This window comes from Hemiscyllium ocellatum, chromosome 37 (assembly GCF_020745735.1).
Source record: "Hemiscyllium ocellatum isolate sHemOce1 chromosome 37, sHemOce1.pat.X.cur, whole genome shotgun sequence".
In the NCBI taxonomy this organism is placed as follows: Eukaryota; Metazoa; Chordata; class Chondrichthyes; order Orectolobiformes; family Hemiscylliidae; genus Hemiscyllium; species Hemiscyllium ocellatum.
In genome coordinates this window covers 20118515-20188823 of record NC_083437.1, presented here as the reverse complement: position 1 = coordinate 20188823, position 70309 = coordinate 20118515, and the positions used below count along the sequence as shown (strand labels likewise).

General features: G+C 44.7%; 2 protein-coding genes across 9 annotated transcripts in view; both read right to left on the bottom strand.

The window, feature by feature from the left end:
• Positions 1-9646: 9646 nt before the first annotated feature.
• tmem51a (transmembrane protein 51a) lies at positions 9647-54953 on the bottom strand. The gene is made up of 3 exons (XM_060851989.1): positions 54857-54953; positions 21631-22080; positions 9647-12962 (listed from the first exon to the last, which is right to left on the bottom strand). Exons 2-3 carry the CDS (start codon positions 21948-21950, stop codon positions 12554-12556), a joined length of 729 nt encoding a protein of 242 aa, XP_060707972.1. The 5' UTR covers positions 21951-22080; positions 54857-54953; the 3' UTR covers positions 9647-12553.
• Positions 54954-61534: 6581 nt separating this feature from the next.
• LOC132833830 (kazrin-like) overlaps positions 61535-70309 on the bottom strand; it is a 704169-nt gene continuing 695394 nt past the window's right edge. For 6 of the 8 annotated variants that reach the window (XM_060852461.1, XM_060852462.1, XM_060852464.1 and 3 more), the window contains 2 exons: positions 68243-68384; positions 61535-64709 (listed from right to left, as the gene is read on the bottom strand). In XM_060852461.1, coding sequence (XP_060708444.1) covers positions 64554-64709; positions 68243-68384 — 298 coding nt within the window. In that variant the 3' untranslated portion in view covers positions 61535-64553. The remainder of the gene's footprint in view (positions 64710-68242; positions 68385-70309) is intronic. The other 2 variants (XM_060852468.1, XM_060852465.1) reach the window with 2 other exon arrangements.

Below are 70309 nucleotides of genomic sequence, written 5' to 3'. Positions count from 1 at the left end.
GGAGAGAGGGGAAGAGAGAGGAAGGAAGAGAGAAGGAGGGAGGAAGGAAGGAAGGGGAGAGCAAGGGCGGGGAAGAGGGAGGGTGAGGGAGGAAGGGGAAGAGAGAGGAAGGGAGAGAGGAAGGAAGGGGAGAGAGAGAGAGGGGAGGGAGAGAGAGGGAGGGAGAAAGGGGGAGGGAGTGAGAGAGAGGAAGGAGGGTAGAGAGGGAGGGAAGAGATAGGGAGAGGGAGGGAGAGAGGAAGGGGAACGGGGAGAGGGGGAGGGCGAAAGAGGAAGGGGTGAGGGAGAGAGGAAGGAGGAGAGGGAGGGAGGGAAAGAGAGAGTGAGGGAGGGAGGGGAAGAGAGAGGAGGGAGGGAGAGAGAGAGTGAGGGAAAAAGGGAGGGGGGAAAGAGTGGGAGGGATAGAGAGGAGGTAAGTGGGAGAGGGATGTTTGCAGGGAATAGAGGGGGAAGCAGGAAGTGGTGAGGGAGAGCTTCCAGAGAGAGTGTGAAAGGAGGGAACCAGCAGTAGAAGCTGGTGCAGTGAAGCATGGAGGGGTGGGGTGGGGTGGGGGGGAAGATGAGGGGAATTGACTAATGTGGATCTAGGTGCAAGTACTAATTTTTTGAAGCTTGTGTCATGAATAGACAGGGTGGTTAAAAAGGCGTTTGGCACGGTTCCTATAAGTGGGCGACCAGAACTGGACACAGTATTCCAGAAGGCCTCACCAATGTCCTGTACAACCTCAACATGACGCCCAACTCCTGTACTCAAAGGTCAGAGCACAGTTCTGGTCGCCCACTTATAGGAAGGATATTTTCACATTGGAAGTTGGAGAGGGTTCAGAAGAGATTTACCAGGATGTTACCGGGGACAGGAGGTTTGAGTCATAAAGGAAGGCTGGGACTTTTTCACCAGGGTGGAGGAGGTGAGAGGTGACCTTATAGAAATTTATAAAACAATGAGAGGTGTAAATAGGGTTAGTGGTAATTGTCTTTTCCCTAGGATGGAGGATTTCAAGATTAGGGTGCAAATTTTTATGGTGAGAGGAAAGAGATTTAAAAAAGATATGTGAGGCAAATGTTTTACACAGAGGATGGTTTTCCTGAGGAAGCAGTGGATGCAGGGACATGTATGTTTGAAAGACATTTGAATCGATACATGAACCAAACAGGTTCGGAGGGATATGGGTCAGGAGCAGGCAAGTGGGGCTAGTTTAGTTTGGGATTGTGGTCAGCATGGACTGGTTGGGCCGAAGAGTCCGTTTCTGTGCTGCATAAGACAGGAGAAGGAAAGGGAAAAAGGAAGACAGATGGAGCGTGAACTAAACAGAGAGGAGAAAAAAATGGAGTGGTGGAGGAACAGGGAACTAGCTGAATTCTGTAGAGGCTATGTATCATCATAACTTCCTGTCTAGAATAAACTCCACTGATAGAGCTGGTATAAAATATTCCAGTGTAAATATGTTCCTAGATTCAGGCATAGGCAGAGGCAGGAAACAATCGCTGTGGGACCCAAGATCAAGGGTCCAGAAAACATCTTGACACACCTGCCAACGCAGTGTCTGCCCTGGGTGGGCTTTAATGGTCCCACAGCAGGGAGGTGATGTCCTGGTGGTAATAGCACTGCACTGTTACTCTAAGGAGCTGGGTTCCAATCTCACCACTTTTTAAAAACTCTGATAAAGACGACCATGAAGCAATTGTCGGAAAATCCCATCTGGTTCACTAATGCCCTTTCGAGTAAGGAAACTGCCGTCCTTACCTGGTCTGGTCTATATGTGACTCCAGACCCACAGCAATGTGGTTGACTTTCAACTGTTTTCTGGGCAATGAATGCTGGACTAGCCAGTGTTCGCCTCATCCCATGAATGAATCCAAAAACAGTGGGAGTAATATTGCTTTCCCCAAACATTTCCCATATCTCATACACACAATTGTTTTTGTTTTAGAATTTTATAAATTACTTTTTTTTCCATTGTAATACTATCCTCAGCTGGAATTCATGAATGTTTTCAAATCAAAGATGTTCTTGCACACTTTTGGAGGGGAAGCAGGTAAGATTTGAACTCAGGTTTCCTGGCTCAGAGATAGGGACACTACCACTATGCCACAAGTACTGCTCTTCAGCTGGGACTTGTGTAAGATACAATTCAGTTCATCTGGGTTTGGGAATAGAGAATTCACTCTATGTAACAGCAGACTGATTGTTGCTATATTGACTGGTGGAACATGAAATACAAAGAAGTACAAAGAAAATTTACAGCCCTCCAAGCCTGAGCCGATCCAAATCTACTGTCTAAACCTGTCGCCCAATTCCTAAGCATCTGTATCCCTCTGCTCCCCACCTACTCATGCATCTGTCCAGACACATCTTAAATGAATCTACCGTGCCTGCCTCTATCACCTCAGCTGGCAATGCCCACCACCCACTGTGTGAAGTATTTGCTGCGTGTATCCCCTTAAACTTTCCACCTCTCACCTTGAAAGCGTGACCTCTCATTATTGAATCCTTCACCCTGGGAAAAAGCTTGTCTCCATCCACCCTGTCTGTACCCTTCATGATTTTGTAAACCTCAATCAGGTCCCCCCCCCCCCCCCAATTTCTTTTTTTCTAATGAAAACAAACCTAACCTACTCAACCTCTCTTCATTGCTAGCAACTTCCATACCAGGCAACATCCTCGTAAACCTTCTCTGCACCTTCTCCAAAGGGTCCACATCCTTTTGGTAATGTGGTGACCAGAACTGTGCACAGTATTCCAAATACGGCTGAACCAATGTCTTGTATAATTTTAACATGACCTGCCAGCTCTTATACTCAATACCCCATCCACTGAAGGCAAGCATACTATATGCCTTCTTGACCACTATCCACCTGCACAGAAACCTTCAGGGTACAGTGGACCTGCACTCCCAGATCTCTCTGTTCATCAACCTTTCCCAAGGCTCTTCAGTTCATTGTATAATTCACTCTAGAATTAGTCTTACCTAAATGCATCACCTCACATTTGTCTGGATTGAACTCCATCTGCCACTTCTCCGCCCCACTCCCCAGCCTATCTATATCCTCCTGTATTCTCTGACAGTCCCCTATGCTTTCTGCTACTTCATCAATCTTTGTGTTATCTGCAAACTTGCTGATCATACCAACAGTGCCCTCTTCCAGATCATTTATGTATACCACAAACAACAATGGCCCCAGCACTGATCCCTGTGGAACACCACTGGTCACCTTTCTCCATTTTGAGAGACTCCCTTCAACTACTACTCTCTGTCTCTTGTTGTTCAACCAGTTCTTTATCCACCTAGCTTGAACACCCTGCACACCATGTGTCTTCACTTTCTCCATTAGTCTACCATGGGGAACCTTATCAAATGCCTTACTGAAGTCCATGTATATGACATCAACAGCCTTTCCTTCATCTATTAACTTGGTCACTTCCTCAAAGAACTCTATTAAGTTGGTAAGGCATGATCTCCCCTTCACAAAACCATGTTACTATCACTGATAAGCCCATTCTTTTCTAAATATAAATAAATCCTATCTCTCAGTACCTTCTCCAGCAACTTTCCCACTCACGGGTCTGTAGTTACCCAGAATATCACTACTACCCTTCTTGTACAGGGGGACAACATGAGCAACCTTCCAGTTGTCCAGCACCTCACCTAGATTTAAGGATGCCACAAAGATATCTGTCAGGGCCCCAGCTATTTCCTCTCTTGCCTCCCTCAGCAACCTGGGATAGATCCCATCCGATCCTGGGGATTTGTCCACCTTAATAACTTCTAGCCTACCCAACACATCATCTATAGTTAAGTCAACGTGATCCAGACTAATTAAACTTCTATCTCTAATCTCAAGATTCATCATGTTCCTCTCCTCGGTGAACACTGATGCAAAGTAATCATTCAGAATCTCACCCATTCTCTCAGGTTCGACACACAGCCTTCCTTCATTATCCTTTAGTGGACCAATCCTTTCTCAACATACCCGCTTGCTTCTTATACAAGAATAAAATTCTTTGGGATACTCCTTAATTCTGCTCACTAAAGCTATTTCATGACCCCTTTTAGCCCACTGGATTGCTTGTTTAAGACTTGTCCTACTCTTCCGATATTCCTCCATGGCCCATTCTGTTCTTAGCTGCCTGATGACGGACTTTTGCCCGAAACGTCGATTTCGCTGCACTTTGGATGCTGCCTGAACTGCTGTGCTCTTCCAGCACCACTGATCCAGTGCCTAGACCTTATGTGCGCTTCCCTTTTCCTCTTGGTTAGTCGAACAACTTCTCCTGTCATCCATTGTTCACGAATCTTGCCCTTCCTATCCTTTGCCTTCAATGGGACATGCCTGCACTATCTTTAACCTATCTTTGAAAGCATCCCACATATCAAATGTGGACTTTCCTTCAAAAGCTGTGTCCAATCCACATTTCCCAGCTCCTGCCTAATTTTGACATAATTGGCCTTGGCCCAGGTTAGTACTCTTCCCTTAGGACCACTCTCATCTTTATCTATGAGTAATCTAAAACTTACAGAATTGTGGTCACTGTTCCCAATGAAATCCTTCCACTGCAACATCTGCCACCTTTCCTGGCTCATTCCCTAGTACCAGGTCCAATATGGCTCCTTCCCTCGTCGGACTATTGACATATTGCTCTAGAAAACTCTCCTGGACACTTCTTCCAATTCTACCCCATCCAGACCTCTGACGCAAAGTGTATCCCAGTCAATGTTAGGAAAATTAAAATTTCCCATCAGCACTAAATGGGCCAAATGGCCTCCTCTTTCTTGAGTTCCTTCCTGGAGGAAAGCAGATTTTTCAAAGCTCCTCTCCATCACCCCCTTGTGTTCAGCATTACAGTAGCATCCAAATAGTCAGATGAAAATCTCCATACAATTGGACTCGATGTCTACTTTATCAACAGACTTACTGAAAATGCCAAAAGTGCAAATCTGGTATTGTGAGGCTCCTCCCCACTCCTGATTTGAAATTAATTTTATTTTCATCCTTTTCCTTCATTTGTATTTTTTTTTTAAATACAGTTAATCTAAACAGCCCACTCAGGCTGCATCACGGAGCTGAACAGGGAGTTACTAAAGACCAAAGAGATGAAAGGGATAGCTGTGAGGAGGGTTTTGAAGGACAGAGGTTGAGGGAGAGAGAAGAAACTGAAGACATTACTGCTGTGGAGAGCAAAGGGGAGGAAGAGGCCAGAGGCAGGGGCTAGGGGCTGCTCATTGGGATTAGGGGGGTAGGAAGGGTCTAAATGTGAGGATTATAATGAGGTCCTACTGGGTCAGGAGAGAGTGTGCGTCAGTCAGGATGAGGACAGGGGAATGTGAACAGCAGGCTGACATTTGGGAGGATGGGAGACGAGCTGGGAAAGATTCAGAATAGTCGTCTGAAGGTGTCAAAAGCGCGGCGTCTTTCAGCAGGAAGGAGGGTGGAATTGGTCAAATGGGGCACTGACTGTGCTTTTTTTCTTCTTTAGAAAATGGAGCGTCCTTCACACAGTGATCCAGCTCCCTCAGAGTGAACAGGATGTCTGACACTCCTGTTTATTTACCTTTCTCCCCACACTACTGCCTAACAGCAATAGTGCTTATTTTTCCCCAGCACCCATGTTGTGTGTGTGTGTGTGTGTGTGCGCGCGCGTGCATGCGCTGGTGTCGGACATAGTGAACAAGTGTGTAAATCTTTATTTATATTTACCACCAGGAAGAAAGGAAACGTCCAAGTGGCCAGTGACAAGCAGTTCCCTTCTCGAGAGGGCAATGTTGTGTGATACTTTGTGCTTGTTAAAGCAGTGCAGATGTAAAGATAATGACCTCAAGCATCTCAGCATTTGATCGTGGGGGGAGTGCTAATGATTCAGCCCTTCCAGCGGCTTTCATAGACAACGTGAACATGCTTGATCATCTCTGAACACTTTGCCCATCTCCTCTTGTGAGGGACATGCAGGTATGGCCTTGATATTTTACATATAGTGACGATTAAGAATTCCACTTAAAAACACACAAGTGCTCAAACAGCAATGCAGAGTGACGTGCCTGCTGGGGAGCTGGGACTGAGTGATGCCAATTATGTGGGACACACTATCCCGAATCAGAAATATATCTATTCTTTCACTGTTGCTAGGTCAATATCTTGAAAGATCCTCCCTAGAGAATTTACTGATTCCCTAAAGCACATGGACTGCAGCAAGAAGGTACCTCACCACCACCTTCACAAAGGCAATACAATGTTGGCCCAACCACAGATACCCATGTCCTACGATTGAATAAAAGGTTTACATAGAATTTCCAGAGTGCAGAAGGTGGCCATTCAGCCCATTAAGTCTGCACCGACTCTGCAAAGAGCATCGCATCAAGACCCAACCCTCTATCCTAACCCCATAACACCACCTCATCCCCTGGACAATACAGAGCAATTTAGCATAACCAATCCACCTAACCTGTATATCTTTGGACTGCGGGAGGATACAGATACAGAGAGAAAATGCAAACTCCACTCAACCAAGTATAGATTTGATCCCAGGTGCCTAGTGCTGTGAGGCAACAGTGCTAACTGCTGAGCCATCCCAGACAAATTCTGGATGAAATACAGATCCAAGTGAGCACGGGCTGAATCTTAACTATCAGTAATATTAGTGCAATCCCCGACTCAATTAGTGAGAGACTATAAGGCAGTTCTATAGCTCAAACCCTCTATCAGTAAGATTGGAATTGAAGAAACCTACTACTACCAAATGACACAGGCTTACTGAGTATATAGGAGTTGACTAATCCTATAATCCAGCTGTTCTACACAAAGGATATACACTTTCGGTAAATTGGTTCTTTTAAGTGAACAGTCACTTTCCCTTGTATCATTTGTCCAGCGCTTAGAGGCAAGTTACTGCTGACCATTAACGATAGGGTAAATCAGTGTTCACTAATTGCAGCTTTGTCCTTTATATTTAAGAGGAAGCATTTGTTTATGCATTTATTGGCCCAGAGGTGGTGATAGTCAGCCAGCTTCCTGAACTGCTGCAGTATTTGTGGTGAGGTGCTAGAGAGAAAGTTTCAGGATTTGAACCAAGCAACACTGAAGGAACAGCAACAAAGTCCCAATAATTTAAGATAGCATGTGACCTGCAGGTGGAGGGGGTGGGGGTGTTCCAAATGGATCTGCTCCTCACGTCCAGCGCGGTAGCAGAGGTCACAGGTTTGGAGGTTGTTGTCATCAGAGGAGCATTGGTGATTTTCAGCAAACCCATACATAATATTACTATCATGCAGCAGTGGTGAAGGGCTGCTCCTCTTGATGGTGTTCAAACTTCTGAAACGTTTGTAGAAATTACACTCATCCAGGCAAAGGTAAAGTATTCCATCACACACTCCGAACTGGTGCTTTGTAGATGGTGGACAGGTAGTCACTAGGTCTCCCCTTTGTGAGGGGTGTGTGTGCAGTCAATGTAACATTGAAAGCAGAAGTAAATTGCTATCTCATCTGGTGGTTCAGGAAGGAGGGATGGAGGAGAGAATGGCGAGGTGGGAGCAAGTGGGAGGTTAAAGGCCATGTTTTACACCTCATGTGGATAGAAGGGATGGGATGGAGGAGTGGACGGAGGTATTGTGAAGAAACAGATCCTTCAGGATAATTCAAGTTGTGGGAGCAGGGTTTGATGGTGCAGAGCCAGTAAAGAATGATCAGTTTAATAGGAAACTCCAGTGTGGTTTTGCATTGTTGGTGGTGGGGCAGGGAAGGGGGAGGGGAAGGAGGAAGGAAGTAAGTAAGGAAGGTGTTAGGTGGGTGGGAAAGAAAGAAAAACCATCGCAAGTGATGCATGACTTCCATCCTATCACAGATCTACCCTAGTACGTCTTTTAAAAACAAACCCTACCCCTGATTTAAAGTCTCTTACATTTGCAATGAGACAGATTCCACAAGGTAAACATAATGTTTCAATATAGATGTGATCTAGGTGTGTTTGTTTGTAATAGACACAGCAGTCTACAAAAAGGATAGGTAGACATTTCACCAAAGCCTGACATTATTATTATTGTCTCATCTGCAGCCCCTCAGGCAGTTTTCATTCCTGGGTCCTTATTTCTAACAGGAAACAGCTGCTGGGACAGAATAGGCATGTTTCAAATGAGTCTATCCCTCAGCTTCCATAGTCTAACACCATCCACTACGTAGTGAGAAAACAACACTGCAATTAGCCGAAAGGTGTTCAATAACCGTAATATCAACTCAAGAAGGGCCAGGGCACTCCATGAAGATAAAAACTACAACAACATGTAAGTACAGGAGCTATTGTGACAAATCAAATGCACACATAACCATCGTGAAAGAGAGCGGGAAGTGGATAGTGTGCTTAGTTAATGAATCTTCGATTGTCCTTAAAATGTTCCTGGGCCTGTGGATGGGATTGGAAGGAGGAAAACAGCCATCCGTTTCATTCCTGACGTCTTTCCAGTTGGCTGGCACAAGTATTTCTGCAGACAGCAGGATCTGGCTTGGGTAAGATGCCCACACAGCTGATTAGCCAACAGGCACCATCTGGCCCCCTACAGTAAATGTGGACAATCCACAATGGGCCAGCTGCTGCCTATACATGCAGGGCCTTGCAGACTGCAACAACCAAAACGCCCTTCACGTGAGACAGTGGGAGAAAGTTACAGGAAGTCAATTCGAAAGATCCTGCCCCAAGGTGGTATATAGGAGTATTTTAGATTAAAATACAAACCCAAAGTAAATTTCACCCCACATCCCACCACCAACTTGCATGTACAATCTGAGCAGAGTGACAATGGATCAATTTAAAACTATGAATGATAACTGCCACCTGCTAACCAAACTCTAAAACACCGCTATTCTGCAAGCTAAAAAAAATTGTCACATTAACAAGTTCAACATTTGTGAAAAGGTGGTGAGGTGCTGAAGCGTTTGCAAGTTTAACCTGAAGTGCCCTTGTTGGCAGACAAGCTATCAGCACACCCAGATTTTACACCATCACCAAGGTTCAAACAAAACAAGGAAAACACGTGGCAAAGCCTTGCAGCTGTCAGTTTTTTGTCATTAGATGCCAGTGTCCCCAATGTGGAAACAGCATCCAAAAACACTTCCTGAGACCTGACAGAGTGAGGACACGTTGGAGAAGACACATTTGGCCTCTGGACTCTAGCTTCAAATCCAGGCCAGTGAATGACCGACTTTGAAAGTCTTTTTGAGTTGGCCGCTCTGATGTTAAATCTTCGTTTGTGTTCTCAGTGAAAGCACTAGTTCGGAACACAAAATGGCAGTGCTTTGATGGGTTAAACTGAACAGGGAGTGTGGTTTGACGGTCACTCAAATTCCAGAACACCCAGGGAACAATTTCAGGTTTATCACCTCAACTCTGTCCTTTTCACCATTTAAGCTCTTGTAATACATGCTAAACCTCTGCCCCTTCAATAAGCAGACCTGGATGTAGGTTTGCTCGCTGAGCTGGAAGATTTATTTCCAGACGTTTCGTCACCCTACTAGGTAACAGCTTCAGTGGGCCTCCAGGTGAAGCTAAGCAGACCTTCCAATTGGTGCCCATTTGTTCTCTGGAAAATTTATCAATATATGGGATCACAAAATTCAAAATGCCAGAACCTAATTTTCATACAGTTTTAATAAATGAATAAATATAATGAGAATTAAAAAGGAAACAACATTTCTCCCAAGTGCAGTTATTTAAAAAAAAAGACCATTCTGTTCATTCTTGCTTGGGTTTGGTATAAAAAACAGGAATCCAAACTGAACCAGCGTCAATAATCGAGCAGTGGCTGGCTTTACAACTCAATAGCTCCCCCACAATTAGATGCCATTGTTGGAATTTAAAAGGATTACTGGTGGGGAACAAAGTACTTGTTCAGATGGCAGAGAGGAGAGTGAATACTCCAAGGGTGCAGACGTAGCTTTGGGGAAAAACAAAGTCTAGCCAAATTTACATAGCAGACACATGCAACAATTTCACACTTTAGAATCAAAGAGAGAATGGGGTAGTGTTTCTATTCACAAACAAAAACATTGATCTTGCCGCGCACAAATTAAATCAGAATTTATTAGAAGGGGATCCAACTTTTAAAAAACATTTCACACCCCACTCACCCCAATCCATCTATCCTGCATTGGTACACAGTCTCGACCCAAGAAAGGACAACACTGGTGATTTTTGCTGGCTGATTTTACCTGAGAGTTTGAGCTAATAAACTGTACTGAAGGTCAAGCAAGAGACCTTCCGGTCATGACACTTCAGCCCAAAAATTTACTGCCTAACACTGATTCCCAATCCACTTCCCAAACAGATTCCTGAAATCAGCCACCAATTCCCAGACAGATATCTGACTATTAAAAAAAACGCAAAGAAATTTGAAATGTTTGTAGTATAGTCCAGTTAAGTTCACAATGCACTACATTTTTTTTTATATATAAAGAATTCATACAAGTTGTCTAGAACATCAAATGTATAAGAAACTGCCTCCAGTCAGCTCAGAGGTTAGACCAATGAGTTTTAACATCAGTGATAGGAGTGAACAGGGAGAATTATGGATCACTGGGGAAAAAAAAAAGTCAAATAAATTGTAACCCTGGGAATTGTAAAGTTTTCACACCAAGATTCTGGAATTGTATTCCACCTTTGATTTTGATTTGGAGAGCACTGTCAGCAGTCCTACATTAGGGGAGTGAAATACAGGAAGGTGGGTTAAATCTGACAAATAGCTTTTGCAGGTTAGGGGTAGGGGGAATAGCCAAGTGCATCAATATCAATCATTGGAAGCTGATTGGACACTCGGCTACTATGGGTAGTTTGTGCACAAGAGGTGAATGGCACTTTTGTTTGTCTATGCTGCAGTGATGTCTTTAGCACCAAGTCAAATGGGAATTACATGCAATTGAGAGAGAAGACAGTTGACCCAAAAAAACACTTGTGAATAATTATTTGAAACAGCAGTGTAATTCAGTCACATGCCTCTTAAAAAAGGGGAAGACCAGAAATTATATTCAAAAAATTAAGCACAGTAGAAACAGTGTATTTCCCTCACCCATGAAGTGAATTACTACAAAATAACTAGTGTTGGAGGGGGAGAAAATTACCCTTTTAAAATGAAGGATGCATGTATCTTACTGTATATAATGAAAACTGAGCTGGAGAACATTGGAGGGGATGTGGGAGGGACGGAGTGGAGATAGGGAATGACAAGTGTTTCATAACATTTAAAGACCGATAGCTAAAACAAAAACAAAAAAGGTTGGGTTATGCACCTGCCCTATTGTCTCCTGGCAAAGGCGAGGAACACGAGGCACAACCTGCTAAATATCCATTCCCCATCAGTGCCAAATGGTAGTTCAGTTATCAGTCTCCTTAAGTTTTATTAAATTTTAAAAAGTCACACAATGCCTTTAACACAGTTTAATTATCGTAGAAAGAGGCAAAGTCCTGTCAGGAAAACATCGATTTGTCAATGACCTGCTCAAAGAGCAGGTTTGGAATAGCAGACCTGACCGTCCAGTTTTACTAATAAGTCAATTTGGAGAACGGAGACATGATTCTGAATCTTCTCAATTTAAAATACAAAAAGAGGGATCTCAAACTCCCCCTTTGGGGCATTCACTTTTACCAGTGTTCAGCGGTCCCAGTGTCCAGCGGTCCCCGTAGATGTTGGTTTAGATTTCTCCCAAGTCACGAAGAAATGTGGTGCTTGTCAAGTTGAAGAACCTTCTCCATGAAATAAAAGCTTACAGCCCAGAGATTGTTGCTGCCACCACTGGTTAGGATTTTATTGACTAAGAGCATGATTCTCTTTCTGAAACTGTTCAGTATGTTGCTAGTCTCAATTTGAAAATTTGATCCTTTGTACAAATGATAATCAACTCATTGCACCAAGAGGTAGAATTGCCCCAGATAGAATCACTTTCCTCACTGAATTCGAATAGAATTTGAGGCCAGTATGAAACAGAAAAAACTTCAGAATCGCCAGTCTCCTGTTAAGTGACTGAGTGCTTGTTGGAAAGCAGCACAGCCAGTGGCCACCAATGGCATAATGCCCCTTTCTCCAGCCTCCTCCCTAGTACTAGCTGTCAGACAGAAGGGGAGGTGGAAGGTTGTACAGTAAATCAAACAAGTGACCTTTCAGAATGCCTTTAAACATCTTCAGATTTCTATTGGGATCACAGCCGTTCCATCTGCCCAATGCTGAGCTCCACTAACGACAGGCCTGTTGTCCATGAAGGCAGTGGGATAGAAACAGGACAGTAAGCATTGGGGCAATTCAGCCACCCATTCATTTCAGACAGTTCAGATCTACACAGCAGAGAGCGTGGGAATGTAACAGAACTGCAAATGGCAAAGAAATGGGTGGATAAACTCCTGGGAACCATATGCTGGTGGGAAAGTAATTGCGGGAGCTACGGAATTCCTGTTAATAGGGAAAATGCTCACGTTTCACAAAACATGCACAGATCAATCAGACCAGATCCTCAGGATCCACACATAGTCAACGAGTAAACCCCCCCGCCCCTTTGTGGGCTGCTGTTGTCACTTTGCGCCAACTCAAGATGGCTTTAGGTTCTCGAAACTCTTCTCTACTCCATCTTCATATTGTGGGGGAGGGGTGAGTGGTTCTAGATTGACCACTGTGCTGTTGAGGTTGCTTAAGTGGAGCCTGAAATTCTTGAGGTGCGATTTATCCGACAGAATTCGGCGGATCCTCTTCGAGCTGAAGCGTCTGCCCGGGCGGCTCGATGTCTGCCCGTTCCCTGGCTGAGCAGTGGCACTAGGCCCTGCGACCCCAGTTGCGGTCGGCGCCACACCAACGTCCACCAGCGACTCGTAAGAGGGAAGAGCAGCCATTGTTTGGTCCCCCAGAGTGGCCTCAGCGTCTCCTCTTGGCTGGGAGGGCTCTCCTTGCATGACCTCGTCGTAACTCGGCACAGCCAACCGCTCGCTGAGGTCTGGGGCACTGCAAAATAAAAGATAAAACATCGGGAGAGTGAATACCCAGAACCAGGACATCCAGTAACAGCAAGGGGCTGTGCCCACATCAGCTCTGTCCTGGCTACTCTGACAAATCCCCATTGCTGGTTGGTGATGCAGGAGCTGTGGAAACAGGGGCCTCATTTTCAAATCACTCCAGCAGCCACACCTGCAAGGCCCCAAGCTCAGGAATACTCACCCCTCCTCAAAGCCCACCCCTCTGCCCAAGCTTTGGTCACTTAACCTAATGTGTCAGGCATTGCTTTATAACCTCTTGGGGCAATTTATAACATTAAAAGGCACGATCCTAATGCAAAGTTGTTGTCAGATATGTGCCAAAGTCTCTCAGTGCCAAGATCTTTCCCCCACCTGCAATTTGCAAGTTAGGCACATTAAAAGGGAACGTTGTATTTGAACCATGCACATTCCCACCCTGCCCCGAGGCTCCATCCATACAACCCAGAGAATAAAAGTAACTCAGACAGCTGGTGCTATGGCTACACAAGCCACTTGTGTGTGTGTGGGGACCAACACAGCTGCGTGGACATGCCAGCTCAGTAGAACGCACAAGTTGCAGTTTATGAAGGTCACTGGAGGATCATGGCACACCACAGCAACAAAAACAGAAGTTACTGTCAAAACTCAGCAGCTCTGGCAGCATCTGGGGGGAAGAAAACAGAGTTAACATTACCTCCAGTGACTCTTCAGAACTGAAGCTGAAGCCCCATTGATTGCCTACCCACTTCACGTCTCTCTTTGGGCTCCATATCCATCCTTGCACTCACCTGTCCCTCCCCCTTCCCCTTGTCTTCAGCACAAACACTATGCTTTTCTAACTGCTAACAGTTCTGAAGAGTCACCAAACTCCAAACAAATACGGTTTTCTCCTCATAAACGCTGCCAGACCTGCCGAGTTTCACCAATTTCTGTTTTTGTTTCAGGTTTCCAGCATCTGCAGGTCTTTTGTTTTATTGCAGGACATGAGAGGTCTCAGGTGGCAGGGGAAAACCTATTCCTGGTTTTAATGAACTGCAGTTAGGATTAGTTTGTGGGCTTGCAACTAATTACACGTTAAACTGATATGATATACACGGTCAAAGGTGGGGGAGGACCTGGATGTTACAAGCAAATGAACGAGAGAGAGTGTAGAGTAGGCAGTTTCTCCTTAGAGCCTGCTCCATTAAGATCATGGCTAATCTGATTAACCTCAACTCCACATTCCCACATCTCCCCAATAGCAGCCCAAACACCATTATGACCTAAATGATTCCAAAGGTATTAATAGAGCCTTCTTCTGGACAACATGCAATCACATTCCTCATGAAGAGCTTACACTCGAAACTGCCATTCGTCTGCTCCTCGGATGTTGCCTGACCAGCTGTGCTTTTCGAGCACCACATCTTTTCGACTCTGATCTAGAACATCTGCAGTTCTCACTTTCTCCCAACATGCAATGGTTGGTTATAGAGCAGTTCACAAGAATGACAGAGAGATTGGGATTGGAAAGCCTAACTTTGTCTTCTGTTGTCTGAAGCGCTTCACACAGTTATAGAGATTTAATTTAGCCAAAATATGGTGCAAATTTGCAAAGACCAGAGAGAGCGCGAGTGAGATTGGTGGGTGTATTGAGCTCTGTACTAGCGGGTCCAGCTCGAGGGTTTCATATAGCAGCCATGCCACTGAATGGGCTCAGGCCAGGAGAAGATGGTGCAGGGTCAGAGAAAGGTCTTCCTCACAAACATGGCTGTTAGTAGGAAAGGTTCAACATGGCTAGTCACCTGGGAAAACTGCCACTCACATCCCTGGGATTTAAAACAAAAGTGAGGGGGGGGGGCAAGAAAAAGATTCAAAAGTTATAATTATACAATAAATAATACAAAAATAATGGAAGCACTCTTAAGGATAAATCACCAATGGATGTACATCAACATCGCACAAACAGCGAGGCGGCCATGTTTTGATGATGTGGAAGGAATCAGGTCACTAGTAGACATTCCTGGAGATCTTTAGTGACACGGCCTCGGTTTAATGTTTGAAATACACAAACTGAGAGGACGGGGAGAACAACAAATAAGTCGTGCCTATTCAGAGTAAATATTTGCACTTTGGATATGGAGAAACAAAACTTCTTCAAGTTTCAAAAAGGTTACATCTCAAGAGCGCAACACACAAAGTGAGAGAATCCGGTTATCGAAAAGGTAAAAGAACTGGATCTTCTTTGCAATGATTTCGACTGAAATTCATTTACTGTTCCTGACCCAACTTCAAGACAGTGCTGTTTGTTGGCAAGGACACGCAATCAGATAACCTGAATGAAAACTAGCAAAATATTTGACTAGGTAGTGATAAAAAAAAAATCACTAAGAGGAACACAGCAATTATTCAGTAGCTGGTAACACACCACTCAGTATGGAACAGAGTCAAGCAAACGGAGGACTACCTAGATTGCAATGTGCCCTTCTTTCTATCCTACCTTTGCACCATACCATCACCTCCCCCCACCCCCCCACAGCGCGCGCACGCACGCACACACACACACACGAGTTACGCAGAAAAATCTGGTTTAATGTCATTTAGTAGTGTTGTTAAAGGTTGGAGTCTGCAATCAGAGTTACTACAGCAATATTACAGAACAAAGGGCTCGTGTTTCCGTCCCTGTACTATGCACACCCTTTTCCAGGGTAAGTGGTCAAAGTACAGCCACGGCCTTTGCTGCATTAGATCTTGCTCACACTGACACAGCTCCTCGTGGTGTGACGGAGCAGAACCAGACTGGCAAACACAGGGAGGGGCAGTGGGTGGGACAAGAACAGGGTGTGTCAACATGTCCTTATTGAACACTGGCACAAGAACATTTGCACCCCAAAAGGTTTCCCCATTTCCAATGGTCGCTGTTTCTTCTTCTGTGGGCTCACATGCAGTTCCACAAGTTCACGGTTCATACACAAGCCCAGATGACGACCAACCAAGTGGAGCATCGAGGATGAGATAGATGCTATTTCCCCCCATCCACCAGCTTCTCTACTCAAGCACATATTAAAAATGGGGGCCACTGGATAGTCGAATCAATAAAGGAACACTCACACAGGAGAGAGTGTCTCCAATTGTGGCCTCCTACTCTGACGGTGCTTTAATACATGGTCCATCCACACAGCCAATGGACAGATATTCAAACCCCTCAGCTGAAAACATCTGATAAGTGGAGAGCTGAGTCAATACCGTGTGTGCTGACAGTATTACAGTCACCCTTTTGTTTTCCTGCCTTGCGCCGTATCCCGGTCTCCAAGATAGAGAGGATAGAAGCAGAGGCAAGTTGAAGAGTGTTCACTTAGATTCTAAGTGTGTACCTTCCAGCAAACCAGAGACCTGATCACCTGCTTCAGAGACAGGTTCAAACCCCTCCAGCCTAGAAACCCAGAAAAATTCAGTTTCACGATATGGGATAAAATGCTAGTCTGATTAATAAACCATTGAACTACAGACTTGCTGTAAAAACCCAAAAATAGTTTATCAATATCCACTGTGGGATTTAATTTGCCGTCTACATCCATCGACCTGCAAGTAACTCCAAATTCACAGCAATTCATTCAAAAATGTTGTGCTGGAAAAGCACAGCAGATCAGGCAGCATCCGAGGAGCAGGACAACTGATGCTTCGGGCATCAGCTCTTCATCAGGAATGAGGCTTGTGGGCCGGGAGGCTAAGAGATAATTGGGAGGGCAGTGGAGTTGAGGGGAAGGTAGCTGGCAATGTGATAGGTAGATGAAGGTGGGGGTGGAAGTGATAGGTTGGAGAGGAGGGTGGTGTGGAGAGGAGGGTGGTGCGGATAGTTGGGAAGGAAAATGGACAGGTAGGACTGTTCAACAGGGCAGTGCTGAGTTGGAGGCTTGGGACTGGGATAAGGTTTGGGGGGGGGGGGGGGGGGGGGGGGGGGGGGGGGAAAGAAAAAAAAAAGAGGAAATGAGGAAAATAGTGAAATCCACATTGATCCCGTGTGGTTGGATGGTCCCAAGGTGGAAGAGGAGGCGTTTTCCCTCCAGGTGGTTAGGGTTTGGTGATGGGAGGCAGCCCAGGACCTGCATGTCTCTGGTGGGGGGGGGGGGGGGGGGGGGGGAGTTGAAGCGTTCAGCCACAGGCGATGGGGTTGCTTGGTGCAGGTGTCCCAGAGATGTTCTCTGGGATGATCTGCAAGTTGGCGTCCTGTCTCCCCAACTTAGAGGAGACCACATTGGGTGCAACAGATACAGTAGATGACATATGTGGAAGTACAGAGATGCCTTTCCAGCATCTGCAGTCCTCACGTCGCCCTACTTGGATTTTTAACTACTCTGTATAAATGGCCTGGCAAAAATGTTGCAACAAGTCACGTCAGAAACAAAAAAAAGCAGTATAGTGAATATACTGACACACCACAGACAGTAAAAAGTGAGGTCTGCAGGTGCTGGAGATCAGAGCTGAAAATGTGTTGCTGGTTAAAGCGCAGCAGGTCAGGCAGCATCCAAGGAACAGGAAATTCAATGTTTCGGGCATAAGCCCTTCATCAGGAGAGGAGGGTGGTGCGGATAGTTGGGAAGGAAAATGGACAGGTAGGACTGTTCAACAGGGCAAATTTCCTGTTCCTTGGATGCTGCCTGACCTGCTGTGCTTTAACCAGCAACACACCACAGACAGGAATGGTTCTGGGCAAAAACTGAGCACTATCTTCAAGGATAATTAATATGACTAATAAATACTGGCCCAGTCAGCACTGCTTACGTCAAGAATGTGAAACAAGTGTAATAACTCAATCAGGTGATGTGCTCTGGGCCATTTTTCTATATTACAACAGGCAGCATTTCCTGTAGTGGCCAAGGGAAGGTATGCTGCTCACCTTTCTGTATTCCCTAGCACAGGGTGAACTGTGACAAGTGAAAAATCAGTTGGCACATTCCTGATGAACATGGAGCTTCAAGTCAGGCAAGGAGAGGATGGAAGTGAAGCCACTTCTGCCTGGAAATGGCTCCACACTACACCAGGATTCAGGAAATGAAAATATGCGAGTGATATCGACAGCACTTTTCTTCACACATTTCCACTGAGCACTGGCTGGGATTTGGGGGACACGTATAACTGGCCTCACTTGCCAGCCTAGTTTCTTCCTGGCAATTGAGAGACTTCATTTTGGCTATTTTATCATTCAGTCTGCTAATCAAAAATCACCCTCTTCCTCCTGCTAATGCCGCCAGCAGGTTACCTAGATCTGAAACAGCAATTTTTGCGTAATCCCAGTCACGTAAGCAATTGGGTGTGAGTAACTTATTGAAATCTATTACAGCTTTGAGAAATCTTTACCAGTAAAATAAAACGGCAGCACCCCAAATAAGTGCAATGAGTCAACAGGTGGGAATGATGTCAGTAGCACAGGAATGATGTAATGTCATTTTGAATGTAAGAACAGAGAGGATTTTCTGTTTCGTTTTCAGGTTTTAGATGCTCTCATTTGGTCATAAACAGCAACACACTGTCATGCTTTAAGTGGCCCTAGTTAAGATGGAGACCTTTAGACCACGTCACATGCTCCAATAGTGATATCAGAAAGTACGTCTCTTGAAGACGTACCAACTACTGACAGAGACAAACACCCCGGCACCAAAAAAAAATGCATTTAGGTGGGAATCTAGGGGAACATGTTAGAAGATATCAGCTTTCTATTGAACAGTTTGTGACAATGGTGGAATCTATTCTCAGCATTACAGCTGGGTCAAATACAGAGTGGATCAAGGCCAAGAACAAGGGAAAGAAAAATCACTCACTCTTAATGACAGAGGGAAACTAAAGGAAACCAGAAGCAGTGGTGCAATAGTAATAACTGGCGTAGTAATCCAAAGCCCCGGATTAATGTTGAGGACATGGGATCAAATCCCACCATGGCAACTGGTGGAATTGGAATTCAATGGAAATAAAATCTGGAATGAGAAGCTCATCTAATAGTGACAATGCAACTATTGTCGATTAGTGTCCTCGACAGATTTTTACAATAATGTTCTCCAGGGAAGGAAGACTGCAATTCCTACCTGGTCTGGCCTACATGTAACTCCAGACCCACAGCAATGCGGTTGAGTCTCAACTGCCCTCTGGGTAACAGTGCTGGCCGAGCCAGCAATGCCCACAATCCAGCAGTGATTAAACAAAATAGTGTTTGAAGGAGTAATGAACAGTATAGAGCAAGTAGATTATGCACAACTTAGATTTTTAGAAGACATTTGTCAAGGTGTCACTCTACAAAGTAAAAGAGCAGATGGGTAGGAGGATTGGTTGGCCAATAGGATACAGCGTAGACAGAAAGGTAGTTTAGATTGGCAGGATGTGATGAGTGGTGTGTGCCATAGCCATCAGTGTTTGGTCCTCAATTAATTGCAATTTAACTTAGACAAAGGGATTGTATTGTCAGTAAATTTAACAAAGATAGGTAAGCAAAGAGGGTGTGAAGACAACAATCAACCAATCAAAGTGATGTAGGTGAAGTGAGTAGGCAGATGGAGAGTATATGACCATAAGACAGAGGAACAGAAATTGGGTCATTTGGCCCATTGATTGGTGGAGCAGACTAAATCATGGCCGATAGGTGTTTCAATCCCATCTTCCCACTTTCTCCCTGTAACCTATGATCTCCTTGGCATGCGTGAGGAAAGGGGGCAGGCAGTCAGCTCTTTGGTGGTTTGTAATCCAACAGCGAGGGATCATTCCTTACCAGCAGAGATTACCATGAAAGACAGTTGTTCTCAACCTCACCTGAGGCTCCCCTCCAATTAAACTCACCACTAGTCGTCTCTCTCTGGAGTGGGGGAGGGGGAGGCCCTATGGTCCCCTGGGATGATGGTGACTTGACTGTTACAAAGTGAGGAAATGTGACCTCATCCACTTGGCAGAAGACTAGAAAACAACATTGCTTAAGGTGATGAGAGATTCCGCACTGAAAAGCTTTGTAGAGATCTGGGTGTACTGGGTACAAAAATAAACTGTTGTTACACAGACGGCAGCAGCAATAACTCCGTCTGGACTAAACTATTTTAAAAAAGGGACAAAGTTATACAAGAATGATCTGGCAAAAGGAAGGGGAGTGAAAGCTACATAAACAAAACAGCTTTGACACCAGCTTGATAAACTGATGTTTTATTGTCCAAAGGCAAGGATTACCCTGAAGCAAAGCCACGTGTCTCCAAAGTTATAGCCAAATGTAACAAGGAACAAAGAAGTTACTTCTGATAAAAAAGGTGGTAATCTAGGTGAAAGAACTTAAGAAATTAATTGTACCACATAGACGTGAAGGATAAAAATCTACATAAGAATCAAGCACCAGAACTCTTGAGTAGAACCTCGAAGAATAACATCGCATCAGGATTGAACCCTGGGCACTTCTAGAGACAGGCAGTGTTGGTGGAATCTGGCCAAGTTCCACCATTAACTGGGTAATAGCCAAAGGGTTGAGAGGTTTAACTCATTTACTTGATGGGGATTTATTTTTGTTGCTACATGGAATAAAGTTTAAAATCATTGTTTCAGTACTTGATTGTCAGGAGATTTGTTAACAAGCAGCCAAATTAAAGGTAACTTGTAGTGATTTATCCACAACAATACATTAGAAGCCGTTTAAAGAATCCCTGGGGTGAATCACATATCCGACATGCAAAGATTGGGCAAGACTGGGGCTGGAGCAAAAATGATCTCATTGAAACATGGGGACTTGACTGGGTGGGTGAAGGGCAGGGGATTGTTTATAAATAAAGAGATGATCCTTTAAAAGGCGACAATGAGGAAAACAGAACATAACGCAGTACAAACCCTTTGGCCAGGGTCAAGAGTCTTTGAAGACTCTTGCCCAGTGCGCATTGGAGGGGAGGTCGTTGATTTGAAACAATGGGAAGTATTTTGAGGTCAGGTTTAAAATAAGCCAAAACCAGGATGTAGATCATGTGACCAGCAGCCAGTCAGTCCACAGTGCAACACGTGGAAGGATGAATGGCTAGGTTTCTCTACAAGCACGGAACTTCACATCTATTAAATCTGATGAACAAACCAATCTCAGACCTTCAACTAAATGAAGATTACACTGACAACCAGTCCTGTATGAGATTCGTGACTGAAGGGAGAAAGTTAAGGAAAAATGGGGGTTAGGTGGAATATGGAGTCAAGGTCACAGTGGTTTTATTGAATGGGAGAGCAGGGCACATGGGCCAAATGGCCAGAACTGTCCACTGATGGCTGCTGGATTAGGGGTGTACTAGCCAAGGCAGCCAGACCGCAGCTGGGTAATCTAGTCACTGATATAACCAATCATTTTAGGTCAAAATCCTACAATTCCCGTCCCTAACATCATTATAGGGCTACTTATGGCAAATGGATTGCAGCAGTTCAAGGAGGCAACTCACCACCACCTTCTCAAGGGCAACAAGGGATGGGCAATAAATGCTGGTGCAGCCAGTAATGCCAACATGCCACAAGTGAACAACAAAACATGTTGGGCATGATTTCATGTGCATATGGAGCACAGCACCTTCAGAAGAGATGGGCAGGGGGAGTGCATTGAGGAGGGGGGTGCTGGAGGAGAGGGAACAGGGGTGAGGGGACAGTAACACGCCGGTAGTTAAAAGAAACAAACATAGTGCACAACTGACTTGTCTGGCAGCATGGTTGACTCGCAGGGAGCATTGTGCACTTCCTCCTGCGTCCTACGCCTCCTCTTTTCACGGACACTCAGGCAGATGGACAGCAGCAGCAGGACCACTCCTCCAGCGCACAGAATGTAGGACACTTGTGACACTTTCGTTTTTGATCCCTCTGCAGTCGGCGAGCTGCTGTTGCCACCTGAAGTGGCGTTGTCTTTTCCAAATCCTGGTACAACACTCCAGACCATCATGATGATTCCCAGGGCAAGCATGCCAACCCCCAGGGCAGTGAGGGCATACTGAGAGCCACTGGAATTTTCAGATGCCATGGACCCTCATGTACAGGAAGACGTCAGGCTCCAAGGAGAAGGGCTTGATCTTAGTTAGGCTTTCGACATTCCCAGTAGCGATGGGAGAAAACAAAGTGTTCACCGATTCGCTTTGGTCCTTAGCACAAGTCTGCAAAACAAAATAGGTACTTACATTAGAAATTAGACAGAAATGAAACAGGTGCACGTAGCACAGTTTTCAAAAGGACGTCACAAAGAATGGATTACTCTCCAAAGTCACTCAATTGGTGGATAACCTCTGCACTGAATTTTCATACAAACCCCACAAACAGAAAAAAGGAACAAATCTTTTCTTCTCTTGTACACAGGAGGAATGCAGTCGGAGCATCTCACAAACTCAGTTTTCTCTTCAAATAGAGTCACAGGATTATTTAAATGAGCATATGGGGATTTCAAATTAGTGCTTCCGGTCATCTCTGACTGCGGAGTATTCCCTCTCAGCCTAGTGCTCACCTTGGGAGGAGTGAACCCTTGGGGGATGCCTTCGACCAGCTCAACTAAAAAAGATAAACACCACAACAAAAGACTCTGCGGAAATATTCCTCACTGATTTGAAAACAAAAATAAAAAAAGGGACTGGGTTTATTGAATCCTGGAATTGCTATTAAATTGAGCATTGCATACTCAAACAGTATTTTAACAAACCTTATGATCTTTCAATTTATTTCAACTGAATCTGGAGTACTTTTATACCAACATGTCAATCTGTATAATTTAATTCCTGTTACAAGAAATTTGAAGATATAAACAATATCCTGTATGCCACTTATGTCAAGCCATTTATAGCCTTTATTTACAAAAGGAAATGCTTTCAATATCTAACATTTATTTTTAACTTCTGTCACATTTACAATACTCTTTAAACTTTCATAATAGCATTTCCCAGCTGAGAACAATTTACATTCCTATAGCACCATTACTAGTGAACTGTCTGAGAGTAGGAGACAAAAGCTAAAGATGAAGTGATCAACACTCAGACGGAAAGACAGACTGTTGTCAAAGCAGGAGAACTTGTCAAGTCCACAACTTTGACAAAACTCCATTCTCTTGCTTAATTTCAAGACCATTTTACAGAAAATATACTGAAAGGGTGTGCAGACATTGCTTCAGCACAGTTGGGATTGTTGAGAGAACTCTGCATTCAAACTGCCTTTGAAAGAAAGCACTGGGAAGTGTTCTTTTAATCTTTTTAGTCTTTCTTGTGCCCACTTGTTACTGTCTTAACCAGTGGAAACAACCAAGCACTTAACTTTTACCATACCCTGAGAGCTGATTACATCTCTCAGGGTATGGTACGGGGGCGGCACGGTGGCACAGTGGTTAGCACTGCTGCCTCACAGCACCAGAGACCCGGGTTCAATTCCCGCCTCAGACGACTGACTGTGTGGAGTTTGCACGTTCTCCCAGTGTCTGCGTGGGTTTCCTCCGGGTGCTCCGGTTTCCTCCCACAGTCCAAAGATGTGCAGGTCAGGTAAATTGGCCATGCTAAATTGCCCGTAGTGTTAGGTAAGGGGTAAATGTAGGGGTGTGGGTGGGTTACGCTTCGGCGGGTCGGTGTGGACTTGTTGGGCCGAAGGGCCTGTTTACACACTGTAAGTAATCTAATCTAATTCCCTTTTATAGAGACAAACTAGGAAGACTAGGAAGACAGACCTCCAGAATGTAGTGTAGCTGTGACTGATTGCATGCAACTTTGCAAGAGTTACCCATCAACCTTTCCTGAAAGTGCAACAAAATAGGATTTTACTTACAGTCAGAGCTACACAGCTCAGAAATAGACCCTTCAGTCCATTTCATCTGTGCTGACCAGACAGCCTAAATTAATCTAGCCTCATTTGCCAGCATTTGGCCCATATCCCACTAAACCCTTCTTTTTTGTTAATAAATGATTTGGATGTGAAGATAGGAGGCATAGTTACTAAGTTTACAGATGACACCAAAATTGGAGAAGCAGTGGACAGCAAAGGTTACCTCAGATTACAACGGGATCTTGATCGGATGGGCCAATTGGCTGAGGACTGGCAGATGGAGTTCAAATTAGATAAATGGGAGATGCTGCATTTTGGAAAAGCAAATCAGAGCAGGAATTATACACTTCATGGAAAGGTCTAGGAGACTGTTGCTGAACAAAGAGACCTTGGAGTGCAGTTTCATAGTTCCTCGAAAGCGGAGTCACAGGTAGATAGGATAGTGAAGGAGGTGTTTGGTATGCTTTCCTTGTTTGATCAGAGGCCAGTTTTGGAATATTGCATGCAATTCTGGTCTCCATCCTATCAGAAGATTGGGTTAGGGCATCTAGTTGGCATGGACGAGTTGAACCGAAGGGTCTGTTTCCATGCTACACATCTGTATGACCCTATGACTATTCATATACCCATCCAATGCCTTTTCAATGTTGTCATTGTACCAGCCTCCACCACTTCCTCTGGCAGCTCATTCCACGTACTCACCACCCTCAGCATGAAACAGCTATCTCTCAAGTCCCTTTTAAATCATCCCCCTCTCACCCTAAACCCATGACCTCTAGTTTCAGTCTCCCCAACTCTAGGGAAAAGACCTTGTCGATTTACCCTATCCATTCTCCATCATGATTGTATAAATCTCTATAAAGGTCACCCCTCAGCCTCCGATGCTGCAGGGAAAATACAGTCCCAACCTATACAGCCTCTCCCTACAGCTCAAACCCTGGCAATTTTTTAAACCCTTTCAAGTTTCACGACATCCTTTCTATAGCAGGGAGACAAGAATTGCACACAATATTCCAAAAGTGGCCAAACCAATGTCCTAGACAGCTGCAACATGACCTCCCAACTCAATGCACTGCCAATAAAGGAAAGCATACCAAACACCACCTTCACTATCCTATCTACCTGGGACTCTACTTTCAAGGAACTGTGAACCTACGCTCCAAGGTCTCTTTGTTCAGCAACACTCCCTAGGACCTTAATGTTAAGTCCTGCCAAGATTTGCCTTCCCAAAATGCAGTACCTTACATTTCTCGAAATTAAACTCCATCTGCCACTTCTCAGCCCATCGGCCCATCTGATCAAGGTTCCGTTGTAGTCTGAGGTAACCTTGTTCACTATCCACTACACCTCCAAATTTTGGTATATTTTACAAACTTACTAACCATACCTACATTCACATCCCTCTTAAGCTTAGGAAATGGGTATGTGAATAGGAAAGGTTGGGGGATGGGGTGGGGGGGGAGCTGTGGAATAGGAGTCAAGTGCTGACAAATGGGACTAGATCAGATTAGAATATATCTGGTTGGCATGGATGAGTTGAACTGAGGGGGCTTGTCCATGCTGTATGCCTCTATCTTCATCAGGTTAACCTTCTTTCAATTTGGATGAAAATACTAATCACTAAGTTTCCGTTCAGAGCTGTACTTCCACTGTCCTTGGAAACCTATAGGTCAGTCACTATTGGGGATATATGCAAGAGGTGAATTATTCTTTTATAGGGGATGGAGTAATTGGGAGTTGGTTTCTGCGCAAGTGACTGCCTGTTAAAAGAACATTTGAATAACTTTTCCTCAGCATGTTAAAAAGGAAAGCTGACATTTTATTTAGGGGATTACCTGCTAGTAATCCAGTTGATTCTGACAACGTTAAACCTAGCAACTTAGCGATATTTTCAACAATTGACAGCAAATTACTTCATACATTAACCTCAAACTCTGTGCAGCAAACACTATCATTCTCTATCGCCAGCCTCTACTGAAGAGTTGGATGGCCATTCCATACTCCTGAATATATTCAAACTCAAGTGAAACCAATTAATGCAACTTCCACAATACCTTTCCAACTGCCCATGCATCACCGTCCGGTTTCCTCACCCACAACTACCTTCATCAACATTACTTACAATGGTAAAGGGTCTGTGTGTATCTGAGGTGGCATCTAATTTCATCTTCTTCGCTCACCTCTTCTCAACCCCATAATCATCAACTCGTGCAGTAAGCAGTCACTGTCTTCTTTAACTCAAATACATTCACTCCCTGGTTTTCAACACCCATTGGGAGGGTGGGGTGGGGGAGATCAGTCCTGTTGGACCAAGGGCGTAATTCAAACTCCACACAGGAGTCCCTGTGCGCAGAGGGGCCACTTTGCCCATTGAGTCCACACCAACTGTCCAAAGAGTCTTCCACTCAGACCAAGACCCCAACCCCCCCAACTCTATCCCTGTAACCCTGCATCTTCCATGGCTAACCCACTTAGCCTGCATGTCCCTGGACATTATGGGCAATTTAACATGGCCAATCCACCTAACCTGCATATCTTTTGACTGTGGAAGGAAGCCAGAGCACTTGGAGGAAACAGACACGGGGAGAAATGTGCAAACCCCACACAGATGGTGGCCCGAAGCTGGGATTGAACCTTGGTCGCTGGTGCTGAGGCAGTGTGAACCACTGTGCTCTTATCCAATAAGAACTGCATTTCTAGCGCCACAGCCCTGTTTGATTTTTTGTCATGTCAGAACTTCTTTAACACCCTCCCACCAGCTACAGAATCATTGATACAGCACAGCACCATTTCTGATCTCCACTTGATCACTATGCCAATCCCAAATGGCCACTACCCAAACACCAACTTTGAACTTCTAATACCTCCACAATCTTGCCTTTATCCTCATTATTCCAACTTCTGCCAACTCGACATCACCCATTTCTCCTCCACTATTGGTGACAGAGACACATTATCAAATTTGTGCTGTTGCCAAGTTGCATGTTGAAGGACTAAACAGTGTTGACTGGATTTAGGTTCTCACCTGGAGAATGTGCCGGGCCTCTGCAGTTCATCCCGAAACTGGATTTTGTTTTTATTTAGCACCTCCAACATTAATCCCAAGTCTCAAAGTCAGTAGCTTCATTTTTGGCTGTGCACGTAAACCAATCAAGTGGAAAACACGGGTTATTTACTAATGGTGGTTAATAGATAAAATACAACATAGCTGATGGGGGAAGAAACAAAACATGTAGAGGATCATTACAGCAGCCAGTGTTCAGAGCGGGGTTAAGCTCACGGGAATGCTGACAGGAACTCTAGATCCTTACCCAACTGTATGGAATTTGACCCTGCTTTCCTTTGGAATATTCCTCCCAGATAAAAAAAAAATCAGTCTACATCCAGGCAGACATTCTGAAGAACTGACAGAAGGATGGGAGGCCATTCAGCCCATCATGCTTTTCTTTTGTTTGAACCGATTAATCCCATGCACTGTCCAAAATCCTGGGCTTTCTTCCATGCAAATAAATTCTTTACTGTGAAAACATCTGCCATGCAAGGCATTTTAAGTTCACAACATCTCACTAGTTAAGGCGACTCAACCATGAATATCAATCGTTTTTAAAATCATGTTCCATTTCAGTCTTTTTAAAAATAGACAAGTTATCTTCCGGCAAGTACTGACATCATCAGGAGATCCTAGTAAACCAGAGAGTAACAATATGTGCAAACCAAATGAGGGGAAAAAACATTGGAGAATAAAACACGAAAGCTTTCCTTGCATCACAGGGTGGAGAAGGTCTTGTGGTGCCTATGACCACACTTGCTAGTGGAGAGCTCTGGTGGGTGCTTTGGGGTTAAAAGGAAGAGAGGAAGTTGACATTGTTCCCATCTCCGAAGATGGAGTGCTGTCAGCAAGAGGCCAATTGGCTTGTAGGCAATCAGACTGGGTCAGCCATTGACCACTTATAAAAATGAGCTCCGCCCTTCTACATCAAAAGAGGGGACATTTGTACCACCTCACATCCTCATTTTGGACATCCTCTTGTTAAGAAGAGACTTCCAAACACAGATTCCATAAAGGTGGGAAAGTGCCGGGAGTGGGGGACATGGACCTGACAAGGGAGTTGCAGAGGGAATGGTCTGTCCAGAATGCTGATAGGGGTGGGGAAGGAAATATAGCCCTAGTGGTCAGATCCGTTCCGTTTGTAGGTGGCAGGGGATGATACAGTGTTTGCAGAGGCGGGTGGAGTGGAAGATGAGGATCAGGGGAATTCTGTCCTTGTTGCATTGGGAGGGGTGGGGTTCAAGGACGGTGGTGCAGGAAGTGGAGGAGATGCGATGGAGGGCATCAACCACGTCAGAAGGGAAATTGAGATCTTGGAAGGAGGTGGTGATCTGGGATTATTGAAGGTGGAACTTGTCATCCTGGGAACAGATGTGGTGGAGGCAGAGGAATTGGGAACAAGGGATGATGTTTTTCCAGGAGGTAGAGTGGGAGGTGGTGCAGTCCAGGTCGCTAGGCTCGTAGTAGATATCCGTGGTTAGTCAGTCGCCGGAGATGGTGATGGAGGGGTCCAGGAAGGGGAGGGAGGTGTCCCACAGAGCGAGAGTGACATCAGGATTCCATTTGAAATATTTGCGAGGGGCCCAGAAGGACAAGCTCACCTTCTCATTAGCTTCCTGTTGTGCATATAATGGCTTTTCTTACAACATGGTTCCTATTAGTTATCACGAGCATTTCTCATACACTAACCCACTAGTTCTTCATTACGGTTTTAAATTGCAAAAGCAAAGCACTTCACTTCTTTGTAAAGAGGCAGAAATAATCCTGTTTCAGAACATGAGCAACCACCATCTAAAACCAAGAGTCCAGTCAGTGTTTCACTCAGGAAACCTCAAAACAACATTCACTCAGTCCCACCTGTGCATTCATCAGATTTACAATATCCTGTCATTTCACAAGGGAGCTATTGTAAGCAGCGTGGCATTTGTAAACACCTTCATTGCTGTTTGTGAAAAGGCCACACATTGTCAACCACATACTAGTGGAGGAAAGCAGGTGATAAAAGGCCAATGTAACCAATGGCTGATGTGATAAAACTTGACTCTTAGCTGTGAAGTCTTTCATGAAAATCTTGAGCCCAAGATATATTAGTCCACCCAATTTTAGGAGAACCTACTACTGCACCAATGTGTCCTGAAGCACAGAGGATACCATGATTGTGCTAACAGATTGGGGACGTTGTGCATGGTGGTTTCTGGGTTTACTCAGATTAAGGTTAAAGCACACACACAGTCAAACCACCTCAATCCCCCAACTATGTAATTCTTCCATCACTGTTGGACAGACTCCAGGAACTTTACTTTGCACTCCGCAAAACCTCAAATTTTATACATCTTACCTCCCCAAATATTTTCCCCTCAAACTTTGAGTTAGCTAATTTTCCTTACTGTCTCCTCCAATTAGGTCTCTGCCCTTTTCTTGTCAGCTCTGACACTCAAGGTAACCAATATATACCACGTGTAAACTGTGAGAAACGATTACTTCCACTGACTCCTGCTGTGCTTATTTCCTATTGCTCATTAGCGAAGGCCAATTTGTAATCACAGCTCTACCTCCAATGACTATACAGTTTAGGTTAGATTCCCTACAGTGTGAAAACAGATCCTTCCGTTCAACAAATCCATACCAACCCTCCGAACAGTAATCCTCCCAGACCCATTTCCCTCTGACTAATGCACCTAACGCTATGAGCAATTTAACATGGCCAATTCACCTGACCTGCACACCTTTGGACTGTGGGAGGAAACCGGAGCACCCGGAGGAAACCCACACAGACACTGGGAGAATGGGCAAACTCCACACAGTCAGTCACCCAAAGCGGGAATTGAACCCGGGTCTCTGGTGCTGTGAAGCAACAGTGCTAACCACTGAGCCACCGTGCCACCCCAAAAGGAAATTGTTTAATAGGAAAACAAAGCCACCAGAGTTCATTCTCACCCTCCTATCCCACCTAAACACATGAACACGTGACAGCCCCTCAATTCAGCTCACGAAGGGTTTGTGATGTGACTTCCAACTCAAAACATCGTGCTTTAGTGCACAAGTTTTCAACAAGTCAATTGCCCTCCATGCAGCTTAAAAGATCCCACATTAGCAGGTTCATGGTTTCTAGCTGCTAGACTTCCCCACGTCACCAGTGTTAGAGAGACAGAAACAAGACTTAAGGCAAAAGGTTCAACAAAACCAGCCCCATACAGACAGGCCAAGTTGCATTTCCTCAGCTTCCGAAAGCCCGTATTCAGTTCGGTCCATCAGAACAGAGACCTGTCAGCCCTAGCACATGGTGCAAGCCCATTGTTTAGGACGTAAGCCTTCAAGATTTAATGACAGTGACACTTTTAGAGACACAGATCTCCCAGCAACATAGACACAGCAATTAAAATCAGCGACAAACCGGAACAGTTTAATAACCATTCTCCCTAATCTGCCAGGAGAAAAGGTGATGCTGGAGATCAGAGTCAAGAGTGTGGTGCTGGAAAACTACAGCAGGTCAGACAGCATCCAAGGAGCAGGAGGATCGATGTTTGAGACATAAACCCTTCATCAGGAATGGCTTATGCCTGAAACGTCAATTCTCCTGCCCCTTGGATGCTGCCTGACCTGCTGTGCTTTTTCAGCTCCACACTTTAGTCCTTAAATCTATCAGCCAGCTGGTACAGATGAGAGAGAAAACATACAAGCCATTAGCCTTTATGGTCAATTAGCATGAATTAGGATTTGAACATGCTCACTAGTATGTGGGACAGAAAGGGTTAACACTGAAGTATGCCATTATCACCACCCAACAGGATGTCACGAATTGAGTCAGAACAGTTTTGGGCTTACTCTGGAGATCCTGAACACTGGTCTCCCCAAAAGGTCTCTGGTTAACAATATGAGAGTCTAAGCAAACCACATCTAGTTTATCTACCACACTAAACCAAGCAGGATCTACGCAGGATTTGGGAGCAAATTACTACAGATGTTGGAATCTGTACTCAAAACAACCAATGCTGGGAGATCACAGTGGGTCAGGCAGTACCCATGGAGAGAGAACAAGTTAACATTGAATCGAGATTGGTCTTCAGAGCTGAAGAGAAAAGAGTGTGGAGGGGGCAGCATTTCAGTACAAGCATGACCCCAACCTTCTGTAGCTGGTCATTTTAACACACTGTCCTGCTCACATGCCCATTCTCGGAATGCTGCAGTGTTCCAGTGAATCACAGGGAGGAACAACATCTCACCCTCAGATGAGGCATTTTCAGGCCTTCTGGACTTATTATGGAGTTCATCACTTTCAAATTGTGAACCAAATTCCCATTTCTTTCCTTTCTTTTAACTTGTACTTGTTACAGTCTCTGTTACCACATCCTCTCTCTCATCCTTCACCCCAGTTCTTTCCAAGTCTAGAGACAAAAAAACCGCAGATGCTGGAATCCAAAGTAGACAGGTAGGAGACTGGAAGAACAGTGAGCCAGGCAGCACCAGGAGGTGGAGAAGTTGACGATTCGGATCCAGTCCTGAAGAAGGGTTACACCCAAAGTGTTAACATCGGCACCTCCTGAGGCTGCCTGGCCTGCTGTGTTCTTCCAGCCTCCTGCCTGTTCTGTCAAGTAGACACTATTGTTCTGCCATCCTCACATTCCGATCAGTTAAATCTGAACTCTTGGCATCTTTTCTTCATTAGCACTCTACCAACCCCATATACCTCCGCCTCCCTCGTTCCATATTTCACCTCAGCTCCAAAGAGTCATCTAGACTGGAAACGTTAGCGTCCTCTCTCCCACTGGTTGCTGTCTGACCTGCTGCGACTTCCAGCATTTGTTGTTTTCAGGCTCTACACAGGATGCTGGCAGCAACTCAAACACAGCAGTGAGTTGGCACGTACACTTACATTTAGGCCAAGGTGAGAAAGAAAGGTGCATTAGAGAAATTTGACCATTCCACCCCGCCCCTGCCCGTAACCCACTGTGGTATCACAGCAGCTGGGCAAACAATCCTGGTGTTTAATCTTCAAAGTCAAGTTTGAGAAGGAGAATAGCTCAAAGGGGTTACCCAATGGGAGGCGTGCAAAAAGCCGGCTCCTCCAGCATCTTTTCATATCTGTGCCATGATTGGCTGTGGCCAATGGCCAAAGCTGAAGAGCAAACTTCAGAGAAACACCTCTCTCATTCTGGCAGCTCGGAACGAAAAGGATGGCTTTAATTAGCGGCAGATCTCTCTCTCTCTCTCTTTTTCTCACCCCACACCTGCCAAAGGAACACAGTTGTAGCAATTCTGATCAAAGCAGTCAATGGAAAGCAAGAAAAATGCAGATAGACATCTGCCAATTCTTCACAGTTTGCGAGGTTGGGAGGGGGAGGAGGCAGCATTTGAGCTTTCACATTTGGAAATTTTGATACTGCCTACCTCGGGGTCACTGACCTCAAACCTCTGCTAACAGAGCCAAATGATTTTCCAATAATTTCAGTATTAGCTGGTGGAAGGCCTACTGGATCCAGATACACACAGAGTGTTGGCTGTTATCCAGTGTACGCTTGGCAGATTAGCAAGGACCAGTATCCTGAAAGGAATCCTTCCAGCAAAACACCACAATGGATGAAGGAAATTTATTCTATGGTTGCAGCTGGATGGTCAGAGTCCCATGAGACCACAGCACAGATACCCACCCCCACCAGAAACCACATTTAGAATTCTCACTGTCCCACAGAAAGCCATTCTCAGTCAAAACTTGTACAAAAGTCCAATGAGACAAAGCCGTTTGTTGGTCTATATATCATGTGAGGCATTTACAGGTAGTTATATTTTACAAGTTTAATTAGCACCTGGTTGACAAAACCTCAAAATGAAGAGTTCATCAAACCATCATCTGATTGAACCAAATTCTTCATGTTATGAAGTTATCAACTCAGAGGGGAATGCTCAACAAGCCCTGGGTGTACAGTAAACCTGCAGGAGCAGGAGGCATTGCAGGCAAATGGGGTGCTGGTTTTCATGGCCAGAGGTGCAAGTACAGGAACAAGGCTGTCTTGCTGCAATTATACACGGCATAGGTAAGGCTAAAACCTGGGAGTAGCCAGGTTGTTTTGGTAGTTTTGGTCTCCTTACCTGAGGATGGAAGGCCACCTTCTGCTGATTATCACACAAAGATCACCTTCCATCTTCACTCTATTACAGCCCATTTTTCACTGAAACCAGCTCACCTTTATCACATCTTCCCCACTCCCTCAGTGTCTTGCACACTCTGCTTCCCACAAAGTCCATCTCCCAAAACTCTGCTCCTACCCAGAGTCCCGTCCAGCCGGCATTCCTCACCGATCCGCATCGTTTACAATCCCTGGTCGTCACACGTAAAGATTCTTGCCCCAATCTTTCCATGACCACCTCCAGCTGCAAAGCACTTGCTGTGACTTGGATTCCTAAAGGATTCATCCCTACCTTAAGTCACACAAATCTATTTCATTCATTCTTCCTTCATTCCTCAAAACCAGAGCCCATCCCTGGTACTATCTCCCACCTTCTCAGTTTTGCCGATAAGTGGTGTACAATCAAGGCTGAATGAACATTCATTGGTTGTTGCTATTGCCAACCGGCAAGGCTGCATTCAAATGAATGTAATCATTATTTACATTCAGGAGGAGCCTGGGCTGGGCTGATTATAAACTCTGAAGGAGCTAATGGCAGAGATTGCTTTACGAAAAATTGTATACATTTTACTTCTGCTTAAAATCCAGAAGAATCCCACTTAGTCACTTCAAAGTTTCCTGTTCTGAAATACAACTAAACAAGCCTAATGCCTTTAACAACTTCCTGTAATTGAATATTTCTGAAACCCAGAATTGTTACGGATCTCAGTTCTTAAACTCAGGTCGGCAATGTTCTTCTAACAATGGTTGAGAAATTTAGATGGGTCCCACAAGCAATAACATGTGCAAACATCTACAGGAATATTTTACTGATAAATTCCAAATGCTCAGCCTCTAAATCAACATATTGAACAAAAACACACTCCTACATCAAATTAAATATGGTAGAGCTCATTTCTGAATCACCTTTGGAATTGGGCACGAAGAGATCAGCTGGCCCATTGACCCTGCCCCAGAGCCATTTCCCTATTCTTGGTCTGCAAGCATTCGTTGGCAAGGTCGGTGTGGATTGTCCAGCCCCAAATTACTTTAAGCAAGCTGCCCATTGCAGTAATAGCACACCCACAGTGCTTTCTCGTTCTATAGCAATGTGATACAATGGAGTGGTTTGCTCGATTTAATTACTTCATTGTTGTGAAGTCTGGAGCCATGTATATGCTTTACATCATCTGCCTGTTCTGGGGGGATGCAAACTCATGCCCTTGGAATAACAGTTTCTGGATTACTCCTCCTGTAATATTACCTACTACTACTTGTTACTGTCCCCACCTAAGTATAGCCATACAATCTGACCAGTCAAAATTTTTTAAAAATCAGGCTAATTCAGGGAAGACCATCTTGATTGAAAATCTTGAGAGCCAATGGCCTAGTGTTATTATCGCTAGACTGTTAATCCAGAGACCAGATAATGTTCTGAGGACCCAAGTTCAAATTGTGCCATGGTGAATGGTTGAATTTAAATTCAATAAAAAAGGAAATTGGGAATTAAGGGTCTAATGATGATCATGAAACTGCTCTTGATTGTTGGAAAATGCCCATTGGCTCACGGTTGCCGTTTAGGGATGGAAACCTGCCATCCTCACTGACTTTGGTCTACATGGGACTCCAGACCCACAGCAAAATGGCCGGGCAGTTAGGGAGGAGAAATAAACGCCGGCCTAGCCAGAGATACCCATATCCTGTGAACAAGATGTGCCAAGAATGCATTTCCAAGAGATCACAGTGACTAGGAGACAATGTCGTATCATCCACTAACAAGAGTTGTATTTTAAAATGTCTACAGAGAACCTTAACTGACCGAGACGGCATTAAAAATGCAGCACAAATCAAGGCAAAAGTGCTGTTTGCAAGTGTCAAAAGCAGCATCCTATCTACTGCTTCGAGAGAGGGTAAAGATATCAAAGAGACCTAAGGGATAACTTTTTCCACACAGAGGGTGGTGTGTGCATGGAATGGGCTGCCAGAGGAAGTGGAGGAGGCTGGTACAATTACAACATTTAAAAGGCATCTGGATGGGTATATGAATAGGAAGGGTTTGGAGGGATATGGGCCGGGTGCTGGCAGGTGGGATTAGATAGGATTGGGATAGCTGGTCAGCATGGACAAGTTGGACCGAAGGGTCTGTTTCAGTGCTGTCCATCTGTGACTGTGACTCCAAAATTGCTGGCCCAAGAAAAAAAAAACACTTTTCATCCTCATTTTTATTCTCAAATTGTATGCCTGATATTTAGTGCTCAGTGTGAAATCTGTGGCAAGTAACAGCCTATATAAACAGGTGTTGCCATGAGAGAAGCCAACATGCTCACACATGACTATCAGAAAAAAAACCTGTAGTTTGAAGATGCAAATCAAAACGAGTTTGTGATCGGTTACCTCAGCACTTTGTAATGCAAGAGTGGAGATCTAATGTTGAGCTGGAGAGATATTTGTTCTTTCGTTCTTTTGTTAATGATTTTACAACATTTGGAATTTTGCGAAGTGCTTAGTACCAGACCACCAGGAGAACGCCCATCAACTTTTCGAAAAGCAAGCAGTTTTGTCGAGCTCTTTAACATATTCACTCTAACCAACTTAGGTTCTCACCCCACACCCTCCAGAGTCAATACCAACAATGTCACAGCGTGATCACATACTTTCCTAAAGAATTCCTACTTTCCAAGGTTGCGGCTGACTTCCACTCCACACAGTGAAGACACAACCGGAGCCTGGGCTCTTGGTGACTAACCCTGGCCAACACATGGTCTCAGCGTGCTCCTGCCCCACTGAACTCATCTCCACCTACCTCGACACTGTCCTATCCCCTCTAATCCAGGAACTCCCCACATACGTTCAAGACACCACCCACGCCCTCCACCTCCTCCAAGACTTCCGTTTCCCCGGCCCACAAGCCTCATCTTCACCATGGATATCCAATCCCTCTACACCTCCTATCCGCCATGACCAGGGCCTCCAAGCCCTCCGTTTTTTCCTCTCCAGACGTCCCCAACTGTACCCTTCCACCGACACTCTCATTCGTTTGGCCGAACTGGTCCTCACCCTAAATTTCTCCTTTGAATCCTCCCACTTCCTCCAGACCAAAGGGGTAGCCATGGGCACACGTATGGGCCCCAGCTATGCCTGTCTCTTTGTTGGCTACGTAGAACAGTTGATCTTCCGTAATTACACCGGCACCACTCCCCACCTCTTCCTCCGCTACATTGATGCTGCATTGGCGCCACCTCGTGCTCCCGCGAGGAGGTTGAGCAATTCATCAACTTCACCAACACATTCCACCCTGACCTTAAATTTACCTGGACCATCTCTGACACCTCCCTCCCTTCCTGGACCTCTCCATCTCCATTAATGACGACCGACTTGACACTGACATTTTTTACAAACCCACCAACTCCCACAGCTACCTGGATTACACCTCTTCCCACCCTACCTCTTGCAAAAATGCCATCCCATATTCCCAATTCCTCCACCTCTGCCGTATCTGCTCCCAGGAGGACCAGTTCCACCACAGAACACACCAGATGGCCTCCTTCTTTAGAGACCACAATTTCCCTTCCCACGTGGTTAAAGATGCTCTCCAACGCATCTCGTCCACATCCCGCACCTCAACCCTCAGACCACACCCCTCCAACCGTAACAAGGACAGAACGCCCCTGGTGCTCACCTTCCACCCTACAAACCTTTGCATAAACCAAATCATCCGCCGACATTTCCGCCACCTCCAAAAAGCCTCACCACCAGGGATATATTTCCCTCCCCACTCCTTTCCGCCTTCCGCAAAGACCGTTCCCTCCGTGACTACCTGGTCAGGTCCACGTCTCCCTATGACCCACACTCCCATTCTGGCATTTTCCCCTGCCACTGCAGGAACTGTAAAACCAGTGCCCACACCTCCTCCCAAGGCCCTAAAGGAGCCTTCCACATCCAAAGTTTTACCTGCACATTCACTAATATCATTTTTGTATCCGTTGCTCCCGATGCGGTCTCCTCTACATTGGGGAGAGTGGGCACCTCCTAGCAGAGTGCTTTAGGGAACATCTCCGAGACACCCGTACCAATCAACCACACCACCCTGTGGCCCAACATTTCAACTCCCCCTCCCACTCTGCCGAGGACATGGAGGTCCTGGGCCTCCTTCACCGCCGCTCCCTCACCATCAGACGCCTGGAGGAAGAACGCCTCATCTTCTGCCTCGGAACACTTCAACCCCAGGGCATCAATGTGGACTTCAACAGTTTCCTCATTTCCCCTTCCCCCACCTCATCCTAGTTCCAAACTTCCAGCTCAGCACTTGTCCATGACTTGTCCAGACTTGTCCGACCTGCCTAGTTCCTTTTCCACCTATCCACTCCACCCTCTCCTCCCTGACCTATCACCTTCATCTCCTCCCCCACTCACCCACTGTACTCTATGCTACTCTCTCCCCACCCCCACCCCCCTCTAGCTTATCTCTCCATGCTTCTGGCTCACTGCCTTTATTCCTGAAGGGCTTTTGCCCGAAACGTCGATTTCGCTGCTCGTTGGATGCTGCCTGAACTGCTGTGCCCTTCCAGCACCACTGATCCAGAATCTGATTTCCAGCATTTGCAGTCATTGTTTTTACCACAAGGAATAAAAGCCAACTCTAACTTGTGCCAACAAGGAGGCACAACATAAAACAGCCATTGAATACAGCACGTGAATGCGAGTGAGAGAAGACACTGTAATTGAAGCTTCAACGTTGGACCATAAACAGCAGCTGGATGGGCTGGGGAGGGACCCCTACTCAACAATTCACTGACATCCAAATGCTGCAAACAAAGAGATGGGCATTTTCCCAAATCTACATGAAAGCTTACCGAAATCTCTCAAACCCCCTAATGCAAGGATGCAGAGGCAGCAAAACAGAGGATGTTCCTTACCCTAAGTGTTCATTTGTTCTGAGCTGATAGGGACAGTAGAAGATGCTACTGCCACCAAAACTAATAATCCCAAAGAGGGCACAACTCAAAAAAGGATTGTCCAGGTGGTGACAAATTGCTCTGAAAACTTTAAACCAGCCAAAGCCCGATGGCACAGTGGCTCAGACATTCCAATTCAAAACCTGGCATTGCCCACAAATGACAGAGACAAACCTCCCTTTCATACCAGCACTCACCCGAAGTGTTTTGTTTTCACCTCAAATCAGAGTTAAGTTAATCTTTCAGATGCTTATCTGCTATTTCCACAGATGCTGACTGCACCGCTGAATACTTCCAATTTTCAGCAGTGCTTTTCATTTGCAAGATTTCAGTTAGCAACTAGCTAAAAGCAGAGACCTCAGTGAATTTTAGTACATGCACCACAGAAAGCATCCTTTCCTGATGTTTTCTATGGCAACACAGCCCAGTCCATCGCACAAACCAACCTTCCATCCATTGACTCCATCTACACTTCCCACTACCTAGGGAAGGCAGCCAACATCAAAGACCCCTCCCACCCCACTTAAAGTCTCTCCCAACCTCTTCCATCGGGCAGAAGATACAAAAGCTTAAGCACACATACCAACAGGTTCAAGAACAGTTTCTTTCCTGTTGTTGTTAGACTTCTGAACGGAGCACTCAAAATTTCAAATCTAATGTCGATCCCACTCTTTGTGCACCTTCTATGCAACAGTATCACTCTGTTCCTCACTCTGTTCTATGTACTTTATCCGGTATGACCTGCCTGGCACCGCACACAAACATTTCACTGTATCTGGGTACATTACAGTACAAAAATCAAGTAGTGCTATTTTAAACTTTCTTACATTCTATTTAAAGCTTTCATTGCAAAAGAAGTCCCATGACTTACTTCTGCTACATCCTGATGAAATCCCAGTAATGACATTGCAAATTAAAATTAACCAAAGCAGCCAACAATGGATTGAGATCAATGACACGGAGCAGGGCTGGGGAGCTGGTCACTGTTAACCAGTTTCTCAGTAAACCGTTCTACCTGATGGCTCTTGAACAGCATCGACTCCAATTATGCATATGGTAATCCCCAAGGAATGGCAGAAAGTCAAACTTTATATCCATCTGACAATGGGTAGCAATTAATTATTCAAAATGAATATCTTAAATTCAAGCTGCTCAAGCTTAGAATGGGACAGTGTACTCTACAGATATCAATATCTTCCGATTCTCAGGTTTTTTCCTCAGCCATACACTTCCAGAGGAAGCAAAATCTGATGCATTCAGATAACAAGATGCTATTAGAAAGCTGCACCAAAAACAAAACATTATTGCCATCAGACCTCAGCCCTGGAGCTTTTAAAATGACAAGGCCTTGTTAAAATAACTGGTTCTGTGGGTTGACACAGGCAAGTTGTACATTATTGTCTAGGTTAAAAAAGATACTTACCGATGAGGCTGAAGCATTCCCGGTTTGAAAGACGTGATAGGTGACAAAGCAAGACTTAGAACAGCTCAGATTTTCTACAAAAGGTAATTATTGACCCAACGCACCAACATTTCTCTCTAATAAACAATGGCTGCCCGATCTATGTATTTCCCAGCAATTTATATTATCTCAGACTTTGCTTCTGCTCTTAGTCCACATTTTCTGCATTATGATTTATGTTTCTGTAGGTGCGGGGACCTGGCTCTTAAATGAAAACCCCCGATTGCCGAGAAATGCCCTGGGATCATCCATTCCTGGCAGCTGCAGAGCGCACTGGACTGGCAATAGGATGACGCAGTGGTTCCTGTCTACCTACAGGGGACGCTCATGGGGCCCAAGCAAAGGCAGGTGCTGGAAGGCATTTGAACTTAGACTATTCATACACATTAAACTCCACCCAAGTGTTAGCAGTCTTTGGGTAGCTCTGGATCCCAGTGGGGTTAGAGAAGCCATTTCAGGCAGAACAATTAAAATTGATTGGAACCAAATTAGTCAACACAACTTGCACTGATTGCTATTGTGCAATAAACCACATCTTGGGCACTATTTGCCCGATGTTTTTAAAACAAAGAGGAAAGAAGGGGAAAAAAAACTGATCTGTGGGATAAAACCAGATGCTAGCTTGGGCGAAGGCTTGCTTGCAGCTCAATGGTAGTGTCCCTATCTCAGGGGGTGGGGGAAGATGGAGGAAATTAAACAGACCCAGAGGGCTTTTGTCGTGCAGGGGTAGTATCCCTTCCCTAGGAAGGAGAGGCCTGGGTTCAAGTCCCTCCTGTTCCAGAGGGGTGTAACAACATTTCTGAACAGTTTGATTACAAAAATAGGCTAATTTTTTAAAAAAAACTTTCACAGGGATGGATCAAATAAACAGAACAAACAAACAAAATCTTGTTTAGATAAAGCATATCTTGTTAAAGACTCACCAGTGGTCTATCCTCTACCATCTCTAACAAGCAAAAAAAGGCCCTTAGATATAGTATGGGAGTTCTCTTTCCTTCTTTCTAAGGAACTGCTCAGCATAGAGACAGGGACAATTTGAGGTAATATTGCACCCAGCGACCAGACTGTTTTTATTTCCTGGCATTGGAGAAGAGGATTTGGTCTGGACAAAGCTTGTGTACTTTTTCAAATAGTCTCTCGCTGGCTTTTAACATCAGCGAACGCCTGGAAACAGAAAAGGTTTCAGCTGATCGAAAGAGCACTGCCTTACAGCACAGCTCTATCTCTGGAGGAAGGAATACTAAACGAGGTGGTATGCCCAGACTCTTGAAAAGGAGGTAGCACTATACCGGGGACAGAGCTGCCGAGCAGAACTGCTACTGAGTGAGAGGGGGAAAAAAATTAACCAGCTTCTTGTTTTTACTGCCCCTCCTACAGTGTAAATTGCCAATGTGTGGCTCATCTTCCAGGGCTAATTGAAAAGCATTTTTAAATCTTCTGGACTTAGAAGTGAATCTGTGGAACATTAGATTAAAAAGCAATTCTGGTCTGCTGTGAAATTGGGGTTCACTAGTTAAAATAAATACATCACTGCTGATTAATATCAGATGTACATGAGTTCATGAAGTCATATACTTAAAAGTCACAGCATGTGATAAAAAGGTCAGACTCTAATAGTCATGTTTATCTTCCCTAGTGTGGATGAGACACATACTGATCCCAAGTCCTTGTATGTTCCTTACTGCTGTACAATATGCAGCATCAACTCCCATTACTGCCTTTGTTGGTACAGTCAGTTCTGCTATAACGAGATCGTTGCGTTCATGTGCAACCCTGTATTATAGAAAAAATCACGCTTTAGAAACAGTACTTAAATATTGGCAATGTAACCACATCACAGCTAAACATTTTCAAACTTTATGCTGTAGAAACAGCGTCTCCAATTCATTAGTGAATTGGCATTGATAACCGAATGACCTGGCTGAAATATTGACAATAACACTGTTGTAGGTCAAATCTCAAACAATGAGACCGAAGACAGGAAAGTAGCAGTACGTAGCAGCATGGTGTAAAGACAACAAGCTCCCCATCAACAGCAGCAAAACTAAGGAGCTGGTCAGTGACTTTAGGAAGCAGAGTGGAGGGCACTGCATCAATGGTGGAGTGAGTCAACAGCATCAAGCTCATGAATAATCTGTCCTGGTACACCCACATTGATGTGATGGTCAACAAAGCACAATGTCTCAACTTCCTCAGGGAGGCTAAGGAAATGCAACATGTCCCCAAGGACTCTTACCAATTTTTATTGATGCAACCAGAGAAAGCATCCTATCCGGGTGTATCACAGCGCGGTATGGCAACGGGGCTTCCCAAGACCGCAAGAAACTACAGATTCATGAACACAGTCTGTCACGCAAATCAGCCTTTCATCCATCGACTCCGTCTATACCTCATGCCTCAGGAAAGCAGTGAACATTAAAAGATCTCTCCCCTCCTGGTTATACTTTCCTCCATTGGACAGAAGATATAAAAAAAAGTTTGAATACGCATATCAACGGATTCAAGAACAGCTTCTTCCTCGCTGTGATCAGCATTTTGAATGAACCTTTCAAATGCTAATTCTGATCTCTGTCCACACCTTCTGTGCAGCTGTAACTCTGGGTTCTGCACTCTATCTGCCTGTGCAGCAGGCAAAACACACTTCACTGCTTTGGTACACATGATAACAATAACTCAGACTCAAACACGCTTAGAAAGTGGAAAGCATGGTATTAAAAAAGAATTAGCCAAGTTCTAGCGTTTGATCTATCACCTCGACTGGAAACGTTTTAAAGCAAAAGGGAGGTAGCAATTGGAATGGTGCCCAGTGCGTCCAAACTGGGAGGGAAATGGGGGAAACGCAGAAATCTCATCCACAAGGTCTTGCCTCTAACCCTGTAACCTCTACACAGATAGATGGTCGAACCAAATGCAGTCATCATTGACTCTCAGACATCCAACCTACAACACCACTTAGTCACATACGAAAGTGAGACAGTCAGAAGGAACTCAAGGTCTAGTCTGGTCTCAGTCATGTGCTCACACAGAGGGAATGGGGAAGCTGGACGATGTAAATATAAGCAGCATCCAAATCAAAACCTTCTACTTTGATTCTACTGGCTAACACCTCGACTGGCATGAAATACTTGAGCTAAACCGGGCTGTGCCCAATATTTCTTCCTCAAAGTACAAATACAGAATCTTTAATTTTTCTCCGTGCAGAATGGGGCCATCTGGTCCATTGTCTGCATCAGCTTGTCAAATAAGCAACATGCTTCGAACATCACACTCCATCCCAAACCACAACCAATCCCCATAATCCTCCACAATTCTTCCTTTTCAGATAACTGTCCAACATCTATCCAAAGCCTCAATGGAACGTTCCACCACTACTCAGGCAGTAAAGGCCAGACCCTGATAACTTACTGCATGGATGTTTTTTCTACTTTTGCTTCTTTGTAGCTATTTCAGTGCCCTGATGTTCTTGATCACTGGATAGGAGTGTAAAGAGTTATTCCCCACCCATCCTGCTCAGAGCCCCTCATGGCTCGGAACAGCTTTATCAAAGTCACCCAAAACTGTGCTAAATTCCCTAACGTATCCTCATAACTGAAGTCCCTCAGCCTAAAACCATTCGAGTGATTTATTTTATTCTACACCTGGAGCAAACTCTATATTTTTGTAACCATTACAAATTGCTCAGGCTCTCACCCTGCTTTAATGAGAGAGACATTTTTTTAGTTAAGGCAAGAAATTGAATTTGCAGGAACACATACTAAAGTTGCTGAAAATCAAGCCCCCACCTCCCCCACACAGAGCCAATTATATTGTACATATCATAGTGCACAGACAGCGAAGGGTGTTTTGCTACTGAATGAAGTACTATGATGTCAGGAATTCCTGTGAGTTGTAGATGTGTCTGCTGATACCAGTCCCTTTGTGGGCACTAGGTAATTTAAACCCAGCCAGAAGTCCACATTCTGGGACCCACAGGGATCCAGTGGTATGGATTCCATATCCTTCACCTCATCTGTGCTATAGGGATAAAGTAGGTCTCTACATCTGCTTGTTACTGGCCTGAATACACCTGTGGAGGAAGTAACGATTACTGAGAAATCACTTCAAATGTCTCTCTCTCTCTCTCTCTCTGGCTGGCTGCCAGGAAGTCATGTAGCAAAAAGAGAAGTGTCTGTCTACGTGGTCACTGGTAAATACAATCCTGCAATAGTCTATCATAACTGTTTTAAAAACCCACAAACAGACTTTTCAACCAACCCTACCTTCCAAGGTGGAAATACCTTCGCTGTAAAATCAAATATACTGGCTCAACACATTTCTTCCTCATCTGATGAGGCAAGGATGATTAATAAGGCCTTCTGCCCCCCACAGCAGGGGGCACTACTACAGTGTCCCAAGAGCCCACTGCCCAGGGTTCCCATCCCAAAAATTAAACACTTTTTTCCCTCTTAAGTGACACTCTTTGATACATGTCCAACATGTGACTAAAACTCAACTGCAGCAAACACAGCCTTGATAAAAAGGCCCCCAATTCAGACACATTCTATTCCAGCCAGATAGTTGGGAGGAGAGATCTGGAGATTGGAAAAGTGAGGAAAATTTTGATGTTTGGAGATTTGCTTCCGATCACCTCTGAAATGGATGTGGGAGGGAGGGAAGAGAGTGAGAGTGGGTGTGGAGGATGGAAACAATAAACATACTTTCTTAGTCGGTCTAGATTTCACGTTCACAAAGTGCTGAGTCAGAGGAAGTGAGGCAACTGCTGCAGACTGTTTGTCATAAAATTCTGTAATCTCCTCCATAGATGTTCATTTGAGCGGTTCCACAATTCCAGAGATACTAGGAGCCCCTTGACCAGGTAACCTTTCTCCACACCGGAGTTCAAGTGGTAGAAGGTGATTGAATCATAAATGCAGTACAGCCAAATGTTTCATCCTATTCTTAGTTCAGACACAAAGGGCTAACCGTACAATTGGCTAACGTCACTGGACTAATTCTGGGCTCTCATAGCACAGTGGTAGTGTCCCTAGCCATGGGGTAGAAGGCCTGGGTTCAGGTGTATCATACCATCTCTGAACAGTATGATTAAAACATCTACGAGACTAATGCTCTGGAGTTAAGGTACACCAGGAGAAATTTAAATTCCAGATTTATTTCTAAAATTGAAAAAATGCAAGTTGCAATAATGGTCATAAACTGGGTGTTAAAACTCCATCTGGACCACTAATATCCCGAGTAGTACATCACCACTCTAATTCTGTCTGATCTACATGGGACTCCAGATATACATTAAAGTCACAAATTTTGTCCACCCTCTCCTCATGCACAGATAGAAGGCAAGGTTAAAAAAAAAGCATTTGGATGCAGCCAAGCCATAAACAGGCAGAGTGTGTTCATCATCTGCAAGCGAATGACAATGGGAAGGCTAGAGTTGTAAGAGTTGTAGAGTGCTCCAGGACCAAAGTGGGGTGTGCACACAGGATATGGTAAAGTGCACACAAGCCGATTACCAGGAAGATAGATTACAAGGTTAGGTGAATTGGCCATGCTAAATTGCTCATCGTGTAATGTAAGGGAGCGGATCTGGGTGGGTTGCTCTTCAGTGGGTCGGTGTGAACTTGTTGGGCCAAAGGGCCTGTTTCCACACTAAGTAATCTAATCTAATCTGCCTGCTCCACTCAGCCTTGCATGTTTGTTCCTAATGGCTTTACACATCCATGTACTAAAGAGCAGCAGAAGGTAATTTGGTCCCTCAAACCTATACCGCTATTCAATAAGATCATAACAGATTGGATTGATGCCACAATCCATTCTCCTGTTTACCCTAAATTGCCTTAGATTCCTTTCATTCAAGGCAGCAAGACAGTTGTTTCCCCCCCCCCCCCACAGAAGGTGGTGCGTGTATGGAATGAGCTGCCAGAGGAAGTGGTGGAGACTGGTACAATTACAACATTTAAAAGGCATCTGGATGGGTATATGAATAGGAAGGTTTTAGAGGGATATGGGCCAAGTGCTGGCAAATGGGACTACATCAGGTTGGGATATCTGGTCAGTATGGATGAGTTGGACTGAAGGATCAGTTTCTGTGCTGTACATCTCTATGACTCCATGACTAAGTGGTCTCCCTTGACTTTAAAGATATTCAACGGCCTCTACCTCTACCACCCCCTTCCCCAGACTCAAATACTTCTCTTTGAGACTTAAATGACTATTTACAAAGGCTGTGCACTCGTTCTAATCCTATTTGTGTGATGAATCAGTATCCACCTCATCAAGTCATCCAGAGATCGTATGATTTAATAAGATCATCCTTCATTCTTATAGAACCTCTAAATGGACACAGGCCTGTCCTCGAGACAAGACAACAGGATATGAAGTCTCCTGCACTGGATGATCTGTGCCACGTGCTCTCCCCAGCGGCTGGGCCGTGATAACCTTCAGCTCCGGTTTGAACGCCAGCTCTTCTGCCACACTTCGTATAAACTGCTTTTCTTTATGCAGCCGAGAGAAGGTGGCTGCAAACCAGCTTCCTGCCCCCTCACTGTGAGCTGCGTGCCCGCTAACCCACAGTACCTTCACCTGGTTTGGCCACTGTCATGACACCACAAGCAAACCCTGCTGGCATCAAGTGCCACAAACTAGGTGCACGTTTTCCAGGATACAGAGGGTACAGTTTAGCAGGCCGTGGTCTGGTTTGGAAGGTATTAGCTGTGAGGAGAAATTAGAGAAACTTGGTTTGTTTTCATTCGAACAAAGGATGAGAGGCGACCTGATAGAATGGTTAGAAATGGGTAGAAAGAGGTAAACAGGGACAAGTTTAAAAGGAGATGATAGAGTTAGGTTTCTGAAAACAAATATGGAGGGCGGCAAGTGTCTGGAATGCACTGCCAGACGTGGTGATGGGGGCAGATACTAAAGCAACATTTAACAGGCATCTTGACAGGGACTAGAGGCATACAGACAGCATTGAGTTAAAAGCTTTCAAAAGTTTAGACAAGTGTCCTATCAATGCAGTACGAGTGGGCCGAAGGGCCTGTTCCTGCTCCTTTATGTGCTTTGTAGAAATGTTGGCCTAGCCAAAGCCTGCACCCCCCCGATTCAATTTAAAGCTCCTACAGCATGGACAGGAGATACACTCCACACACTAACTGCAGTCCTGGCAATTTGAAAACTATTTGTTTTTATTATAAACAAAGTGTTGGAGAAACTCAACAGGTCTGGGAGCATGGCACTCCCCGCGGGGCACGGAGCGGGCCGGTGGGGCCCGGAGCGGGGCACGGAGTGGGCCGGTGGGGCCCGAGGCCTTATGCTGTAGCTGCAGAGAAGGAAAAGTTGGAGTCTCTAAGTTACCTTTATTTTATTCTGTGAATAGCACCGGTGTGAGAGTGATGGCACGCACTTTTCACTATATTTTATATTGAATGCATGTGACAATAAAAGGATATTCTAATCCTAATTCCACAAAACCCCAACATGAGCTTTAAAGAAGATCATATCCTAGATGGATCTGTTCTATTTATTCCAGGATGGCATTCAAGTCTTCAGGCCACAAATCTCAGGCTCCCAGTAGGTTCAATACTCATTAGCAGATCTTAGTCAGGGTAACGACAGGGTCACTACAACTAACTAGCTGCCAAGGGCAGGAATTAATTAGCATTCCTCAACCTAGTGGCCTGTACTGAGAACAGAAAGCATTTGGAAGGCAGCTGAGGACATGAGCAGGATATACTGTACAGTTGGAAGGCCTCAGCCTATACACTGGGAAATAAGCTGGGTCCCATGGGTGAGGTAAGAAGGTGACAGTGGCTAGCACCCCTCCCATAAAAACTAAGAGAGTTGCAACCACTGGAATCCTGAAGCAACAAAAAAAAACAGAAAGCGCAGGAAATACTCAGTCTGGCAGGATCTGTTGAAATAAAAACAGACGTGTCACTGGATTTGAAACTTTAATTCAGCTTTCTCTCCAGATGCTACGAGACCAGAGTTTCTCCAGCAAGTTCTGTTCTTGTTCCTAAAATCAAATCCTTGAGAGAAAGACGAGGGGAGAAGAACATTTGTTTTAAAAAAAAGTTTAAACAAGCAGACAACTTGAAGTTGGATCAGAGCCATCTCAGATTTTGCTCCAAGTCTTGGAGGAGCCCAAAGTTCTGGCAACTCTTCGGTTCCGAACAAAGGGAAACAAATCAGGGCCCAGCAGGTGGCCCATCGGTCCTGTCCAGCCAGCTCATGCTGGTGAGAAACTAAGGAAAGATATTTGCATGTTAATGGAACTATATCTCAGCAACCTCACACATTTCACATACAAATGAAGCACTTTGAGACGTGCTGATTATTCAGGAGGTGAATGCCGCAGCCCTTTTGCACACAGTAGTTTCTTTGGCAGTAATGAAATGAATGACCAATTACAGGTCCCACTCAAATGATCCATGCTCATCAGAGGCAGCACTCAACTGAGTTAATCGCTGTTTGATGTCTCCTTTCCAAGCCTGTGCTCACCTTGCCTACAGCTCCATGTTTGACCCCCCGCCAAAAGGATGGGAATAGCCTTCAATAAAGTCACACATCAGGGTGACTGTGGTACACTACCCTTTTCACATTCTTCAATCTTTCAGCAGCTATTGATGCAGCTTACCACACAGTTCTCTCTTGTTCAGCTCAATGGAATTACTCTTGCCAAGTTTCACCCTTGTCTATTCTGTCATAGCCAGACCAGAAATGGTTTCTCATCCCACACTGGAGCTCCCCAACCACTTATCTGTAGTATTTCATTCTCACCTACCAAAACCAATTTCAGGTCCTGCACATACAGAACTCTGCCTCACCCCATCTCTCTCAGCTCCCACACTATCTGGCCTTCAGCATAGCAGGAGAAAATGACCAACTAATTGCGGGGAAAATGGAAACTATTGTCCTCACTTTTGGTCACTAAGTTGGTTTCTTAGGGTTGACTTTAACCCTGTCTCCCATTTCAAACTTCGTAAAACCTCCCCATCAACTACTGAAACCCTCACTTTCCATAGTCTGCAGACTCAATACTCTGCTATTGAGTGTTTCACCCTGCACCCAGGGAGTTCATTGCATAACTTAGGATATGGTAGCAGATTTTTCAAAGTCCCATTCACGCACCGACCTACCTTGGCTCTTGATCCAGCTAAACAACTTGCATGTGTACACAAGTCTGTAACACAACAAAGTGCCCCAAAGCATTGCATAGGAGTACTATAAACGTACTGGAACAAAACAAAATCCTAGAAATCACAGCAGGTCAGGCAGCATCCATGGAGAGACAGCAAACTAATGTTCAGTCTAGGTGAGCTTATGTCAGCTCTGAAGAAAAGTCATCTAGACTCGACACATGAGCTTGCTCTCTCTCCAAGGATGCTGCCTGACCCATTGATTTCCAGCATTTTTAAATTTTCAGTTAGATTCCAGCATCTGCAGTAATTTGCTCCTACATACTACAACACTGAGCTAGGTAATGAGATATTATGACAACAGATTTTTAAGAGCAGCACCTTAAAGGAAGATGATGGGCGGCAATGTGGTTAGCACTGCTGCCTCACAGCGCCAGGGACCCGAGTTCAATTCCTGCCTCAGGCAACTGTGTGTGGAGTTTGCACATTCTCCCCGTGTCTGTGGGGGTTTCCTCCGGATTCCCCAGTTTCCTCCCACAGTCCAAAGATGTGCAGGTTAGGTGAATTGGCCATGCTAAATTGCCTATAGTGTTAGGTACATTAGTCAGGGGTAAATGTAGGGGAATGGGTGTGGGAGGGTTGGTATGGACTTGTTGGGTCGAAAGGCCTGTTTCTACACTTTAGGGAATCTAATCTAATCTAAAACAGGGAGAGATTTTCAGAACTTGAAGGTCTAGGCAACAAAGCAGGTGAGAAGAGCTCAGCCTTCCACATCTCCAACAGCCCTGCAAGTCTTCAAAACTTAAGTCTTACTCAATTTCAGTTCTCGAGAACCCTGATGTCAAATCACTCCACCCACTGAGGGGGGCACATTCCAAAAGACCAGAGCAGATCTGGGATGGTCAAGGGTCACTGGTCAATGCTAACGGTTTCCTCCGACAGACCTGCTGAGCTTCTCTAGCATTTTGTTTTTGATTTCTAGAATTCGCAGTCCTTTGTATTTCCTTTTAAATTTCCAACACATTCAGCTGACGACACTGACCTCTGGAAATCCCCCACAAACCTGTTTACTTTAGTTCCCTCCTTGTAAGCTCACCTCAAAAAAAAACCTCAACTCCAACTGAGCGCTTGGTCAGTGAGCATCTTACACAGCTCAGTATCAAACATTAGATTACTTACAGTGTGGAAACAGGCCCTTTGGCCCAACAAGTCCACACCGACCCTCCGAAGCACAATCCACCCATACCTCTACATTTACCCCTTATCTAACACTAGGGCAATTTAGCATGGCCAATTCATTTGACCTGCACATCTTTGGACTGTGGGAGGAAACCGGAGCACCTGAAGCAAACCCACGCAGACACGGGGGGGGGGAATGGGCAAACTCCACACAGTCAGTCGCCTGAGTCGGGAATTGAACCCAGGTCTCTGGCGCTGTGAGGCAGCAGTGCTAACCACTATGCCACCGCGCCGTCCACTAATTGTTTGAAATCTCACCTGTGAAGTACCTGGGGATATTTTACTACGTAAAAGGCACTATATAAAAGATACCTTTGTCATCATTTCCCATTTTGTACCACTTATAAATCACACCCCACATTCTGGGCAGAGAGAATCTTCCTTTCAGCAGATTTTCCACAGTCTTTGATTCCTCAGCAATTTCACATCAACAGGCAACTGCTCAAAGTGCACAGACTGAAATATTTTGGAATTAGCTTGACACCTGAAACCTTAAAAAAAAAACTTATGTCAATGGCTGGTTCAATTCTTAAAAAGAGTGGAGTTTCTCTTCCCTCTGTCCTTGGTTGACCGCAACACAAACACTCCCACAAGAGATTGGGGGACACCACAATTTATAAATTTGGTCATCTTGGTTGAAGGGAAAAATATTAAACTAACTTACTCCTCTATGGAATCTTTCAACCTCTCCTGGACAGGCTGGGGAGACCATGGTTTCACTAGCTCCCAGCAGAACACTTCCCTCAGTACTATGTCAGTGAGACAGCCTGGGTTACAGAGAGTTGAGTGAAATGCTCACCTACACATCCTGAATGCATGTACGTTCCTTTGGCCAATTGAGTGGGCAAGGAAGGAAGTAAGTGGTACTTTGACTTCAGGGGTATCTGGCCACAACAGAATTTTTAAAAATAATCAATACACAATCGTTGTGGAGATGCAGACATGTCTCCCCATTAATGTTCTCCTTCTGGGTGTCAAAGCACCTACAGCAACATTGTATTCGTCCTCCTGGTCTAGAGTAACATTCATTACCATTGAGCCAGGGACCAATCCCAGGTTTAATAGGAAGTTCAGAAGACTATGTCAGGGGTAGCACCACACACATACCGGAGGAGATGCCAACTGAAGGAGCACTTCAGGGCTGGAAACAGCAAATGCTGGAGATCACAGTGGGTCAGAGAGCATCCAGAGAGAGCGAGCAAGTTAACGTTGACTCTAGATGAATCTTCTTCAGAGCAATTCAGGGCTGTGTACATACTGTTTCTGCATACTTTGCTCAAGAGTGAAGCAATTCCACAACCAACAAGCTGGATCAAGGCCCTGAACCCCTGCCTTATATCGAGTCATTAGCATCAGAGGACATCAAGAATTAACAGGAGAAGAGCTCCACAAAAAGCCCCACCTTTAGTGACAGATCCTGACATGCAAATAAATAGACAAGGCAGAAACATTCACAACCACACTGATACTCTGGGTCCAGACAATATCCCCAGTCATGGTACTTAAGACACATGCTCCAGAAGTAGGTGCACTTCTAACCAAGCTGTTCCAGTTCACTACAACATTTGCACACAATTGTTTTTACTTTGGATAGATGCTAATGTCCTGACAATAAAAAGGAAGGCAAACTCACTTCAGTGAATTACTGACATCCCGAACACTTAATTAAACAGAATGAAGACGTCATCAACAGTGCTAATGCATCAATATTCTGTACAGGGTCACTCAGTTCAAGACCTCAGTCCAAACAAAGGAGCCAAAATCGGAGGACAGAGACACACAGACACACCATATCTGATCAAGTGTGATATCAAGGAGTCCATGTACATCAGTGTGAATCAGTAGAAAACTGCCTGGAGTAACATGGTGCACGAAGAAAGTTGGTAGGGCTGGTCAGAGAACGTGGTCTGAGAACATTGCTGCCAGAGTTCCACAAGGGACTGACCTAGGTCCAGCATTCATCAATGCAAAATACCAGAGGTCAGCATGTGTTTGCTGACTATGGTTGCATTCTGTTCCATTCACATATCCTGAGATAATGAAGCAGTAAACACCTACACAACATCTAGGTTTGGGTTGATGTGGCATTAAGTGAATGCTACTTGCTGACAGGGCTAACTACTTTTCCTTGATAGTCAACATTATCACCAAACTCCCACAGCATCAAATATTCCAAGTCCGACAGTTAGACAGAACCTTAACTTTCACATATTGTTGAAAGGGCAGCTCAGAGACTGGGATTTGTGAGGTAAGATGGAAGATCTTGTCTTCCCAAAGCCTGCCCACCACTTTTAAAGGCACAAGTCAGGAGCGTGGTGGAATACTGTCCAATTCCCTGGATGAGATGCAGGATCGACACTCAAGGAGCTTAACCAGCCATGACAAAAATCACCACCTTCTCCAACACCTTTAACCATTCACTGTCTCCACCACAGGCAGTGACTGAACACCGTCTACAAAGTTCCATGCAGCAACTCACCAAAGCTCTTTCAACCACATCTTCCATTCCTACCATCTCTACCACCTAGAAGGGCATGGAAACACCACCAATTGCAAGTTTCCTTTCAAGCCACTCAGTTTCCTCAAATGCAACTCCATTGCTGTTCCTTTGCTGTTGTTGGGTTTGTTTTTAATTCCAAAAATATACTTTATTCATGAATTACTTACAAGTTGTGGTGTTTAAATCTCAGAACATTCTGCCTAATAGCACTGTGGGTGTACCTTCACCACCTAGACTACGGCAATTCCAAATGCAGCTCACCATTACCTTCTCAAGGACAACTAGAAATGGACAATAAACACAGGCTTAGCCAACAATGCAGACTTTCAGTAAGTTACTGAGAACATGAGTGTAACAGCGAGAGGTAGTATGAGTAATCGTGCAGCCATTTCCTCCTCCATGTCTGTCTGCACATAACTTGAACTTAGAATGGGGATAAATTTTGTGTTCTATGCATGAGTTCATGTCACACTACAGGTGACCATGCTACACTATATGCTCACTCACATTTTCTTGTTCTCCTACACACACACACACACACACACACACACACACACACACATTGATGCGGTGAATTTGCATTTGCAGATTCATTCTATTTTGTTTAAAAAGCACACAATCGGTACGCAGCCAATGTGACACTTTATAAATTCCTACTTTGGAACAGAACTAGTCGAACTCCAGGTTGGGAAAGAGGCAGACTTTAATCTCACACCTTTAATGCATTGTCCGAGAGGAGATGTCACTTTTTTTCATACTGATAAAACCTGAAGTTAGCTCAGAGCTGTAACTTGAAAGAAATTCTGGGATTTACATATTAATGAATCAAAATCTGCATTCCTATTCTAAGTGATTAAAGATTTAACAGCAATCTAGGTTTGTCTAACAGATCGCATCAGTTGTATGACATTTGGACCTTTTACCATAAGGTCTGTGTCCTATGCTCCTTACCCACTAAAAACCTGATGAAGGAGCAGCGCTCCAAAAGCTTGCACTTCCAAATACACCTGTTGGCCTATAACTGGTGTTGAGAGATTTTCAAACTTTGTCCACCCCAGTCCAACACCAGCCCCTCGATATCATGAACTAAAAAGAGCAGAATAAGAGAGTTGGTGATTACCTGCAATAGCCATTAACAACTTGATATCTCTCAGGGATTACTTCAAAATGTAATTAAAAATCACAATACCAGGTTATAGTCCAATTATAGTGTAGCATGGTCACCTGTTGTGTGACATGAACCCATGCATAGGACACAAAATGTATCCCCATTCTAAGTGATTAACTGCAATCTAGATTTGTCTCATACATCACAGCAGTTATATGACACTTTGATCTTTTACTGATAAACTGTGTCCTGTGATCCTGCCTCACTAGCTACCTGATGGAGGAGCAGCACTCTGAAAGCTAGTGCTTCCAAATAAACCTGTTGGACTATAATCTGGTGCGTGATTGTTAACTTTGTACACCCCAGTCCAACACCGGCATCTCCAAATTCAAAATATTGGAGCTTCCAAAACAGAGTTGGGGGGGGGGGGGGGGGGGGGGTGTCAGGGTCAGGGTGGGGGTGAGCCTGAACTTTGGGGCCCGAAGCTGAGGCAGTTACAGCTGTCACATAGCACCCACTGAGTTATAAACAACTGTGCCCCCTCTGCGACAAGCCCCTGCTCTCTCAGTACCACACCCACGCCTCCTCCAAACCCACTCTGCAACCTCACTGGAGCACTCACAACAAATTTCCAAACCTTGAAATGGGTTCAGAGTGGGACAAGGTCTGGGAAGCGTTGTTCCTGGAGCAAAGGAACTGGGTGGGGAAGGGACAAGACGAGTTGCTCAAACAAAAAATAAGCACAGCCATCCCAAATAAAATTAAAAACCAAACTGAAAATCAAAACAGATGCAGAAATAAAATTGACACTTTATGCCTTTACTTCATTCAAAAGTTCAAACCCATTCATTCAAGTAATTTTAATAATGTAGGAGGAAGCCATTCCTGGACTAACCCTGTGGATTGATAGCCCAAGGTGAATGTTACCACAAAGGCTGAGAAACTGAGGTGGACACAGATAAATGAAGTGCAGCTTTGCTGATTTTGTGGTTTTATTAATAAGTGCAAAGTATTCTGCAGTTTTGAAATTCGGCAAAATAAGTCTTCACAGAGACTTGAGTGAAAGGGGCGATGAGTCCCACTGTATGAGGGACATATGCCGGATTGAAGATAACAAGGTGGGTTAACAAGGGACTTCAGGAATACAGCTCAAATAGACTCAGGTGAGGTCAGAGCACTCAGGAAGCAATCATTCCCGAAACCAACCGCCCATCAGGAGTGATGTTGCAACAGGCAAGAAACCGCGAGAACAAAATAAAAAAGTTAAGAAACTCGGATCAGACGTTGTCAAACTTAATGTGAAACCATCAATTAATTGTCTTTCTAAACGACGAAGGAGAGAAAACAAAACTGCCCCCATCGAGAGTACAACCGGTAAAGTTTCCGACCTTACAGGAGAGTAAAACTGTCCAGAGCCTGAAACTTACACAAGGAGGAGAGGGTTGGTTTGTTCAGCTGAACTTAACCTGCCCACCCGGAAATCTTCCCAAGTTTGAAAAGTTGGGAGAAACTTTTCTCCCCAAACTTCCTTTCAAATTTTGCTTCCCTTTAGCTTCGATCTCTACCCCCCACCTCCATAATTCACTCACCTTCCACTCCCATGTTGTGGAACCAAATTTCCGTTCGATATTCACCCTTTAAACCGTCTCCTCCCCAGCCCGCAGCAGCAAGAGTTCACTTCAACGTTGCTATTAGTCTGGGCTGGTTCAGGGCTCCACCTTCCCGCAGGGTCCTAACGCCCTCCCTGACTCAACTCCACGCCCAACTGCAGGAGAGACCGCTGTCTCCTCCTGCTGGCTAAAGAGGGACACTGCAAAAAGGAACTGAATCCGACACAGGAGCGGAGATACACAGCAGGTCTCCTGTTGAAAGAAAGAGGCGTAATCTTGACAATAATGCCAAAAGCCTGTTCCAGTTTTTTTAAAAAACCCCAGGGACAGAAAGCCTAATGACAAAGGGAACTACTTTCCCAGGAGGAATTCTGGGCGAACATTGCTCTCCTTGGGGTGGGCGTATTTGGTAGGGAGGCTAAACTATGAAATGAAAGGGAGAGAGTTTGCCAACCCTCCAGGGTATTTGCCCAAGAATGGTTTATTTGAATTCATTCACAGGACATGGGCATCTCTGGCTTGTCTCCCATTTAGGCCAGAAGGGTGTAGGAGCAGAATTAGGCCATTCATCCCATCAAGTCTACTCTGCCATTCGAACATGGGGGACAAATTTCTCAACCCCATTCTCCTGCCCTCTCCCTGGGAGCCGTAATCATCTTATGAATCAAGCACCTATCTAACATTCTTTCAAATGACTTGGCCTCCACACCCCTTTGTGGCAATGAGTTCCACAGATTCCCTACCCTCTGGCTGAAGAATTTCCTCCTTATCTCAGTTGTCAAGGGTCATCTTTTCTCTCTGAGGCTGTGCAACACGCCCCTCCAATTTATTATCAATTCCTAATCACCATCTGGGTGAAGGATTAAGTGTCAACCACAGTTTGGAATCACATAAAAACCAGACCCCGTAAAGATGGGAGATATCCTTCTCTCAAGGACATTAATGAATCAGGTGGAATTTTATGATAATTAACCGTGATTACATGGTCACCAAAAGGCTAATATTTTAACTTCAAATTTTTTAAAAATTGAATTCAGATTTCACCACATGCCGTGGTGGGATTTAAATCCGCATCCCTAGAATGTTAACTTGGGTCTCTGAACTACTACACCAGTCAGTTTACTTCTTGTCACTATCTCCCTGATGATAGACCACCAGGCCAGGCAGACCCAGGAAGAAAATAAAAAGAATTAAAACTATTAGGGGATGATTGAGTATTGACAATATCACTGGTCTTGTAATTCAGGGGGCTAGGCCAATGCTGTGGAGAAAAGAAATCAAATCCCACTTCAACAGCGATGGGAATTAATTAGTAAACTGGGAATAAAACACTGGCTTCATTAATAATGACCACAAAACTGCTAATTATTATAAATACACATGAGATTTCCTGTTGCCGCACAGGGGAGAAAATCTGCCACCCTAACCTAGTCTAGTCAACATGTGACTTCAAACCTACGGCAAGTCATTGACTCTTAAGCAGTCTCTGAAGCAATCTTACACACCCATCAAACTGCTATAGCTAGCGCTATGGCTCAATATGACAGCTCACAGATTGCAACGGCAATTAAGGATGGTCAATAAATGTCGAAATCTCAGGAACAACTTTTATTTGTGTTTAATATGTGGTAACCTTCGCTTATTAAAATGAGACTGACATGAAGGTAAGGAGGCTTTTAGATTAGCAGAGAGGAATCATCCTCTCTGGTGATTACTCAGCACTTTCCAATTGGCAAGGTGGTGCTGAAATTCAGTGTACTGTATGCATAGAGGTCATGGGAGTACATCCAGCTACAGCTGGCATCCTTAGCCCGTGGGATTGTGGTGGATGCAATTTATATGGACTACAGGAAAACCATTTATCAGGTACCACTAAAGAGATTATTTGTGAAGATGAAGAGGGTGATAATTAAGGGATGGGTAGCTAATTGCATTAAAAACTGTTAGAAAGGTCAGAAATGACAGAAGGTCTAACAACAGCATTTTCTCCGATTGGTTAGAAGTAGGTGACAGTATTCCCGTGGAGTTAATTCTGTGACCATTTAATTTCACTGCGACCATCAATGATTTAAAAATAAGGCAGAGAAAAATAATCTATATAGTTGCAGACTAAACTAAAATAATATTTATAATCAGGTCTTGGTAAGATGGCAGAATGGTCTAGAAGTGGTAGATGGAATTCAACAATTTAATATAAGTAAATATGTTCTTTTTTAATTCCAATGTAGTATTTTACTTTGGAGGAGGAGCAACTAGGCCATGAGGAAGAGATTTAAGGACTCTGATTGATGTCATTAAAAGCAGTAACTGCTGGAGGTAAACATTGGAATGCTGAGTTTTCCAGTACAAAATATGAAATCGAAAAGGTGAGATGGAATGGTGAATCAGTCAGGCACTACAGTAATGGGAAATATGTGCGTAGATAATAGGAATGACATTCAGGAAGTAGAGAGGCTACACGGCAGATCTCTCCAGCAGGCTGCCAGGAATGAGGAGGTACAAGTCACAACACAAGTGTGAAAAGCTGCAGGCAGGTTTCATCAGAACAAATGAGATTACTTGAAAGAGGTGTTTAAAATTTATGAAGGGTGGGGAACAGAGTAGATGTAACAGCCTGTTTACATGTCTAAAATGAGGGAACATAGACAAAAGATTAAATTTAAGAGAACAGGACACATTTTCTTTGCACGGAGGTCGTGAGGTTCTGAAGCTCACAGTGGGAGTTAGTGATAGAGGGGGATATGTTGGTATTTAAGTATTTTGATCGGATAGGTGATTCAGAGAGGCGTAGGGAGGTGGGAACAGAGCAGATATGGCATTAACTGCTGCTTATGTGCACATTGGATAATGATAATACAAAACAAGGGGATTGAGTCAAAGGGATTGCTTTGTGGAATGGTTTCCTTCTAAATTCTATGGATCCTTACCCTGTCCTTATCTGATTTCCAGTTTTGAAGGGGAAGGGTGGCTCTAAAAACACTAGTCATAACCCAATAGAGTCTGGAGATTAAACTTGCGAGAGTCAGTTTTCAAAGCTCTAATCCCACCCCAGGAGCTGATTGTAAAGTCAGGGCTGACACTCCAGAGTACTCCTGAGGGAGTAATGCACTGCCAGAGCTGCTGGCCTGTGTGTGAGACATTAAACCAAGGCATCTTCTGTCCTTTCAGGTGACCATTAATGGCACTTCTCTCAAGGAAGACACAGGAGAGTTACACCTGGTCAATATTTATCCCTCAGTCAACTCAAAAAAACCCGGATTATTTGTTGTTATCATTCTGATGTGAGTCTGCAGTATGTAAATTGCCTGTTGCATTTCCTACAGTACAGCTATGACTACACTTCAACCAGGACTTCATCTGACTACAAACGATGGCTGTGAAAGGCACTATATAAATGCAAATCTTTTTTTCCCCTGGGTTGTCGTGCTCAATTCCAATTTGGACATCTCAGAGACAGGGGGGTGTGTCCCTTTGAGCAGTTAAACTGATATGACAATCCTTAAGCATATCTCTTTCCCCTATGTCTGGCTGGCTGCATATTTTCCTGGATCAAACAGTATGTTGAAACTGGCTGCTTCCAGACCTGTGATCACATCTCCCATTGTTAAAGAGATCCCCTGATAAATATTCACTAAACAATAATCTGTGTCCCTACCCTACATGGCTGATTACCAGATCTAATCTCACGACAAACGTAATCACTTTTATTGCAAACTGTGCATCACAACAAGAGCAACGTTCAATTGTTCTGAGCTGCAGTGATTGTCAGGGGACATTACCAAGGAACGATTAAAGCAATTACCGCTTGAATTGATAGAGCATCTTCAATGTCAAAATGAAAGTCCCAGACTGGGTAGATGCTGAGTTAAAGGAGGAGAATTTCGGAGGGATGAACACAAGCTTGGGCAGAGCTAAAAACAGAAATTGCTGGAAGCACTCAACAGGTCTGGCAGATCTATGGAGAGTTAATGTTTCGGGTGAAGTGATGCTTCCTCAGAACCATTCTGAGGCAGGCTGACCGGACCCGAAATATTAATTCCAATTTCTCTCCAGCAATTTCTAATTTCCAGCATTCGCAGTTCCTTCGCTTGGGCAGGGGGTTGTTTGAAAATGGATCTTAAAGGTGGAGAGGTAATGGAATTTAAGGAGAGAATTGAAAAGCATGTGATCCGAGGAGATGACCAATGGAAGAGGGGTAGAATGACATGAGGTCAATGTCAGAGGGGTTGTAAGTCTGGGGAAGGATAACTGTGATGGACCCATTAAAGGAGTTAAACACAGAGATTAGGATTTTACACTTGAGGCACTGGGAGCCAGTGTAAATGCATAAGGTCAGAGCTATCGGTGAATATTGTCAGTGCGTTCATTGGATTGTTTTAGTTTCAATGTACTTGGATGACTTTGTTAAGTGTATCCTGGCAGACCATTCCCTTGGGCAGGTGTTCCAACCAGGTTGGAACAGAGTTCCTGGATAGAGACTGGAGCTGACTGACAAACCACGGGCTCATCATGATCCAGTCACAAGAACTATATTCATGTACTGTCTTCAGAGTCAGTGAGTGGATGGTTCACGGGTGTTGATCAGCCAGAATTCAAGTGTCCAGGAGTTGCAATGTTTTTTATGTGCATTATTTGTATTTGTTAAAACATCACTGTAAAACAAAATTACAAATCAGGACGGCAAAAGTGACTTGGTAACAATGAATTCAGTAACCACGCTGACTGTTTCTGCACTTCACCCATCACAGGCGGGTAATGGACTCTTAACCGACCATGGGAAGGGGCTGATGAAGTCATTAATCACCTCCACCAAGACTGTTTTCATCTGGCACTGCCCCGTCTCCCTCCACCTCCCTGATTGTGATCACATCCACAGTCCCCTCCCTCCCAACCCAACACAATCCACTTACCTGACAACCAGGGACTGGGTCTGTAACTACCTGCCAGACAGTTGGGTGATTTAGCTGGGATTGGGCAGGAGACTCAGCCCCAGGCTGCAGATGAGGCCTGGCTTTACTTCACTCTGTGAGTTTGTCACTGACCCCCAACACTTCACTTATCACTGAGATAAAACTGAATATAATGAGACTGACACAGTTTGGTATCGTTGTATTTATACATCTTTTATTTACATGAAGTACTGCTGAAATAACAAAGTAATGAATGCACATTAGACTAGTTAGGTCATAACAAGACAATGTTTCACCAATACATGAACAGCTCCACTGGGTACCTTTATTTGCTCTCTGGATCAGAAAGCCTAAAGGTGCTGGCTCCTGGTGGGCAAAATGTCCTCCAACACCTCCACCTGGCAGCCAGTCCTCAGGCCTCGGTTCAGCCAGTGAATGTGGGTAGGTTACTCAGTGCAGGCCTGGCCAAGTCTACCTTCACCCTGTATCCCCACCCAAGAACTTTGTAGGAGAGGCAAATGGCTGACATCCACTGAGAACCTACTGTGGCTGAAGACCAGGATCTGACTGTCTGTGTTGCTCAGTTCCCTACATCAGTAGAACCACTGGGGAGATGCCTTTGAGTTCTTTTTTTAATGTGAATTGTTAAGCACATTCTTAAGACATGTCATCATGGAAATAAAACTCGTCTTCACAAACTGCACAGAGTTAGCACCAAGCTCACCCTCACGATGAAGTGTAGTCGGGGTTAGAATAGATACAATACTATCTACGCTGCTCCAGTCAGGATCTCCCAATTTAGCGAGAGCAAAGACCAGGGACAGCACATATTCCATTGGCTGGGCCAGGAATAGGGGTGGTGAACAGTTAATATCCAACAGAAAGGTTTGAGAGGCTGCATAATATACTCCTGTTGCTCTGATTCCTCTGCTTATTGTGTGTAGTGACTTTGGACTGAATATCAAATCAGGAAGATTTGATGGTGAAATCAATGCATTAGAAATTTATGTGGTCGTACACAAGACATGGAAGCCCTCAGGATCATTTGCAGTGATTGAATAAAGTTGCCTTTTCTGACCGTATGGGTCAGCGGGGTTTTCACTTTCCATTTTAGGAGTCACTTTCCACCAGCATCTCTATTCACAAATGGTAACAAAGTAAACTATCTCGTTTTGATTGCTTTGGGGGTTTCTAATCTGTCTTCTGAGGATTACAAATAGTGATTTTGTTCACTTTCTCTTTCAGTAAATCTGAAGCTGGCCCTGAACACAAATGGACAAGTCTTGGACTCTCTGAGGATTTAGAATTGCAGAACCTGAGGATCGTGAGAGAGTAGGAGGAGGCCATTCAGCCCAGTGTGTCTGGGAGGACTCTCTGAATAAGCACTTCATCCAGCATCATACTCCTCCCCACTCCCCCCCCTCAACCCCCCCAAATCTCCAAGATATTACTTCAAACAAAAATCAGAAAACCATCTTTAGAGAAGATTTGGAGGTGCTGGTGTTGGACTCGGGTGAACAAAGTTAAAAATCACACAACACCAGGTTATAGTCCAACAGGTTTAATTGGAAGCACTAGCTTTCGGAGCGCTGCCCCTTCATCAGGTGATTGTGTCCACAAGGAGCGGTGCTCCGAAAGCTAGTGCTTCCAATTAAACCTGTTGGACTATAACCTGGTGTTGTGTGATTTTTAACTTTAAACAAAATGACTTTCAGCAGACTTGCTGATTATTTGTAAATTGGTTCAAAGTGAGGGGAAAACCATCTGTTTGACTGCTTGACAAATTCGCAGAAAACCATCCCTTCCCTTTTTAATTAGTGGGGCAGGCAGGACATCATGAAGATGGGGCAGATTGGCTGGTCAATGAAAAGTGTGGGATTGAGATGAGGTGGCACCTCCACTACCACATGTCCAGGTACCTCGAGTGACACTGGAGAAACCAGGAGCTGTACGAATATCTTTTTAAAAAAAAGATGGAATTGATCCTGTGAGCAGGCGGTGTGAGTGTGACCGTGATAGCCAGCAGCAATGGACTGGAGGGAAAACAGCAAAGGCAGAGAAAACGGAGATTTCTGTCAAACATTTCAAATAACATAGCAAGTCAAAATAAAACAAAATCTCTGTGAGTATGTTTAAATTTTTTTTAAAAAGCATTGCCTTTTTCTATTCAACAAATATTCACAGAATACAAAATAAAATCAGTAGTTAGTTTAACATTCTTTGATGATTTGAAACAGTTCACGTCGTATCCTTGTTATAGACGAGGTTATTGTGGGACTGGTTGCACTATCAAAGTACGTTAGCCAAGCAGTTCAAACACCAATGTGGAGCAGTCCGTTAGTTTGTCAAGCTGTATTCATACTGATGAGACTGCACCTTAACAAACCTCGCAGAATGGTTTGCTGTGGGTCTTCCTCTTTTTGCTCTACTCTTTGCTATTGCAGCCTGTTGCTGTCCCGATCAGCCTGGGCGTGAGATTCTCTGACACTGCTGAACCAAATGTCACTGCACAACTAGCTGCCGGCTGCTTTGAATCTCACCGTCTCCCAGGAGTAATGTGGTTGCTCACTCTTGCTTGGCTCTCCGTCCCCAGGTGCCCAGAAAACAATAGGGAGCTGAGGTCAAAGTGTCAAACAACTCCCGTGATGCCAACTGGTGCGATTATGGATGATGTTCTGAGTGATTTGAGAACCCTTAGCTGAAATAGGCAAAATTCACTAGCTGAAGGAACTAACCAGGGATGAGGGACTCCCGATATGTAGAGAGATCAGTGAAGCTAGGATTCTCTCCTTTGGAGCTGAGAAGGTTCAGATTTATCACAGGGGTTCAAAGTAATGAGGGTTTTCTGAAAGTCAATTGAGAAGAAATTGTTTCCACTAATGAAGGGTTTGATGACCAGAGAACACAAAGTTAACATACTATACAACAGACGAGGGGGGTAGAGTAGGGAGGAGAAGTTTCTTTAACACGACAAGTTGTTCTGAGCTGGAATGCATTTCCTGAAGGGTCAGTGGAAGCAGATTTGAAGTTGCAAAAGGGAACTGGAAGTATGTTTGAAAAGGAAGAGAATTCCCAGGTTCTGGGGGAAGAGCAGGGTATGGGGACTAGGTGGATAACTCTTTCACACAGCTACCATATGTATGACGGGCCAAATGACCTCATCCTGATTCTTGTGAAATCTGACCCACCATCAGGGCACTAACTGGGCTTGGATCTTTGACTAGTTACTGTGTAAAGCTGGGGAGGACTGTTAAACTCTGACCTCAAGAGGATAGAATTCACTTTGATGTCGAAGCATTGTAACCTCTTTAAGAACCTCCTGCACCTTCAGACCGTGAGATACAGGGGAACAAAGGGAACAATGTTTACCAAATACATTGAAACTACTCAATGTTTTGTGGCTGCAGTTCCTCACACAAACCTCTCTAGCCAGACTCTCTGAGGTCATGCTCTTCAGCGGTTTCTGAGGGTATTTCTGATTTGTTCCACAGTGAAATGTAGTGGGTGTACCATGGGCAACGTGGCTTTCGAACTGATGCTGGGCACCAGGGTTGGAACCTGGGATCTTTCTGGATTGTACTATCTCACTTTACCTTCTGGAGGGAGTCTCAGCTTATGATATTCCGATCAGGGCTTCATCCTTGAGTTGTCTGAGCCCACAGCCCAGTTGAGACATGTCCCACTTTATGGCAGCCTGGGTTCTGATGCTCTTTCTGGATCAATACCATTAAAGGCTGTATCCTGGCTCAGTTTGACCTGCTGAATCTGGATGGTTCTTGCCAATCAGTAATGCACTCTGTCCAACACTCCCAGGGACAGTCAGGCCCAGCCGTGGAGGGACTCCTTGCAAATGGCAGAATTGAAAGCGGTCTGTCTCAGCCCAGCTCTGGGAAGCCACATCGAAGGGTGATGAAAGCTGCAATCCTAGTGGGAGCACAGCCTCCCCAAGTTCAGCCTGTTATGGACTGACCCTCAGGCTGTTTGCTGAAACGTGGCTTTGTGTAGGAGTTCCTGCGTAACCCACATCAACGCAGAGGAGCAGCGAGGACAAGGGCTCCACTCTCGGTAAGGATAATATTGATGGTTATCACCAAAATAGAAGACTTGACTGGAATGCCTGGCATGGGTAAAACACTTTCATGTAGCAAAGAAGAAATTCATTGAAGTAAAAGGTCCCCCATCGATTCCTTCCCTTTCGCCAAATCTGAGGGCAATTTGCCAATGGTGTGTAGTGAAGCTGTTCGGGTTCTGGTGCAGTACTCCAGAGGTGGTTAAAGGTCAGGACTGCTCCATGGATCCCCCATTAAAATGTGGACAACAGGTTGACCGCTGATGTATAACCTCACCTTTTAGGGAACACAATTGGGAACATTATTAGCACCTCCATCTCAGTAAAAAGGGACATTGTTTGGACAGTTGTTAGGGTAAGGGCCATGTGCACTTCCTGTGCCCTCCTATGTTCAGTTGAATCCATTCAAGATAAAGACCTTCACCAACAGAAAGCTGGTTTGAGAGTGGAACCAAACCTCCTGGTCCTGAGGCACAGTATAGTGGCGGTGACATGGAGCTCATCCTAATTAGTAAGAGGCAGTTTCTTACCAGCTTTCCCAAAATGGCCACCTATAGCCAACTGGAGACAAGGTGAAAAGAGCGAACCTCATTTAGTTGGTTGGAAAGTCCTCCATTTTCCCCCTGATGTTCCGAAGGGGCTGTTGATTTGGAAAAGTGTACACTCCCTCCAGCCGTCCCCAGTGCCCAGCTCTGTCCTACACATTAGTAACCTCTATCCCAGGGAAAGTTTGGAGAGAGCTGCATGCTGTTCTGGACACTGCCCCCTCGGAGTCTCCCTGTGCATGTGAGGAGTAGGCCTCATGGAAACTGAGATCTTTTCTGCCAAATGTCTTCATTGGTTCCATTGGTCCCTAGGTGTAAAATTTCAAAACAAAAGGAATTTGTCTTTATATAGTGTGACAGCACATTGCTCAGAAACATTCATCGCATAACGTGAGGTTGAAGCATTGTGACTGATATCATGGAGGCAAACACGGCAGCACACTATAAAGTCCCAGAAATAGAATGGAAGAAATGCAGAAACTCAGCAGGTCTGGCAGCATCTGAGGAGAGAGAGAGACAGAGTGTTTGTTTTGAACTCGTCTATGTATAAGAGGCATTGCAGACTCGAATCATTAACACAGTTTCTCTCTCCACAGAGGATGGCAGATCTGCTGAGTTTCCCCAACAGTCTCTTTGTGTGGTTTGGATTTCCAGCATCTGCAGTATTGTGCTTTTATTCGAGAATCGCTGGATAACTGTTTTTGTTTGAGAGAGAAATGAAAAGATGCAGAAATCTGAAGGCAACCCTTCAGCAGGAGGTATAGCTGTCTGCCCATTCACAACACCCAGCCTACTCCTCACACCGAAAGTGAAAATGACTCTCAAAGATTGCTACAGAGGCCTCACATTTACTTCATCACCAAAATAAATAAACTTTTGTGAGTTTGTGTGGCAAACACTGAAACATCATTGATGTTTATTCTACCTTTGTACCTCTCTACCTAGCTCTGTCTTGATTCACCTAGCAACCTTGTCTCCCCATGTACCTAGCAGTCCGTTGTCTATTTATCCACATATCCAGCAGCTTTGAATCTTTTAAGAATGTATTATTGCTGAAGCACAAAATTGTGATGGAGCAGGAGGCCATTTGAATCATTCATGCACTCGTTCACTGAGCAATTTGACTTAGTGCGAATCTCCTGTAACCCTGCTTATTGTATCCTTTGAAATAATCATCTCATGCCCTCTTAAATGTCTCAATTAAACCTGCTACCATTAAACTTCCAGGCAACGTCTGCCAGACTGTTTGCTGTCAGAAACGTTCTTTCCTCACCTCACATTTGCTGGTTTTGAAAACTATTTTATATCTCTGTCCTCTGGTTCTTGATTGTCTAAGGAATGTGAGAGCAATTTCTCTCTATCTACACCATCAGATTAGATTACTTTAGATTAGATTAGATTACTTACAGTGTGGAAACAGGCCCTTTGGCCCAACAAGTCCACACCGACCCGCCGAAGAGTAACCCACCCAGACCCATTCCCCTACATTTACCCCTTCACCTAACACTATGGGCAATTTTGCATGGCCAATTCACCTAACCTGTACATTTTTGGACTGTGGGAGGAAAAGGGAGCACCCAGAGGAAACCCACACAGACACGGGGAGAACGTGCAAACTCCACACAGTCAGTCGCCTGAAACCTTCTATTAGATCTCCTCCCAATCTTCTCTTCTCCGATCTAGCCTCATGCCTGAAGTTTCTCATCCCTGAATCCATTCTTGTAAACCTCTTCTGCTCTCTTTCCAATGTGTTCACATACTTCCTAAAGTGTGTGCCCAGAGCTGTACACAATACTAGGATCTAGGTTCAGCATAGCCTCCCTGCTCTTATGCACTATACCCCTATGGAGTCTAGAATACTGCTTCAACAGCTACTCTCCCTATCTGTCCTACCACCTTTAATGATGTATGTGCATATATATCCAGGTGTCTCTGCTCCTGCAGACTCTTTAGAGTAGTAATCTTCTTTATGTACCATCTCCTAGAATCCCTACAGTGTGGAAGCAAGCCATTCAGCTGACCTTCTGAAGAGCATCCCAGCCCCCTACCTTATCCCCATAACCCTGCATTTCTCATTGCTAATCCACCTAGCTTGCACATTCCTGGACACTATGGGTAGTTTAGCATGGCCAATCCACCGAACCTGCACCTCTTTGGACAGTGAGAGGAAACCCACACAGACACAGGGAGAACGTGCAAACTCCACACAGTCAGTTGTCAGGGGCTGGAATTGAGACAGAGACAGCGGCGCTAACCATTGAGCCACCATGCCTTCCAAGTTATTTCTAACAAGATGGGTTCCCTCACACTTCTTCATATTGAACTCCATCTGCCCCCTAATTGCCCCATCCACCAACTTGTCAATGTCCTTTTGAAGTTCTCTAACATTGTCATCACAGTGTGAAATGTACTCAGTCTTGGTGATCGGTCCCTGCTGACCATGGGATACCATTGGTCAATTGGTTCGCATCAATCCTCCAATTATCTCAGAAACCCAGAGGGTATGTTACATTCCCACCCACCCACCCTCCTACCCAGACCTCACATTTCCCAAACTCCGCATCCAGTCCCTCTCTGCACCCTTCACAATGGATTGTGTATACCTCCCTTGCAGCTGACTCCCTAACCCAATATAAAAGAAGCCAATTCGGATTTCTTTGCCAACTGAACAAATGCTGGTGACTTGCCGGGGGACCAAAAAATATTCATCCAAGAAACAAACAGAATACAGAGCAATTGCTCCCGCCCATGTTTTCCCCAATATTCCAGTGTATGGGGTGCTAATACAAGCTGTCGTATCTTTATATTGGGCATTCCAACTTTCTATTCCATTGACCTGGATGAGACTGCGACATAATGAGTGACCTACCAGCCTCCAGAAAGGACCCTGTGGGAGGAAGGTGGTCTGATCACCCACAAATAGGATGGGATTAAAGAAAAATAGGTACGTTCTGTAACCAATGAGGACCTCCGTGAGTTGGAGGGGCAATCTGGTAATACCTGCGGTTGGACGATTTTTTACTGTGGTCCTTGGCAAGGGGTTGCCACAGGAGGACCAATACAATACAACGCTAAATGTGCAGGCTTTCAGGCACCCCCCAGGAACAACAACACTGTACATTGAAAAAGCATCCTTAACATTGTACGATGTCCTCAGGCACTTCAAGCAGTGTTATCAGTTAAAATTGGACACTGGGCCATGTATGAGAGACCAAAAGAGAGGAAGATATAGAGCAGCGTTTTAAAGAGGAAGAGAGAGGTAGACAGGCAGAAGGCTTTGCAGAAGATATTCTTTAGCTCAGGCCTGAGGCAGCTAAAGGCATGACTATTGATGGTGGGCTGATGAAAACAGGAGATGTGCAAGAGGCCAAAGTTGAAGATGCAGAGTTTGGGACTTTATTGGAGGAAGTGAGTGAGTGGTGTTCTGTATCGGGCATGATGCTAGTCTAAACTGGCAGGATCGGACCCTGCATAGATTGGTTGGATAGGACCAGCCTGGTCCTTGGTAACTCCAGTAATCACATACCCTGGCACAGCTCACAGTTTCGGCTCACAAATGAAGAGTGGCCACTTTGGTGAGATACCAGAGGATGCCTGGCACCAGTGGGATTTGACACCAGGATGAATCAGTGCCTTCAGGAAAATGGGTGGCATAAAATCAGTGCATTATTAAATTCAATGACAACCCTTTTGCCACATCATTTAAACTTCCTTTGTTCACGTGAATTAGTAAATGAATTGCACCATAATCACCGAAGCTGTGAAATGCTGCCATGTACTTGGTGATTTTCAGCTCTCGGTTGAAGAAGGCTTCTGGGAGCTCTAGCCTCTCTGTACTCACCCTTCCTGTTTTGTATTTTCTGCTGGGCTCATCCTCTGCGTATTCTAGAACATGATCCCCAATGTGATTATGTCTCATGAGTGAGCCCTGCTGTACATAACATAGCTGCCCCAATCTCTCACTTTCCTGTATCAATTCATGCCTGCAAATGAGAAACAGGTCATTTTAATGGAGCTCACACCATAACTGAATGAGTTAGTCAATGTGTAGGCCTCGTGCCAAAATACAGGCCCCACAGAGCACTACAATGCAGCAACACCCAGTATAGGCCTTACACCACGGAACAGGCCCATCACCAACACTAGACCGCCCATTGTGTCTCTCAGTTACCAATGCACCTCCTCAAGCCACAATCTCCATTACTTAGACAATCACCATGTGTAAATACTATTGCTTTCAAGTTCACTTAAGTTACAGACATACTGACTTGGAAATTTGCTGTTTGTGTTCAAATCATACAACTTCTAACACAATAAAGCACCACACACACATGGATTATAGCATTTTAAGGCCGACTTGCACATTGTCAATTATTGGTAATTAGGGATGAGCACAAATGCTGACCTTATTAGTGCTGTCTATGTCCTATGGATTTAAAAACATTCTCTTAAGTGTTTCCCATAACATGAAACACATTGCTGTGATTACTGTTCAAGGGGCCAAGTGGGCAGCCATTTTGCACTCACTCAACCAGGAAGTGAGAAGAACAGCCAGCTAATCTTTGTCTTGCTGATCTTAAAAGAGATGAACTAAAGAGTTTAGAATCTTCCCTGGATACTTGTAGATCTCCTGTGCTGATTGTCTTTGATAAGGACAGGAAACAGGGATATTATACTATCTATTCTTTCATCAATTCATCCACTTGTGTTCTGCCTCATAAAGAGAAGTCTTGTATTCTGATGCTTCACTCTGTTCTGTTCCTGGGATGCACACCGAGACAAACATTGCCTGCGCCTGGAGGTCCATCAACTCAGTGAAAGACGCTCTTTGATCTGCCCGACCTTTTGGCTTCCAAAGCAAGGAGTTGACCAAAACTGAGTGTTACAGACTGACAAATTCCAAAGTCCAGGACAATGTGTGGAGGGACACACTAAAGCTTGGCCAGTTGCAGCCAAGGCGCAGTGGAGGAGGACCACCACCTTTCTGTCAAAATTAAATGGAGGTCTGTTCAGTTATTGGACCCTCACAGTGCCCTCAATCATATGTAAATATTGTCTTGTATAATTAAAATCACCTTGGGCTTGTTTATACTCCATATGTAGTGATTATACAGAATTGAACTGCTCCAGCGAATAGGTATGTACATAAAGATTTTTTTTTACGAATAAGGTATATTTTTGAAATAAAAGAAAACAAACCAGCCCAAGGCGTTTTACCAGAGTGAAGTCAGACAAATACATTAACCCCCAAGCCAGAGATGAGCTAGGTCAAAGAAGTAGGCCTCAGGAATCATCACAAAGGAACAGAGGTAGACCGGAGATGTTCCAGGTGAGAATTCCAGAGAATTCCAGAGTTAATGGGACGACTGCCATCTGTGCAATGGAGGAAATCGTTGGCCTAGAGGAGACCTCAGTTGTTGGAGTTAGGGGACTGGAGCAGGTTACAGAAATAAGATCAGGGCAACCAATGGATGGATTTGCATATGTGGATGTCAATCGTAAAGTGGAGATGTTGGCAAGTTGGAAATATGGGGTGTAGTCTGTCATGGCGATAGAGGGAATGGGGATGTGGTGTGTCATGGTGACGGAGGGTATGGGAGTGTGGTCTGTCATGGTGACAGAGGGTATGGGGGTGTGGTGTGTCATGGTGATGGAGGGTATGGGGATGTGGTGTGTCATGGTGATAGAGGGAATGGGGATGTGGTGTGTCATGGTGACGGAGGGTATGGGAGTGTGGTCTGTCATGGTGACGGAGGGTATGGGAGTGTGGTCTGTCATGGTGACAGAGGGTATGGGGGTGTGGTGTGTCATGGTGACGGAGGGTATGAAGGTGTGGTGTGTCATGGTGATGGAGGGTATGAGGGAGTCGTGTGTCATGGTGATAGAAGGTAAGGGGTTGAGTGTCATG

Excerpts from the sequence above, each read along its gene's own strand:
- tmem51a (XM_060851989.1), bottom strand. The coding sequence starts at position 21,950 with ATGGCATCTGAAAATTCCAGTGGCTCTCAGTATGCCCTCACTGCCCTG. Across the intron at positions 12,963-21,630 it reads TCAACCATGCTGCCAGACAA|TGCCCCAGACCTCAGCGAGC; the intron begins GTCAGTTGTGCA and ends TTTATTTTGCAG.